Source organism: Silene latifolia, chromosome 8 (genome assembly GCF_048544455.1).
Source record: "Silene latifolia isolate original U9 population chromosome 8, ASM4854445v1, whole genome shotgun sequence".
NCBI classification, from domain to species: Eukaryota; Viridiplantae; Streptophyta; class Magnoliopsida; order Caryophyllales; family Caryophyllaceae; genus Silene; species Silene latifolia.
In genome coordinates, this window is record NC_133533.1 from 10,791,016 (window position 1) to 10,853,652 (window position 62,637).

A 62,637-nucleotide genomic window follows, 5' to 3' on the forward strand; every position below is an offset into this window, starting at 1 on the left:
ACTTATTTTCAGTACCTAAAACCCATTAAACTACAAAATCAGTATAATTTCATATATTCATCAAATTCGTATACCGTATTTGCGTAGCTGTCACCTACATTCTCTATAGAAACTAGTCTACACGGTCCACGGATGCTATTTGAAAGTTTGAAGATATCCATAGCCTTAGAAATGCTACCCAGTATGTGAGCTCTAGATCTTGCAGCTGACTCTCCGCTCTTAATTATCCTTCTCCCGTTCTCCGCCTTCTCTCGGCTCTTAATCAACCTCACCCTTATAGAGGTACAATTTACGGGGGAAGTAACAAAGGGAGGAAGAAAGTACCGTTGAAATGGAGGAGAGAGAGAGGATGTGAAAAGGAAAAAAATTTACAGGGATTAGAAAAGAGAGAAGGAAGAAGATGAAGCATGTTAAAAGGGGATAGAAGTGGGCCCAAGCTAAAATAACCTACTACAACAGGTTATAAAGACACCAATTCTATTCAAAGGGAAGGTGTATAATAGTTCGGTTTATTGGTAGTTAAAACATGGTTCAGAGTAATTTAAGCAGCACCATCATAGTTTAGAGTATTCACATCAATTAATCCTTTTCTTGTAGAAAAAAACATGTAATATGTTGGGATATGTAGTAGAGATTGCAAAGATTCACATTTGTAGAGTAAAAGTTCTTTTACGAGCATGTTGGGAAAAAAAATAAAAATTGTAATTTGTAAATGAAAAAACGTAAATCTCTATAAAATAACTCGAGTAGGAAGCTCGAGATTATCGTACCAAAACAATCGCAAAGAAGAAAAAAAAATAGAATCATGAAACATGTTGGAAAAAAAAAACAATCTGTATAATAATTACTTATATGAACTTATGGACAAAATAACAATCCATAGTCATTCCGTATCCACATAAAGGTGTTTTCTTGGCTGGGAGGTTGTTCATGGAAAAAAAAATTGATATTGAAAGGTGAAGGTAAAATTGAGGAATGAAGGAATAAACCCGTAGTGGATCTGGGGAGGTAAACGCATGAGTTATAGAGAAATATTTGATTTTAGGGTTCTAAAATCCAAACAAATAAAATATTTGTTTTTCATTGAATTTCTTCTTCTTTTTTTATCTTTTCTCCCAAGTCATGCATATTTAACGGAAAGTTGAAAGATTTAAGTGTTGAGATCCTTAACGGAAAACTCAGATAGTTTAGGTCCTTGATGGAAAAAAATATGATAGTTTAGGTCCTTGTCTTATGCATTACTCCGGATATATCCGTCTAAAGTGAAAGACGGGTCAAATATGCTTAAAGTGGTGACATTTTTGAGCCCACCATACAACTTGTTGCTTGTCTTATAATTAAAGTGAGTGAATATTTGACCCGTCTATAATATAGACGGATATCTCCCGTCTATAATGAGAATTTGTGTTTTTTTTTTTATATTATGAAGGGTTTTTTTTGTCAAAAGTTACCTTATATTTAGGGGTATTTGTAAAAATACTACCTTATATTAATTTTTTTTGTTTTCAACTACCTTTGTTTTTTTATTTTTGGTCAATAACTACCTATACTAATAGTATAGACAAATTTGGTTCGCTTTTCAGCTTTAAACTAACTCATACGACTCTTTAATGTTTAAATCATGCCTAGATCAGATTTTTGGGAAGTCATGATATACTTACGCTTAATTTTAGTAGATGCTCATAGTTATTATTAAAATGTGAAAAACATAAATCTTGGTCAATTGAAGTTAAATTGTGGTTTTTATGCAATTGATCATTGTTGTTTGATGTTAACAGAGTCATGTGAGATAGGTTAATGTCGCTAAATCAATCAAATATCGTCATATTGTGAGCTTAGGTAGTTTTTGACCAAGAAAAGAGAAAACAAAGGTAGTTTAAAACAAGAAAAATAATAAATAAGATAATCTTTTTACAAATACCCCTAAATATAAGGTAGTTTTTGACAAAAAAGACCCTAAAAATAATCATAAACGGTCTTCTCCTTTTCTAAATCTTTGTACGAAACAACACAAAGACAAACAAATTTTGGAAAAAAAAAAAGGTTGAAGAAAATAGAAGACATTTTAAATTTAAAATGGATCAAATTTATTAGATGAGAAAAGAAATGCTCAGAGCTAACAAAATTTTGTCTTATCCATCATACATAATTACACATGGGATACTAAACACTAAACCGTGCATAATAAAATGCAAATGATACTAAACCATTTTAACATTTAACCTTATACTATTATTAATATTCGTTTTAATAGAGACTATGTGATGTACGGTCCGTCTTGCTTCAGACTGCAAGATACGTCTAAAACAATAAGACATCTCATAAGTGAAAATTACATGGGTGGTGGGACACCCCATGTGCTTTCCCCATTCACTTCCTAAATGGGTATTTTGTGAGAGGAAATGGTCCGTCTTATTATTTCAGACGGATCTTACGGTCTGAAATAAGAGTTTGTGTGTGATATAATAGAAATAAGTAGATCTGACAAAATTGACCTGACTCGATAAAGTTGACCGAGACTCGAAATATTTCACCGAAAGTGATCTGACATACCCGAAGTGACCCTACCCGAAAATGCCTTAATTAAGGCAAAATCATGAACCCGAAATGACCCAAACGACCCAAATTGACCTTATCCAAAATGACCCGATCCGAAGTAACATGATAAGTTATTGACCCAAAAATAACTCGACCCAATATAACCCAACTCAAACCCAACCCGAATGACCTATTTGCCGGGCCTAGAAAAAAGGAGTACGATGGATTGGACATTTGTAGAAAATAGTTGCTACCGGCTACGATGGGAGAGGGCAGACGCACATGACTCGAAAATGGCATCAAGGGACTGATATTTGACACGTCTCCCTTCAAAACGTTACATCTCTTTTCACTTCTCACTCCCTTTGGCTTCTCTCATACACTTCCTCTTCATTCAAAATTACTTCTCTCTCTAAAAAAAATGGCGGGAAAATCAGCTGAAAAATGGCCGGCAATAGGAATCGATCTCGGAACAACATACTCATGTGTGGCAGTATGGCAACATGATCGTGTTGAGATCATCACCAATGATTTAGGTAACCGTACGACGCCGTCTTGTGTCGCTTTCACCCAAACTCACCGCCTTATCGGCGAAGGTGCTATCAACCAAGCCTCCATCAACCCTACTAATACTATCTTTGGTTTGTTTTTTCTCTCCTCATTTAATTTTTTAATTTTTCTTATTTTTTCTATGAATTGTGTTTGATTAATTAGTATTTGAACATCTAATCTTGTCCGAATTTCACTTAGATTGTTGCTTACAAATTATAGAATAATAAGACGGTCTCACATGTAAGACGGTCTTGTTAAGTTGTTAGTACTTGTATATGTTGATTGCTAGATCTTGATTCTTGAAACCCTAGTTTCAGTATGATTGAGTACTACTTGTTAGAAACTTTTCACTTTTTTTTTTTAATTCAGTCAAAAGTATTTTGGGGTAATTTACAGAGTGAATTTAAATAATCTTATTTCCATGGTAAAATACGTTCCATGGTAAAATTAAGATTCCAAAAATACTTGGCCCTAGCCCCTAGTTAGAATTTGAACTTAGTTTCTTCTTTGATTGAATGCAAATTCAATTTTGCTTAATTATTACTGCGTATTTTTACACCATATAAAATTAAGATTCCAAAATGTTTGAATGTAAAGGTAAATAAATGAATGCGACACTCATAAATAGAATACGTAAACAAATAATTGGAACGGAGGGAGTTCAACAACAACATTATCCCAGTGCCTCAATGGGTCCCGCAAATTGCGGGGTAAGGGGGGGTCGGATGTACGCAGTCATACCCTTGTGTTAGAAACACAAAGAGGCGGTTTCCGAATGACACAAGATGAAAATTGCGTCGAGAACTGCTTCGAAGGACTGCTACTTCACAAGAGAAAGAAGCGCAGCCACTTTAGTAAGCCATTTTGCTTTACTCCATCATAATCCAGAACCAAAGAGTAATGAGTTTTTGGCTCCATTGGAAATATTTTAAAAAAATGGCAATTGAAAAAGTAGTATATATTCTACTGTTTCATTTATAGTAAAAGAAGTCTTCGATGACCTTATTAGAATAAAGATTTTTTATAATGACTCTCGATGTATTCTTCTCAAGAAGAATGTTAGGAAGAAACCAACAAGAGAAGATACATAGGGGCGTTTTGAGGGAAAGGGAAACAAAGTTATTGATTTCCTTTGTTGGTGTTTGTTTGACACAAACAAAGAGAATGAAATTTCCTTCGTTACCCTTCAATCCATCTAATTCCTTACCCCATACGCTCTCAAGATATGAATTTTCATTACCCTCGTTACCCTTCAACCACCTTATTTACCTACCACCACACTTGGGACTCCCACCACACCAGTCACCATCAAGACGCCACTACCAAAATCACCACCACAACCACCCCACATAAACCATCACCACCACCACCACCACCACCAAAATCACCACCATAGCCATCCCACATAAACCACCACCACAACACCACCGCCACCACCACCATGACGCCACCACCACCATCACCGCCACCATAGCCACCCCACTGCCACCACCACCACCACCACCATGCCACCACTACCACCACCATCACCATCACCACCACCACAAGCACCGCACCTAAACCACCACCCGCACACCAAAACAAACCACAACCCACCACACTTCATTTTCTTGATGTAACCAAACAACTAGTTAAGTTTTGTAATCCCTTACCTTTCCCCCTCTTACCCTTTCTAATTTTCTTTCCCTTTTCCTTTTTCTAACCAAACGCCCCCTTAGTAAAACTCTTATCGCATTTATATCTTCTATTCTTGTGAGATCCCTGCTATGTTGCTCCGATTCAATTAGAAGTATTCGACACGGGTACATGTTCAAGTGTCGGATTCGTCTATTTTATGAAAAAAATTCATGTTTTTGATAAAAAATGAAGTGTCCGAGTGTCCTACCCATGTCCGAGTGTCCAGTGTCCGACACGGGTACTCGAGGTCTTATTGAAGAGTCTCAGCAACATAGGTTCCCTATATGAGTAAAACATGTGAGTAATTCAACTTTTATCATCTTTATCTAATCATTTGTGTCCAATATGCAATTTTGATCATAGAATTTTCATTGCTCATAACGAATAAAATAAATCAAGAAAATGAGATTGAACCCGCAAATAACTGGCTAACTTTTATGACAGATGCAGATGGAAAAAAAATATTTTTCACAATCTTGGTAGTTATCACTTCTTCCTTCTAATTTTATAAAGTACTCCCTTTGTCTCGGTCAATTGTTATCCTTTGATTTTGGCACAAATACCAAGGAAAGAAGAGGGCAAATTGAATGTGAAGTATCAAATTGCTCATCAAATGCAATCCTAAAATAGAAAGGATAACAAAACAGCCCAAAATGAAATAGGACAACAAATGACCGGGACAGAGGGAGTATATACCGAGTGTTATGGAACTCGATGTATGACATTCTATTCAACTGTTAAGCTTTGCATATATTTTGAACTATTCTGACATTGCTTGATGAACATTTTCATGGATTTTAACACAACTAGAAAAATCAGATTTTCTGAACTCTTGAATACTGGCCAACTTTTATGACAGATGCAAAGAGGCTCATAGGTCGAAAATTTAATGACCAAGTTGTGCAAGATGATATTAAGCTCTGGCCTTTTACAGTCATTGCTCAATCTGATGCAAACAACACCAAGAAGCCGACGATTGTGGTTAATTACAAGGATGAAGAGAAGCATTTCTCCCCTGAAGAGATATCGTCCATGGTACTCCTGAAGATGAAGGACATTGCAGAAGTGTACCTTGGTACAGAGGTCAAGAATGCTGTTGTCACTGTGCCGGCCTACTTCAATAATGAGCAGCGCCAAGCTACTAAAGATGCGTGCACCATTGCCGGGCTGAATGTCCTGCGTATTATAAATGAGCCGACAGCAGCTGCCATAGCCTATGGACTTGTGAAGAAACTCGCCACTGGTGGTGTTGGTGTAACCAAGAATGTTTTGGTTTTTGACCTTGGTGGTGGAACCTTTGATGTTTCCTTAGTTACTATTGGGAGAGATTCATTTGAAGTGAGATCAGTTAATGGGGATACCCACCTTGGTGGAGGAGATTTTGATAAACGGATGGTAAGCCACTTTATTGCGGAATTTGAGAGGAAGCACGGTAAGAACATGAGTAACAATCCCAGGGCTGTAGCGAGGTTGCGAGCTGCTTGTGAGAGGGCGAAGAGAAATTTGTCGTCGAATCCTGATACATCTATAGATATCGATTGTCTTTTTGATGGAATAGATTTTTCTTCAACTATAACTCGTGCAAGATTTGAGAAGCTGAATATGGATTTGTTCCAGAATTGTCTCGACCCTGTTGATAAGTGTTTGAAAGATGCAAAAATCGAGAAAAGCGTGGTGGACGAAATTGTCCTTGTTGGGGGTTCAACTCGTATCCCAATGGTTCAACAGTTGCTGAAAGACTTCTTTAATGGAAAGGAGCTTTGCAGAGGTATTAACCCAGATGAAGCTGTTGCATATGGCGCTGCATCTCATGCAGCGTCATTAGCTGGTGCGACGGTTAATAAAAATCATGTACTTGTTGATGTTACTCCTCTCTCTCTTGGTATTTGGTTGGACGATGGTGAAATGATGGTTATAGTCCCTCGGAACACAAGTATACCCACAAAGATGAGTGGGAGGACTTATACGGTGAGTACGAACCAACGCTCAGCGCTTTACAGTGTGCTTGAGGGGGAGAGTAAAATTGCTGATGAAAACCACTACCTTGGAGAGTTTACATTGTTTGGTATCCCACCAGCACCCAAGGGAGTTCCCCAAATCGACGTTGTTTTTGAGATCGATGCAGATGGTATACTAACTGTTTCTGGCGAGCTGGTGGGCACAAAGAACAAGAAAAAGATCACCATAACTAACCACAGCGCAAGGTTATCGAAGAGCGAAATTGATAGGATGGTGAAGGAGGCTGAAAATTACAAGGCGCAGGATGAGGCATTCAAGGAGGCGGCCGTAGCTAAGACTAAGTTAGAGAATTATGTTGATGAGGTTAAGAAGAAGGTTAGTGTAAGTGGGGCGACGATTGATTTGAGGGACAAGAGAAAGGTAGGTGATGCCATTGAGCAGACACAGGCGTGGCTTGACTGGAACAACATGTTTGGTGAAGCTAGAATTTTCGAGGAAAAAGTGGAAGGACTGAAGAACATTTGGGAACCTGTTTTTAAAAAGATGCGTAGCGGTGATGCTAGAACTTGCCCAAAGGTTGAAATATTAGAGCTTGATTGACGGCGTTTAATGTTCTTCAAATATAGCAACATCCAGGTCCTGTAAGCTTTTGATTGAATGGTCTGTCAATGCTGTTATGCCATTGGTTGGTACGAGTTTTTGTTCATGTTCATCTTCGTCAAGTAACATACAACTTATCTCCTTTAAGTTTACTGACTTGAGCGTCGGAGTGAGTACGTTCGGCCCCAAGCCGAGCCCTCAGTTTGTTCATCTTAAACAGGAAAGAGTGAAAGGAAGAGTCAAGCAACGACATCATTCAACAAGCTCACGTGGTAACAACACTGCTTCGAAATTACACCCGGAACAACTTTCATAAGAAGACAACCTACACCATCTCACTTGTTGTTTGTCTTATAACAATTGGTATTTCTTAAATGAATTATTTTGATATTTTTCACAAAGATGAGATTTTTCCATTTTACAATTAAATGTGACAAAAAAAATTAAAAAATTTAACGGAAAATTCACATGTTATCCCTGAGCTTTGCCATTTTCCACATGGTATTCAACTTTTTAAGTTTTGTGCCTATCCTTAAGATTAATTTTCAAGCACAACATGCCGCTCATAGACCGGAAATCGGAATTGACTAATTTTTTTTTTCAAATTGATTACCTTTTCGAAATCTATAAATTGATAAATTGAAAATGGTCATTTGAAAATTTAATATCGAAGATATATGGTTGATTTGAGATTTTCGTTGAAAAAAAAAACCTATAAAATGTCCGCCGACAATTTTTGTTCTCAAATCATAGATTACGAAGAGATAATTATTTTAGGAAAAAAAATTTGTCGGATTCTGAATTCCGACTAGAAGTTATGCGCAATTGAGTTTTTTTACAGCGATAAAAAGGGCATATTGTGCATGAAAATCAAATATGAAAGATATATGTAAACAAACTTACCACATGAAAAATGATAAAGTTTAAGACTACCACACAAATTTTTCAAAAATTTAATGAAATCTAGAAAAATCGGGTTAAAAGACAGAAAGAAAAACAAAAAATTAGAACATAGAGAATGATGAACACAGCATTTACAGTATGTAGGGGTCTTCCTAGTGGCTACGATGGGAGGCATATATCTCGAAAACGACTAAAACTTTAATGAAGTGACTCATATTTGTCTATTTGATATATCACAAATTCTCATTGAAGACATGACATATCCGTCACAAGCTGAAGACGGATACCATTTTACCTCACAATATACCCACTTTTTCTCTCTCTGCAACACTATTCATGTGGTCCCCTTTCTCCACTAACCCATTTTGTTACCATTTTATCTCACAAAATATCCGTCACAAATGATAACCCGTCACAAGGGAGACCAATTGTTGATATATTTCCCATCAAAACGTTTCAACTTTCACTTCAACTCATAAATTCGATAATCTACCTAATCTACTACTCTTCCGTCTCTCTTCTAGAGTTTTTGTGTTTCTCTCTGCTTTCTGCCTTCTCCACATAAATTTCCTTTTCTTTTACTATTACTACTCGTATCATATCTCTAACTCAAAAATGGCAGGAAAATCAGCAGAAAAATGGCCGGCAATAGGAATCGATCTTGGAACCACCTACTCATGTGTGGCAGTATGGCAACATGATCGTGTTGAGATCATCACTAATGACTTGGGTAACCGTACGACACCGTCTTGTGTCGCTTTCACCTCAAAACGACGGCTTATTGGTGAAGCTGCTGTCAACCAAGCTTCTATGAACCCTACTAACACTATCTTTGGTTTGTTTTTCTTTCCTTGTCTTATTTTCTGAATAAATAATAATGACTCAATTTTCTGCTTCTTCGTCCCTGATCATTTATTTGCTGCGCTTCTTTGTATCGTTTTTGACATTAACTTTGATTAATTATTTTTAATATGGAGTATTTGTTAATCATGTAATTTAGCTTTGCTTCAGATATATGTTTATTCAACAAGTTTTGCATGACGGTCACAAGGCTGTGCCCCCTTTCCTAATTAACATTATTAAAATGATTGTGAGACGTCACAAGCTTGTGACCGTCACAACTCACAAGTAATTGTGATAGTTTATTGATTGATTGTTGATCCCTAAACCCTAGTTTCAGTGAAGTTAGGGATTTTCTCATTTCATAAATGTATTATTCAATTTTGGCTGTACGTTTTTTATTCAACACAGTACTTTTGCACAATGTTTTCTATTTGTTACCCTGGACTTAAAATCCCATCCCATTAAACTTAATTCTGTTTAATTGTAACAATACAACCCCTAAAATTGCAATTTGTGGTGGAGAAGTATGACAAATTGACAATGACATTGATGGCGTTCATCATATCTATTTGCATAATGTATGAACAATTAATCAATGAATTTGCAATATGTAAGATTATTTGGACAATATTGTGATTGGAAAATAATTGCACATTAAGGAAACTTATCCAGATTAATTGGACAATTAATCAAAAGTTATTGATTCTTCCTTTCTTCAAATCCAAGTGCATATAAATTTTGAAATCCATCTCACTAATATTGCGAGACCGAGACACTTGAATTTAATTGGAGCGAGTAGTGCTATGTGAGACAGTTGTATGAATAAGCTATGAACTTAAAAGCATATTTTCTGAACTCTTGAATATTGGCCAATTTTTGTGACAGATGCAAAGAGACTCATAGGCAGAAACTTTAATGACCAAGTCGTGCAAGATGATATTAAGCTTTGGCCATTTAAAGTCATTGCTCAAGCTGATACCGACGACACAAAGAAGCCTATGATTGTGGTTAATCACAAAGATGAGGAGAAACATTTCTCCCCTGAAGAGATATCCTCCATGGTTCTCATGAAGATGAAGGAAATTGCGGAAGCGTACCTTGGCACTGAGGTCAAGAATGCTGTTGTCACTGTTCGGGCCTACTTCAATAACGCTCAACGTCAAGCTACTAAAGATGCCGGCACCATTGCCGCCCTGAATGTCTTGTGTATCATTAATGAGCCGACAGCAGCTGCCATTGCCTATGGTCTTGACAAGAAGCTTACTGGTGCTGACGTTGAATCGACCAAGAATGTATTGGTGTTTGACCTTGGTGGCGGAACTTTTGATGTTTCCATAGTCACTATTGGAAGGGATTCATTTGAAGTCAAAGCAGTCAGTGGAGACACCCACCTTGGTGGAGGAGATTTTGATAAACGAATGGTGAGCCACTTTATGGCCGAATTTGAGAGGAACCACCAAAAAGACATGAGTAACAATCCCAGGGCTTTACGAAGGTTGCGGGCTGCTTGTGAAAGGGCCAAGAGAAACCTGTCCGTGACTCCCGAGACAACTATAGAAATCGATTGTCTTTTTGATGGAATAGATTTCTCGTCAACCATAACTCGGGCACGATTTGAGAAGCTGAATATGGATTTGTTTCAGAATTGTATGGACCCTGTTGACAAGTGTTTGAAAGACGCAAAAATTGAGAAAAGCATGGTGGACGAAATTGTACTTGTCGGGGGTTCAACTCGAATCCCAAAAGTTCAGGAGTTGCTGCACGGCTTTTTTAACGGAAAGGAGCTATGCAAAGGTATTAACCCAGATGAGGCTGTTGCATATGGTGCGGCATCTCATGCAGCATCATTAGTGGGCGCTATGGGTAATAAAAAACATGTACTTGTTGATGTTACTCCTCTTTCTATTGGTTTCAGGAAGTACGGCGGTAAAATGAGAGTTGTAGTTCCTCAGAATACAGCTATACCTACAAAGATGAATGCAAGGGCTAAAACAGTGGTTGACAACCAAATTTCTGTGGAATTTTGGGTGTTTGAGGGAGAAAGATCTATTGCTGATGAAAATTCTAGCGTCACCAAACATGTAGTTCCAGTTGAGCCACGATTGTGTCTGCTCTATGGCATCATCCACCTTTCTCTTGTCCCTCAAGGCAATCTTCGCCCCACTTACAATAACCTTCTTCTTAACCTCAGACACATAATTCTCTAACTTATTCTTCGCCACGACCGCGTCCAAGAATGCCTCATCCTGAGCCTTGTACTTTTCTGCCTCCTTCACCATCCTATCAATTTCCTCCTTCGACAACGTTGCACTGTGATTAGTTATGGTGATCTGATTTTTGTTCTTTGTGTCTATATCCTCAGCAGAAACAGTCAGAATACCATCTGCATCAATCTCGAAAATTTTGGGTGTTTGAGGGAGAAAGATCTATTGCTGATGAAAATCACTATCTAGGAATGTTTGAATTGGAGGGAATTCCACCAGCACCAAAGGGAGTTCCCCAGTTTGACGTCGTTTTCGAGATTGATGCAGATGGTATTCTGACTGTTTCTGCTGAGGATATAGACACAAAGAACAAAAATCAGATCACCATAACTAATCACAGTGCAACGTTGTCGAAGGAGGAAATTGATAGGATGGTGAAGGAGGCAGAAAAGTACAAGGCTCAGGATGAGGCATTCTTGGACGCGGTCGTGGCGAAGAATAAGTTAGAGAATTATGTGTCTGAGGTTAAGAAGAAGGTTATTGTAAGTGGGGCGAAGATTGCCTTGAGGGACAAGAGAAAGGTGGATGATGCCATAGAGCAGACACAATCGTGGCTCAACTGGAACTACATGTTTGGTGACGCTAGAATTTTCGAGGAAAAACTTGAAGGACTGAAGAACATTTGGGAACCTGTTTGTAACAAGATGCGTCCCGATGATGCTAGAACTTGCCCTAAGATTGAGATATTGGAGCTTGATTGACACGTTTAATCTGTTCTTCAAATATAGCAACGTCCAGATCCGGTAAGCTTTTGATTGAAGGGTTTCAGTGCTGTTATGCCATTGGCTGGTATGAGTTTTTGTTCACCGTCGGTTCTTATCCTGTAAGGAGAGAATTTGAATGTATATATCAGATGGTGTAGGTAGTTCAGTAATCAGTACTACTACTTTAATGTCTTTCCGTACTTCCAGATCCGGTAAGCTTTGGTAGGACAACGATGTGACGTCATCTACAGATATCGAGTTTTTGTACAAGTCCTTATCAAGTAGGGAGAGAACTTGTTAAAATGTATATATAACATGGTGTTAGTAGTTCAGTACCCTAATGTCTTTTGGTAATTGTGGTGGATTTGGTTGTTGCTGGCTTGCTGTTCTTTGGTAAGACATGGTTAATTTTGTATGTTGGAACTTATTCTAAGAAGTACTATTTTAGCTTATAATTTTCTAGCAGGCTTTCTTTTTCATTGCTAATGAGTTTCAAGTCGATTAGTTGAGTCTTGTTTTTCAAGTCAATCTTATGTTCTGACTTGTGAAATTCTGATACTCGGAGTCGACGCGAGTCCGCGGATAAAGTCGGCCTAAGTAACTTATGTTCAAATAGTGCTTGGCAATTACCAATATTAAATGGGCTTGATGAAAACTGTGTTTCAAAAATGGGTTTACGTAGGCTTGATTTTTCTTTTGTATATAATTTCAGTTCAAAGACGCTGAGTCTTCAACGACTTTGCAATGAAGCTGTTGAAGGGATTTAGCGGCTTCATTGAATGTAATACCCCAGACTCAAACGTTAGTGTTTGTTGAGAATAATCTCCAACTAAGTTTCACATATAAGGATTCCACGGCGGAGAATTAGAGAAGAGTATTCTACTACTATATAAGCGCAAGATGATAATCCTTTTATTGTCAATTGGTTTTTGAGTTGATCTCCTCCTTGGACTTATGAAGCAGGCTCTCTCTCCTCTATTTGGGTGTGGCACAGACCCGTTTGCATGATTTAACATGGTATCAGAGTACATGCTTATGTGACCTGGGTTTTATGGGCCAAGTTTGCAGCTCGACAAGCAAAGTTGCTTAGTTGAATTCCCCTGTGAAAAGGAAACTTACATGTGAGGGAGAGTGTAGAGAATAAGCTCAAACTATATAAGTTCCACGGTAAGGATCCCACATTGGGAGTAGTTACTCATATTAGCATTCACGTTAGCTCGTCAGACTGTGTACTTGACCTACAGATTAACACGGGTCCTTTAACCTTTTTAAGGGTCACCCATCCTAAGACTAGTTGCCAGCAAACACGTTTAAGTGTGAAGTTTTTATCATGAACTTTTAAAAAAGAGGGTGCACTTTGTTGATGTAAATAATACTTCGAAACCCTTTGAGAACTAGTCATTTAAACCCATCAATCTACCTTTTCAATTAAAGGCTTTCCTTATTTATACTGGTGTAGCTAGACCTGATAATTAGGTCAATCAGATCAGGTCCATTCAGGTTGGGTTATTTATGGGTTTTGATAGAATTCAGGTCGGGTCGGTCAATTGGATTTGAGTGATTTGCGGGTTCATTATTATCAAGTTCTTTATGGATAAATGACAGTTCGCAAAAATAAACGTTCAAAGTCGCATTATATTATTTGGGTCAATTCGGATTATGGGTCACTTTCAGGTCCTCGCTTTGGATGTTGGCTCGAGGCGGGTTATTCAGGTTGAGTCATTTGGATCGTCAATTTTGCCAAGTCTAAGTGTAGTGGTAAAAAAATGATATTTTAGCAAAGTTGCTGAATGAGCCTGCGCGAGAACCTATTTTTGATATTTTCAAGATAATATTTATGTTTATCGTATCATTTTTAATATAGAAAGTATTGATGCCCGGCTTCGCCCGGGCTACCTCTACAGCTCTACCTACCATTAATTTTTTTTATTAAATAAAATTACTTAAAATTGCATAACCTATAAATTTATCAATAATATATTTTTCTATGACATATTCTAAAATTACGATGAAATAAATTTTGAGACAAATTTACTACTTCCGCTATTAATATTTTACTCTTATTAATGAAATAATATTAATAAAATTTCACTACTTTCCCGTAATCATTGTTACTTTCATTACTCCCACCGTAATTTTTGTTACTGTCACTACTGCCGCATTAATATTGATAATTTCACTTCTCCCGCCGTAATTATTGTTACTTTCACTATTGCTATATTAATATTGATTATTTCACTACTCCCGTGGTTGTTTCTACCACTTCCACTAATCTCGCTGATAATATTGTTACCTTTACTATTCAAATGAGTGATTACTATCATATAACTATATCCAATGTTACTACAATTCTTTTCTTTACTGACGAAATTACTTTTATTACTTAGGCATGCAATTTTAAAAGGATTATATATTTATATAAATATATTACATATATGCGTTAAATCAAATCGAAAAAATTATGCAATATTATATATTATAGAAGCTAACTTGAATTATTTATAATCTACTTATATTATATTTTTGTATGTTAAATAATTAACATCTCTATACATCTAATAAACTATAATAAAGTTTAATAAAATTGCATAGAATTTAAATTTAATATATAATTTTATGATGATAATAATTAATACCATAAGTGTGCATGCTTATACTAATTAATTATTTTATTTTAAGGAAATTAACCATCTTTTATTTTTTTATAAATATTTAAGAAAATTATCAAACATCTTCTTTCTTTTAGTCTCCTTGAAATTGACGATCTTAATTAATTATTTTATTTTAAGGAAATTGACCATCTTAATTAATTATTTTATTTTAAGGGAATTGACCATGTTTTAGTCTCTTACAAATATTTAGGAAAATTACCAAGCTTCTATCTAATTTAATTTTAACTCAAACTAATAATTGCATTGAGACCCCTTAATTGGATCATCACACAGTGCTAGTGATTTAAAACTATATAGTATAATTAATTTGTATAATTTTCTTTAATTATATTGAAGTCTCTTGTTTTCTAAATTTAATATATAGTATTGATTGATAACAAATAATTGAATATGGCCATATGGGCCTTCAAAATTAAAATAAGTAAGGCATCGGAGGAATTTTTTACTTGATAGTGATAGGGCGCCACCGGATGACGCCCAAATTGGGTGCCACCCTCTCACAAGCATTCTTTATTGAAGGGGCCCGCACTCACCTCATGTGAGAGGGTGGCGCCCAAATTGGGTGTCACCCGGTGACGCCCTTTCATTTTCCTTTTTTACTTTATACGGTGAACTTATATATATCTCCCGTCCAAACCGTCCTTGTTTGACTACCCCTCTTCTCAGTTCTAAACTTCCTTCTTCACAAACACTTCCTTTACAATCTCTCTCTACGACAAATGGCGGGAAAATCAGGAAAAAATTGGCCGGCAATAGGAATCGATCTCGGAACAACATACTCATGTGTGGCAGTATGGCAACATGATCGTGTTGAGATTATCACCAACGACTTGGGCAACCGAACGACGCCGTCTTGTGTCGCTTTCACCCAAACACACCGCCATATCGGTGAAGCTGCTATCAATCAGGCTTTCATCAACCCTACTAACACTATCTTTGGTTTGTTTTTCTCTTTTTTTTTTGTTTATCTTGTATTTCTATTTTAGTTTATTTTTAATTAATACTTTGAACTTGTTAATTTTGTAGTCAGAATTTCAGCGATACCCTAGTTTATAATTTTCGGTATTTGTTATTAGTAGTTTGTATATTGATTGCCAATCTTGAAACCCTAGTTTATAATTTTCGGTTAATTAACAACCATAATCTTCGTCGTAACCCTAGTTGATAGTCTTTCAGAATTCAGAGGACTGTTATTCTATATGTCATATAGCTGGATCTGGGAATGTTCTGGTATGAATAGCTGAAAGCAACAGCTTCGGCCTTGGGGTTTGCAGAGGCCGCTTGCTGCTGTCCTGCACAACAGGACAGCGGCTAACGTGGACCTATTTACAAAACTATTTCGTTAAATAGTTTTGTAAATAACCTCAAAACAAAAAAGTATCTTGGAATATGGGTGTTTAGATAGATGCGTCCTCCGTACTGGTCATTTGTTTACCTTTAGTTAGCTTTGGCACAAAGACTAAGAAGAGGGAAGGACCATCTATGGTTGTTGTTTATGGATGACAAGTTAAACAAATGAATGAGACACCCTAAAATGGAATAGGTAGACAAATGAACGGGGGAGGAAGTACAATTTCCGTCTAAATCTTTACTACGTTGTTGGATTGATTTTGATTCGGTTTGAAGGAAAACAAATAAATCCCACCAAACCAAATCCCCCGCCTTTCCTTTCCCTCCTACCCCATCAAAACAAGCCCTTCAAAGTTCAAAACCCCAAATGTTCCTCCATTAACAAAAATATCAGTTGACTCCTAACCGACAGACCACCATCCTAAACCCGGCCAACCACCACTTCTTTTACTTCGTCCTTCTCCATTCGCCAACTATCATATTTGATGGCCATCACCATAAAACGCCCTACACGCCACGCCCCATTTACTCTCTTCATCTGTTCGGGTTCTTATTTCTCAAAATTCTAGTCATATATTTGGAAATCCTATACTGCTTTTTGCATATACTCTGTATTTAGTAAAACCATTTATCTTTGAAGTTGAATGTTTAGCAATGGAAGTGAAAGATTATCATGGATGGGTGAATATCTTGGTGATAAAAGTGTTTATAGTGTGAAATAATTCATCTGTATGACTAAAGTAATGAGCTACTAGTCATTTTAATTATTTGTTAGTGCTTGGTAGCTTGTTATAACTATTTTGGCACTGCGTAAATAACTTTGACATGCATTTAACCAAAGCTAAGATCATATATTTTCTTGAATACTTTAAGAGAGAATGAAGTTTCTTAAGAGCATATTTTCTGAACTCTTGAATACTTCAAACAGTGAATGACTGGCCATTTTATTTGACAGATGCAAAGAGGCTTATTGGCAGAAAATTTAATGATCAAGTGGTGCAAGATGATGTGAAGCACTGGCCATTTAAAGTCATTGCTCTATCTGATAGCGATGACACGGAGAAACCTATGATTGTGGTTAATCACAAGGATGAGGAGAAGCATTTCTCCCCTGAAGAGATATCATCCATGATTCTCACAAAGATGAAGGAGATTGCAGAAGCGTACCTTGGTACAGAGGTCAAGAATGCTGTTGTCACTGTGCCGGCGTATTTCAATAATGCGCAGCGCCAAGCTACTAAAGATGCCTGCACCATTGCTGGGTTGAATGTCCTCCGCATTATTAATGAGCCAACAGCAGCTGCCATAGCCTATGGGCTTGACAAGAAGCTCACTAGTGCTGCTGTTGCTGGAACCAAGAATGTTTTTGTGTTTGATCTTGGTGGTGGAACCTTTGATGTTTCCTTGGTTACTATTGGAAGAGATGTAATTGAAGTCAAAGCAGTTAGTGGGGACACTCATCTTGGTGGAGGAGATTTCGATAAACGGATTGTAAGCCATTTTATTGCGGAATTTGAGAGGAAGCACGGTAAGGACATGAGTAACAATCCCAGGGCTGTAGGGAGGTTGCGAGCTGCTTGTGAGAGGGCCAAGAGAAACCTGTCGTCGGCTCCTGATACATCCATAGACATCGATTGTCTTTTCGATGGAATAGATTTCTCGTCAACTATAACTCGTGCAAGATTTGAGAAGTTGAATATGGATTTGTTCCAAAATTGTCTCGGCCCTGTTGAGAAGTGTTTGAAAGATGCAAAAATCGATAAAAACGAGGTGGACGAAATTGTCCTTGTTGGGGGTTCAACTCGAATCCCAAAGGTTCAACAGTTGCTACAAGGCTTCTTTAATGGAAAAGAGCTTTGCAAAGGTATTAACCCAGATGAGGCTGTTGCATATGGTGCCGCATCTCATGCAGCATCAATAGCTGGTGCAACGGGTAACTAAAACCATGTACTTCTTGATGTTACTCCGCTTTCTCTTGGTGTTGGGCTGCACTCTGGTGTAATGAAATTTATAGTCCCTCGGAACACAGCTATACCCACCAAAATGAATGGGAGGATTGTAACAGCGTATGAGAACCAAAGCTCTGTGTCATTTCCGGTGTTCGAGGGAGAAAGATCCATTGCTAATGAAAACCACTTTCTAGGAAAGTTTAAACTGGAGGGAATCCCTCCAGCACCAAAGGGAGTTCCTCAGTTCGACACTGTTTTCGAGATAGATGCTGATGGTATTCTGACTGTTTCTGCTGAGGATTTAGCCACGAAAAACAAAAATCAGATCAGCATAACTAGTCACAGCGCAAGGCTGTCGAAGGAGGAAATTGATAGGATGGTGAAGGAAGCCGAAAAGTACAAGGCTCAGGATAAGGCATTTAAGGAGGCGGTCATGGCTAGAAGTAAGTTAGAGATTTATGTGGATGAGGTGAAGAACAAGTTTAGTGACCTTAGCGTTAGTGGGGTAAAGATCGAGTCGAGGGACAAGAGAACTGTGGTTGATGCCATTGAGCAGACAGAACAATGGCTTGACTGGAACTACATGTTTGCTGAAGCTCGAATGTTCGAGGAAAAAATCAATGAAATGAAGAATACATGGGAGCCACTTTTTACGAAGATGTGTAATGGTAATGGTGGTGCTAAAATTTGCCCTAAAACTGTGAAATTGGAGCATGATTGGTGTTCAATCAATGCTTTTGATTGAATGGTAGGACAATGATCTTGGTGCACTGGTGGTTGCTTTTTTGCTGTTACTGTTGAGAACATCTGTTAATCTTGTAAGTTGAACTATTCTATGAACGTGCTACGTGCCGTATATTTAGGTTACTGCGAAAGTATTTATTTTCACCAGATCATTTATTATCAAGTTATACGGTTTTTCTGTCCGTTATTATCAAGTTATATGAGGATGATAGAAGTGTAAAACAGTAAAAATTTGAACCGGACCATTTATTTCCGGTCGATTATGAGTTAAGATATGGTTCTCAGTTTGGGTGTCGGGACTGGTTCGAATAGGGTCAATTTTATTAGGTTTATAAATAGGTACAAAGAAATCCCATTTTGTGATCTCACAAACAAGTAAAAACTGGAAAATATTGACAAAACGGCACTAAAATGCCACCTAATAATATTTAATTTCCTGTTCTGCCAAACTAAATTTGTCAAAATTAGCCTTGTCTACATATCTAGTAGACTAGTACTCATACTGATACGCTCTGTATGACCTAAAAAACTCGATCCGGCTTGACTCAAATTTAATTTGAACTTTTTGAACCCAGTGTTTCCCATACACTAATTATTTGACCCAAAATTGATTACTGAATTGTCGTGCACTCTTGCCCATCTTAAAACACATTATATCTCGCCTACGCAGTACGCACACCTAAAAGTCTAAATTCTAAAACGGCTTGTTTACCGATACGATGTTTGTAGTTGGGTCACTGGGAAAATGATTTACACACATTATGCTAGAACTTGCCCCAAGATTGTGATATTGGACTTGATTGGGCTCAGGTTAGGTCTGGTTAGGTTATTTACATGTTTTGAAATTTGGTCAGATTAGGCTGGGTTAATTTGGGTCTATTCGGGTTACGGTCATGCTCAAATCCTCACTTCAAGTGTCAGGTTGTGTTGGATTATTCAGGCCGGTCTTGAGCTGAGTCAAATGCGCCACACGCAAGAACCTATTTTTGATAATTATTTTCAAATTCATTTCGATAATATTTGTGGTTATTAGACTACTTCTAGAGTCCTAGTATAAAAAAGCAAATCAATTGAACTTGGGCCTCTAAAGATGAAATATGGGTCGCTTTGTATTGGAATGAATATGAATGGATTGATTTGTGATTTCATCAAGATATGGTAGACCTGACAAATGGGTCAATTGGGTCGGGATTGAGTCATGCTATTTCGGGTTTGCTAGCTTCAGGTTGGGTCAAGTTATTCCTGGTTCGGTCATTTTCAAATCAACTATTATCGAGTTATTCATGGATAATAATCCGTTTGCAACAATAAATATTTTGGTCGGGTTATAATGGGCCAGGTCAATTCGGGTTTTGAACTCGGGTGGGGCCGAGTTTGGGTCTCTGTTATTTTGGTTTGCTGATGTACACGGGTCATTCGGGCCGGGTCAGTTTTGCTAGGTCTAGTACGGAGTTAGAACCCTATACTTGCTCATAGATGTTTGGTTCGATCATGTAATGGATATAGTAGTGGTAATAAGGTGGGATGAAGTCAAAAACTTGGGCATGTAGATGGGTACGAGATTCCGAGAGGTTGGAATGAAGTTAGAATCTATTGGGTATATAACTCAATTCCAAAAGCCTCTAACCAAACACTAGAATTGACTGAATCATTCGACTTAGTCATGGCAAAACTGGCTCCCAGAATGACCCTACCCAAATAACCCGACCCAAACTCGACATCCGAATTCAAGACCCGATTTTGACTTGAAACCCGAATTGACCTGACCAACTATAATCCGATCCAAATGTTTATTGTTGCAAATTGATTATTATCTCTGAATAACTCGATAATAATTAATCCGAAAATGTCTCAAATCCAAAATAACCTAACCCGACCGAACCGAATTCAACAAACCTGAAATTACCCCAATCTTGAACAGGCCAACTTGAAGCCGATCCGATTAATCCGTTTACAAGGTCTAATTCCAATCTCTTCCAAAAACTCGAACCAAACAAATAAAGAGCGGCACATATGCGGGATGGCGTATTTTTTATTCAGCAAGTCTTGCTGAAGACGGGACATTTCGTCTTCAGCTGAAGACGGGGTAAAATGTCACCCATTTAAGATGAAAATGTAACCATTTTAAGGTAAATAATTTTTAAAGCTATAATAGTTTGTCATTAAAATGGTAACATTTTGTAGTTAAAATGGCGACATTTGGCCCGTCTTCAGCTGAAGACGAAATATGGCTGCCATCAATGAGAATTTGTGTTTTTTATTTTACATTTTACGGAATACTTCTATTTTCCGTTAAAACGGTCCACGTTTCTCTACCCCTCGTCTCAGTTCTCTACTTCCATCTTCACACACACTTCCTTTTACAGTCTCTCTCTCTAACGCAAAAATGGCGGGAAAATCAGGAAAAAATTGGCCGGCCATAGGAATCGATCTCGGAACCACATACTCATGTGTAGCAGTTTGGCAACATGAGCGTGTTGAGATCATCACCAACGACTTAGGTAACCGAACGACGCCGTCTTGTGTCGCTTTCACCCAAACTCACCGCCTTATCGGCGAAGGTGCTATCAATCAAGCTTCCATTAATCCTACTAACACTATCTTCGGTTTGTTTTTCTCTCCCTTTTTTATTTTTCTTATTTTTTTCTATGAATTTTGAGGAATATTTTTTTTACTGATTTGTTCAGCTTGAATTTCTATTTTACCGCGTTTGTTACTGTGTTTAATCAATTCTTTAAATTTGTTAATGTTGTAGTCGGAATTTCAGCGATATTAGTTAGTTAATCTTGTATATTGATTACGAATCCTGAAACCCTAGTTTATAGTTTTTGGTTAATTAACAACAATAATCTTGGCTGTAATTCATGATCGTGTTTGGATACAATTTCCGTCCAAATCTTTCCTATGTTGGAGAGATTTTGATTTGTCTTTAGGAAGGAAATGAATCCCTCCAACATTTCAACAGTTGTTCTTCCTGACGACGGGACAGATTTTGGAATTTCATGAATCTTTACTTTGTTGGAGAGATTTTGATTTGCTTAAAGGAAAGAAGAAATAATTTTCCCTCATTACAATCATTTGCTTACCTTTTTTATATTCTTTGATAGAGGTATTTTAATTAAAAATACACAAATGATTGGGACGGAGAGATTACTTGTTTATTTGTTTGTGAGAGGAGTAGGTTGGTGATGGGGGAATATAGAAGGCAGGTAGCATTCCTCACGCGATAAAGGTGGAGAAAGTATAGAGTATCATACTATGGGAGGAGAGAAATGGGATTACTGTGGTTTTGGAGGGTGTGTTTGTGTTTGTGTTTGTGTTTGTGTGTGTTTGTGTGTGTGTGTGGTGGAGGTGGGTGGTAGGGCATTTCAAGGTGGTGGCCAGCAACTACGATGGTTGGTAAATGGAGAAGGACAAAGTAGAAGAAGTGGCCGCGGTGGTTGGTTGGTTGAGGGTGGTGGTTTGTGGTTTGGGGGTAAACTAGTAAAGTGATGGTTGTTAGCGGAGGAACATTTGCGGTTTTGAAGGGAAAGGAATATTTGGGGCAGGGAGGAAAAATTTGGAATTTCTTAAATTTTGGAGGGATTTTGTGGGTTGCGTATTAATTTCTGATGGTAAGACGTATTGTATTCAATTGTTCTATTAGAGGAGAATGTTGGAGAGAAGACTTGAAAGCAAAGATGCCTGGCAAAATTTATATAGAGTTAGCATCTTGTGAGACCCTCGTATAGTCGTTTTAGTAGAAGTGTAAAACACTCAGCAATTCAACTTTTATCATCTTCATTGAGATTAAATTCTGAACATAGATTGCTCTTGTTATGTTAGAGCCAAAATAATATCAAGACATTATAATGTGATAAAAAGTCTTATTACTCTTATATTCTCTTCATCTGTTTGGGTTCTTATTTTTCAAAATTCTCGTCATATATGTTTTCAAGTTCTATACTGATTTTGCGTATGCTCTGTATTTAGTAAAACCATTTTTATCTTTGAAGTTGAATCTTCAGCAATGCAACTGAAAGATTATCATGGATGGGTGAATATCTTGATTATAAAAGTGATAGTTGTAAAACATTTCATCTGTCTCGGTCATTTTGTAGGTCATAAATGAAAGACCTTAACGTGGTCTTTAGTTGTATAATGAAAGAGCTTTTGACATAGTTACTTTTGTTCAAGAAGGAAATTAATTTTTACGGTGAAAGTGATGCTTGACGAGAAATATATTATACAGTATATATATGGAAGGAAGAAACTGTTTTCTCATTTTCTGATAATTATTACTGTCTCCGTCCCAATCATTTGATTACCAAGGTAGACAAATGATTGGAACAGAGGCGGTACCTTATAAGTTACAGAGTATATGCAACTGGAGTTATGCAAGGTTGTATGACTTATGTAATGAGTACTGTGGTCTTAAGTCTCAACCCCCTACCTCTTATGCCGTCATTTCGTTCATTTGTTAGTACTTGGTAGCTTGTTACAAGTTATAACTATTTTGGCACTGCGTGAATAACAACCTTGACATGCATCTAACCAAAGTTAAGAGCATATATTTTCTGAACTTGGATAATTTGAAGTTCTATGAAGAAGAAATGAGGTTTCTTAATGGCATGTTTTCTGAACTCTTAAATACTTAAAAGTTTATGAATAGAAAATGAGGTTAAACCTACGAACGGTGGCCATTCTTATTGACAGATGCAAAGAGGCTTATGGGCAGAAAATTTAATGACCAAGTGGTGCAAGATGATATGAAGCTTTGGCCATTTAAAGTCATTGCTCAATCTGATAAAGACTACACAAAGAAGCCTATGATCGTGGTTAATCACAAGGATGAGGAGAAGCATTTCTCCCCTGAAGAGATATCATCCATGGTCCTTGTGAAAATGAAGGACATTGCGGAAGCGTACCTTGGTACAGAGGTCAAGAATGCCGTTGTCACTGTGCCAGCTTACTTCAATAATGCGCAGCGTCAAGCTACTAAAGATGCGTGCACCATTGCCGGGCTGAATGTCCTGCACATAATTAATGAGCCGACAGCAGCTGCCATAGCTTATGGACTTGACAAAAAGATCACTACTGGTGATGTTGGTGGAACTAAGAATGTATTGGTGTTTGACCTTGGTGGTGGAACGTTTGATGTTTCCTTAGTTAAAATCGGAAGAGATGCATTTGAAGTCAAAGCAGTTGATGGGGACACCCACCTTGGTGGAGGAGATTTTGATAAACGGATGGTGAGCCACTTTATTGCGGAATTTGAGAGGAAGCACGGTAAGGACATGAGCAACAATCCTAGGGCTGTAGGGAGGTTGCGAGCTGCTTGTGAGAGGGCCAAGAGAAACTTGTCATCGACTCCTGATACATCTATAGACATTGATTGTCTTTTTGACGGAATAGACTTCTCCTCAACTATAACTCGTCCACGATTTGAGAAGCTGAATATGGATCTGTTCCAGAATTGTCTCGACCCTGTTGATAAGTGTTTGAAAGATGCAAAAATCAAGAAAAGCAAGGTGGACGAAATCGTCCTTGTTGGGGGTTCAACTCGAATCCCGAAGGTTCAAGAGTTACTGCGAGGCTTTTTTAATGGAAAGGAGCTATGCAAAGGTATTAACCCAGATGAGGCTGTTGCATATGGTGCCGCATCTCATGCCGCTTCATTAGGTGGCGCAATGGGTAATAAAGATCATGTACTTGTTGATGTTACTCCTCTTTCTCTTGGTGTTAGGCTGCACTCTGGTGAAATGAAATTTATAGTCCCTCGGAACACAGCTATACCTACCAAGATGAATGGGTGGATTACAACAGTATTTGAGAATCAAAGATCTGTGTCATTTCCGGTGTTTGAGGGGGAAAGATCCATTGCAAATGAAAACCATTATCTAGGAAAGTTTGTGTTGAAGGGAATTCCTCCGGCACCAAAGGGAATTCCTCAGTTCAACACTGTTTTTGAGATAGATGCTGATGGTATTCTGACTGTTTCTGCTGAGGATATCGACACAAAGAACAAAAAGCAGATCACCGTAACTAATCACAGCGCAAGGTTGTCGAAAGAAGAAATTGATAGGATGGTAAAGGAGGCAGAAATGTACATGGCTGAGGACGAGGCATTCAGAGAGGCGGTCATGGCGAAGATTAAGTTAGAGAATTATGTTTATGAGGTTAAGAAGAAGGTTTACGACCTTAACATAAGTCAGGTGAAGATTGATTTGAAGGATAAAAGAACTGTGGTTGATGCCATTGAGCAGACAGAGGCTTGGCTCAATTGGAACTACATGTTCGGTGAAGCTAGAATTTTCGAGGAAAAATTGGAAGAACTGAAGGGCATTTTGGAGCCTCTCTTTAAGAAGTTGCGTAATGGCGGTGGTGCTATAATTTACCCCAAAATTGAGAAATTGGAGCTTGATTGATGTTGAATTTTTCCTTCATACTTCGTATGTAGCAACTTCCAGGTACCGGTAAGTTTTTAATTGCATGGTAGAACAATTAATCAATGATATCTGTATAAAGTTTTTTTAGATAATCCTAGTGGTTTCTTCTTGCTGTTACTTTGGTAAGACGCTGCTGTTAATCTTGTAAGTTAAACTATTCTATGAAATTTCAGTATATTTAGGTTATCGCGAAAGTATTTTTTTTCCCTGGCCAAACTACCAAATTGAAAAACTAGTGAAGGGTAGCCAAATATGTAGACCTGGTAAATACGTCAAACCGGTCGGGTCTGGGTTATTTCGAGCTTGCTGTAATTCGATCATGTTGTTATCAAGTTTTTTTAGGATTAATTAATAGTTAGTTTAAAACAATAATCATTTGAACCCGGTTATATAGGAATAATAGTCCGTCAAGCTCGGGTTCTTAGTTTGGGTGTCGGGGACAATGAAATGTTTAATTTTGTTAGAACAGGGTCAATTTTGTCAAGTTTATAAATTGGTACAATGAAATGTCATTGACAAATTAGTAAAAAATAGAAAAGACAAAATGGCCCTAAAATGCCACCTAATGTTTAATTTTCTTTTTTCTGTCAAATGAACTTGTCAAATTTAACCCTGTCCCCATATTTATATTCATTGTTATCGTCTTGGAGAACGTGAAAAAGTAAATTGGAAGATAAAAAACAACAAATGGGTGAAAAGGAAGTTAACGAAGTTACACATCCAGCTCCTCTGTACTCACAACTCATCTCCGTTAAGCAAGTTTGAAAAGTAAAAGATAAAAATGGCGGGAAAATCACTTGAAAAATGTCCGACAATAGGAATCGATCTCGGAACAACGTACTCATGTGTGGCAGTATGGCAACATGATCGTGTTGAGATAATCACCAACGACTTGGGTAACCGTACGACGCCGTCTTGTGTCGCTTTCACTACAAAACAACGGCTTATTGGTGAAGCTGCTGTCAACCAAGCTTCCATGAACTCTACTAACACTATTTTTGGTTTGTTTTTCTCTCTCCTTGTCTTAGTTTGTTTGTTTGTTTTTTTTTTTTTTTTTTTTTTTTAATATTTGTTAGAGTAATTATTGTGTAAGTTCGTTTTACGGCTGTTGTTTTATATCTAAAAAACTCGCTTCATCTCAGTTTTATTGTCTCCCTTTCTACTATGAGAATATTAAGCGGTGATGGTTACTAAATTTAGGGGAAGGGGACAATAATTCTGGAACAAATTTTAAGGAGAGATGGAAAATTAATATTGGGTTGGAGAGAATACTATTTGTGCCAATTAAAAGACCGTCTCACGCTTTAAGACGCTCTTATTATAATGAGTTTCAGATCTGGGATTTATTTGATTGATTGTTGATCCCCGGAACCCTAACTTCAGTATAACTTGCTGTTTATCTAAATTTTTTTTTTATCACAAAAGGTACCCACTCCGTCCAATAACTTGTACTTTGATTAAAATACTCCGCACAACAAATATAATTGGTAAATTACCTCATAAATTTGAATTTTGAAATGCACTTATATTTGCGACTTGCGAGACAGACACTTGAATTGAATGGAGTGAGTAGAACAATGTGAGACAGTTGGATGAATGGGTTAATGCTCGATTCTGAATTGCTATCTGTATGCGGTGGGTATCGTGTGGGGCTGTAGTATTGATTGATAAAACATGTCACTAATTCAGTTCTGAAAAAGGATCCCAACAGGGAGTCAGGGACTGGGATCATTGTGTGCACACTACCGTCTCATCTGAATTTTTTGTCTGTCTTAATTATCTTGTCCCTTATGTTCAACACATGTCACATGAATCATTTGAACCGGGGTTATATAGGAGCAATTAGTTGCAACATGACTTAGTTTGGGTGTCGGGTTTAGGCATGAATCATATTGTTGGATTCATGCATAAACAGTTTCGGATTATATGATGCATGTTAACAGACCCTAAGTCATGTTGCAACTAATTGCTCTGGTGTTGTGTTCTTTGTATGGTATATTTTAAACAAATGATGGGGGGAAGGGAGTATTTGATTTTTCCATATTTTCACGTATTCTTGATAATTGTTACCTTATGAAGCATAATATGATTTTAGATATATGGCGAGCTTGTATGACTTACTGAGTATTAACGAGATACAGGTTTCAAGACCCCTGTAAGGCATTCCGACAGCGGATTTTAAACAAACTTAATGGCATATGTTCTGAACTCTTGAATGTTGGCCATTTTTTTTTAACACAGATGCAAAGAGGCTCATAGGCAGAGAATTTAATGACCAAGTGGTGCAAGATGATATGAAGCTCTGGCCATTTAAAGTCATTGCTCAATCTGTTACCGACCACAAAAAGAAGCCTATGATTGTGGTCAATCACAAGGATGAGGAGAAACATTTCTCCCCTGAAGAGATATCCTCCATGGTCCTCATGAAGATGAAGGACATTGCGGAAGAGTACCTTGGCACTGAGGTCAAGAATGCTGTTGTCACTGTTCCGGCCTACTTCAATAACGCTCAACGTCAAGCTACTAAAGATGCCGGCACCATTGCCGGCCTGAATGTCTTGCGTATCATTAATGAGCCGACAGCAGCTGCCATTGCCTATGGTCTTGACAAGAAGCTTACTGGTGCTGATGTTGAATCAACCAAGAATGTATTGGTTTTTGACCTTGGTGGCGGAACTTTTGATGTTTCCCTAGTCACTATCGCAAGGGATTCATTTGAAGTCAAGGCAGTCAGTGGAGACACCCACCTTGGTGGAGGAGATTTTGATAAACGAATTGTGACCCACTTTATGGCGGAATTTGAGAGGAAGCACCTTAAGAACATGAGTAACAATCCCAGGGCTGTAGGGAGGTTGCGAGTTGCTTGTGAGAGGGCCAAGAGAAACCTATCCTCGACTCCTGAGACAACTATAGAAATTGATTGTCTTTTTGATGGAATAGATTTTTCGTCAATTATAACTCGTGCAAGATTTGAGAAGTTGAATATGGATTTGTTCCAGAATTGTCTCGACCCTGTTGATAAGTGTTTAAAAGATGCAAAAATCGAGAAAAGTGAGGTGGACGAAATTGTCCTGGTTGGGGGTTCAACTCGAATCCCAAAGGTTCAACAGTTGCTACAAGGCTTCTTCCATGGAAAAGAGCTCTGCAAAGCTATTAACCAAGATGAAGCTGTTGCATATGGTGCCGCATCTCATGCGGCGGCATTATCTGGCGCAATGGTTAATAAAAATCATCTACTTGTTGATGTTACTCCTCTTTCTCTTGGCATTAGGGTTAACTCTGGTGCAATGATGGTTATAGTCCCTCGGAACACAGCTATACCCACAAAGATGAATCGGAGGATTACAACAGCATTTGAAAATCAAAGCTCTGTGTTATTTCCCGTGTTCGAGGGAGAAAGATCCATTGCTAACGAAAATCACTATCTAGGACAGTTTTTGTTGAACGGTATTCCTCCAGCGCCAAAGGGAGTTCCCAAGTTCAACACTGTTTTTGAGATAGATGCTGATGGTATTCTGACTGTTTCTGCCGAGGATTTAAACACAAAAAATAAAAATCAAATCATCATAACTAATCATAGTGCAAGGTTGTCAAAAGAGGAAATTGATAGGATGGTAAAGGAGGTAGAAAAGTACAAGGCTCAGGATGAGGCATTCAGAGAGGCGGTCGTAGCTAAAAATAAGTTAGAGAATTATGTTGATGAGGTTAAGAAGAAGGTTAGTGTAAGTGGAGCAAAGATTGATTTGAGGGACAAAAGAAAGGTAGGTGATGCCATTGAGCAGACAGAGGCGTGGCTCGACTGGAACAATATGTTTGGTGAAGCAAGAATTTTCGAGGAAAAAGTTGAAGGACTGAAGAACATTTGGGAACCTGTTTATAAAAAGTTGCGTACCGGTGATGCTAGAATTTGCCCCAAGATTGAGATATTGGAGCTTGATTGATCTTTAATCTGTTCTCAAATATAGCAACTTCCAGGTCCGGTAAGCTTTTGTACACCTCCGGTTCTTAACCTGTAGGGAAAGAATTTGATTGTATATATAAGATGGTGTTAGCAGTTCCGTACTCTACTCTAATGTGTTTTGGTAATTGTGGTGGATCTGGTGGTTGCTGACTTGCTGTTACTTTGGTAAGACACGGTTAATCTAGTAAGTTGAACTTATTTAAGGTGCAGTATAATTTTCTAGTAATGCTTTCATTTTTCATTGTAAAATTTCCTTCCAGGCCGCTCTGTGGCGCTGTCTAGACTTTAGACACGGCTGTCTGAATAGACCTGAAACAACTTCCGGGTTGTCTGAATAGACCTGAAACACAGGTAATTTGCGCCAGGCATGTGATAGGTAGATTTGGGTTTTGTTATGGTTTGAGTTGGTATCGTGTCATTTCAGATCGGTCTTAGGGGTGTGGTTGTTGGATAGCAAAAGTGGAGAGAAAGGGAGGGGAGGGGGAAGGAGGGAAGGGGAAGGGAGAGAAGGGAAGGGGAGGGGGAATGGAGTGTGGTTGTTTGGATACAATTTCCCTCCAAATCTTGCCTACTGTGGAGAGATTTTCATTAGGCTTGGAGGAGGGAAATTGGATCCCTCCAAATCTCTCCCCCTCCATTTCCCTCCACCCTCATTTGCTATCCAAATAAGTGATTTTAAATCCCCTACTCTCCCTCCCTTTCTTTTCCCTCCAAATACATCAATCCAAACACACCCTAAGGCTCTAATGGCTATTACGTACTTACAAATCAGTGCTAGGTTGCTTGTTAAATAATACGAACTAGTCGTAATATAAGAGTCGATTAATAAAATGACTAGTTGTAATTTGAAATACAGATTAAAACTCAATCAAGCTCTAATAACTCAATTTTGGGGCAGGATTTACCATTACTTTTACGCATCTTTTTTAAAAGAGGCTCTGATATTTTTTTCAGCACTTGCATTTTTTTGTCAAACATTTTAGCTTCACCACACACATTGTTCCAGTCAAGCCATTGCTCTGTTTGCTCAATGACATCTCCCAGTTTTCTCTTTTCCCTTGAATCGATATTCGTCCCATTTAGTACTCTTACCTTCTTCTTAACCTCGTACACATAATTCTCTAAATTGTTCTTTGCCACGACCGCCTTCTTAAACGCCTCATCGTGAGCCTTATACTTCTGAGCCTCTTTCACCATCTTCTTGATTTCTTCTTTTGTCAGCCTCGCGCTGTGATTAGTTATCGTGATCTGATTCTTATTTATCGTGCCAACCTCCTGGGCAGACACAGTCAGTATACCATCAGCATCGATCTCAAACCAAATGTCGAACTTAGGAACTCCCTTAGGTGCTGGAGGGATGCCCTGCAATATAATTTGTCCAAGGAAGTGGTTTTCATTAGCAATAGATCTTTCCCCTTCGAACACCGCGAATGACACACTGGTTTGGTTTTCAAACGCTGTTTCAAGTACCTTACTCATCTTTGTTGGTATAGCTGTGTTCCGAGGGACTACAACTTTCATTTCACCCGAGTACAGCCTAATACCAAGAGAAAGAGGAGTAACATCAACAAGTACATGATTTTTCATACCCATTGTGCCAGTTAATACGGCCGCGTGACAGGCAGCGCCATACGCAACAGCCTCATCTGGATTAATACCTTGGCAGAGCTCCTTTGCTTTGAAGAAGTCTTGCACCAACCGACGAACCATTGGGGTTCGAGATGATCCCCCAACAAGGACGATTTCATGCACCTCGCTTTTCTCGATCTTTGCATCTTTCAAGCACCTGTCGATGGGTTCTAGACATTTCTGAAACAAATCCATATTCATCTTCTCAAATCTTGCACGGGTTATGGTCGTCGAGAAATCAATCCCATCAAAAAGACAATCAATGTCGATAGATGTCTCAGGAGTCGAGGAGAGGTTCCTCTTCGCCCTCTCACAAGCTGCTCGCAACCTGCCTAATGCTCTTGGATTATCACTCATGTTCTTATTGTGTTTCCTCTCAAACTCGGCAATGAAATAATTTACCATTCTTTTGTCAAAATCTCCGCCACCAAGGTGTGTATCTCCGCTAACAGCTTTCACTTCGAATGCATCTTTTCCAATAGCGACTAAAGAAACATCAAATGTTCCACCACCGAGGTCAAACACCAAAACATTCTTGACCGCTTCAATGTCACCACTAGTAAGCTTTTTGTCGAGGCCATATGCTATGGCAGCAGCTGTCGGCTCATTAATGATGCGCAGGACATTCAACCCAGCAATGGTGCCAGCGTCTTTAGTAGCTTGACGTTGCGCATTATTGAAATAAACCGGGACAGTGACAACAGCATTCTTGACCTCAGTGCCAAGATACGCTGTTGCAATGTCCTTCATCTTCGAGAGTATCATAGACGATATCTCTTCAGGGGAAAATTGCTTCTCCTCATCCTTGTAATTAACCACAATGACCGGTTTCTTGTTGCCGTTTCCAACATCAAGAGGAATAACTGTAAATGGCCAAAGCTTAATATCATCTTGCACCACTTGGTCATTGAATTTTCTGCCTATGAGCCTCTTCGCATCTGTCATAACAAATTGGACAAAAATGATTTTATGTTCAAAACAGGGGAAACATGGAAATTACTGGTTCACAATCAGCTCGGATTTATGAAATACTCCCTCCGTCCCGGTCAATTGTTGTCCTTTCGTTTTGGCACAAAGACCAAGGAATGAGTAAAAGGCCAATAACTACATGACAAGTGGAACAAATTGAATGAGAATGATCAAATTACTCATTAAGTTCATTCTTAAAATAGAAACGACAACAAATGACTGAGACACCCCAAAATAGAAAAGGACATCAAATGACCGGGACAGAGAGAGTACTTTTTTTTTCCTTGTGTTGATCATGAGTATCCTACCGAAAGTTCATAGTCGGGGGATTTTTTTTTCCTAAAATCAGGTTCAAACCTAAGATCTTTGCAAAAAATAGTTTCAATCAAACTAATTACACGAAATGAGAGCACGTCGTCACTTTCGATTTTATAAAGAAATGGGGACATTGAAAGATGACTTCTGAAAAAATCGAAGTTTCTTGTATACCCTCCATCCCGGTCATTTGTTTGCCTTTGGTTTTGGCACAAATACCAAGGAAATAGGAGGGAGCCAATTGTTAGATGACAAGTGGGGCAAATTGAGTGTGGAAGATTCAATTGCACATCAAAGACATCTATTACGAGTAACACAAATTCTCATTTGTGACGGCGATATCCGTCACAAACTTGTGACGGATACCGTTTCCTCTCATAAATGATCCATGAGAGGTGAGTGGGGAAGCACATGGGGGTGCCCCACCTTGTCCCCTCTCCCTTTTTGTGAGAGGTCACAAGCTTGTGACGGGATTAGCCCGTCACAAGCAAGATTATCAGAGTAATCATAAATTGTATTTAATAGCTTCTTATGAATTATGTACATCGTATCTAAATCTCGTAATTACTCGTAATAACACCCCTAAAATCGAAAGCAAACAAATGACTAGACACCCCAAACTGAAATATGCAAAGAAATGACCGAGATAGAGGGACTATTTTGTTTCAAATTAGCACCAATTTGGTAAATACATTGAGTAAACCTCGTATAAAAAAAAAAAAAAAAAAACCAACAATAGTTTTATTACGGCCTTGAAGCCAATTTAAATGGTAGTCTCCTCCCAATTTACGGCCTTGAAGCCAATTTAGATGGTCGACAAATCACTCACGCCAACCAACTTCGGAATTTCATTGGTAAATAAGAGTAAAAGAAAAAGGAAAAAAAGGGAACAGAAGAACATACCAAAGATAGTGTTGGTAGGGTTGATGGAAGCCTGATTCATTGCGGCTTCACCAATGAGGCGTTGGGTTTGGGTGAAAGCGATACAAGACGGCGTCGTACGGTTGCCTAAGTCATTGGTGATGATCTCAACACGATCATCTTGCCAAACTGCAGCACATGAGTACGTTGTTCCGAGATCGATTCCTATGGCCGGCCAATTTTCTGCTGATTTGCTCGCCATCTTTTTGCTACGCTTCTTTTCTATACACAGAGATTTGAGTTGAGGAAGTTTGAAAACTGAAAAAGGTTGAGAAAATATATTGTACCGCGTTTGCTTTATATATGAATTTTGTGGGGCAAAAAATATTTTAAATTTATTTTGGCAGTACATATTTTACTCATTACAGTAATTTTTGCATCAAACTTTCCATTTCTTTACCCTTGACCAAAAAAACATCAACCCTAATTTTCTCTTCTTTTCCTTTGTTGTTAAATCTGTAACTTACTTCAACCCCTTAAAATTCAAGTATAGATCAAATATTTAATTCAGTAATCCATTATTAAGAATTAAAATAGGGGTTTTGTTCAAATTAATTGAAGAACCGTCCCTATTCAATTCGCATGATATTGCAGTCATTTGCTTGAAAACCTACGAAGGTCCACTCAAACCAATGTTTACTCAGGGATTCGCAGGAGGAAGAGAAAACAAGTGGAGCAGCGTAGTAGTTAGTTTAATTAGATTTTTTTTTCTTTTTTCTTTCAATATACTCCCTCCTATTCTAGATAAACCTCCCTATTCATGGGGGGCACTAGAATTAAGAAAAGGGATTAAAATAAGGTAAAGTATTATGGTTGGGTTTGGTAATTGGAGGGAGGGAAGGTATTGTGGGGTATTATTGTGGGTGTGGTGATTAAAATAAGTATTGTTATGGGGTAAGTTGATTAAAATAAGTATTGTTGTGGGGTGAGGTGGGTATTGTTGTGGGGTAAGTGATTAAAATAAGTATAAAACTTTACTAAATAAGGAAATAAGGAAGGTATTGTGAATAGATAAAAAAGGAAAAAGGGAAGTTTATGTAAAATAGGAGGGAGTAGTATAGTTTGTATTACGTAGTTATGGGTTAATTTTCCTTTCAAGGTAGTACGTAATACGTTATAATTACAATATACATGTGTTTGTAAAAATTATTTATCAATTATGTATTTATAAAATTAAATTTCAATGAAGTACATAATTTATGAACGCTGTACATAATTTTTCAACGAAAAAAATGGATGTGTTAATTAGAGAGAATATGGTAGAGAGAGATTAGAGAGAGAAAATGAAGGGAGAAATGAAAGGGGTATAATTGTCAACAGTGTACTGCGATGAGTAAAATGTGTACTCTAGAGAATAAAAAAATTCTCAATAGTTTTCCTCTAGAAGAAATATGGTTAAAGAAGGAAATAAGACTTTGTTTTTACTAAATTAGAATCTTTTAATTAATCTATAATATTTTAATCATTATAATCCTTTTCTAACTAAATTATATTATTTTAATTAAAATAAAATAAAACTGGTATAAATTTAAAAATTCGTAGATGAAAAACTATAAATTGATATTATCATACAAAAAAAACTTACCACGTATTTAATTCGTATAACAAAAATTATGGACCGACATTATTAATTTCGTGACAAAAAATTCTTTAAAACTATTTGAGAATATTTATAAATTAAAATCATTTATTTTGTGGTACAAAATTTCATTAAAATACGCATTTTATCACTCTGCTTTCTTTTGATTAGTTTTCCTTTCCAATTTTTATCCTTATTAAAATATGAAAAATTAATAATGTGTCAATTTCAAATCTATAAATAATACATTATAAATTAAATGATCTAAAAATACCGCGCACATATGCACATATTTATACTAGAATTACAATATCCGTCTACAAATTAAAATGGTCAAATTGCACTCTGTAAGGATAGATGAAACATGAAACAAGTCTTTTGTCAATTCATGGACTATACAACCAGTTATATATATTATACGGTGTAAAATCTGAGTTTTGTGATAAAATATCTGACGCTTTATGTTAAAGAATATGAATTTCATTAGAAAGTATTGAGCTCATCCATTTTACAAATTAAAAACATGAACTTTAAATTAGCTCAGAAAAAATACATATAAGCTCGGATTCTTATACCTTAATTATACAATACTTATGGAATGGATGCATAATCCTATTTGTGGTCTTTTGTGCCCCCTAACCATTTTTCTTTTGTCCCAATTGTCCTATTTGACCCCTTTAAACTTTTAGACAAATTTGTCCATGTTTTTTTCTTTTCTTTTTGGTGTTAAAAAGGAATTTGTGAAGCTTTTTGTCCAATAATTATAATGTAGTTTGGTTAAACATTCACAGATTATAGAACATATATAAAATATAGAATAATTGAATAAGATCGCATATATAACAATATTTATTGGTTAAATACTCTCTATAGATAAATACTGTATATATTTTCTTAGTATGTGCCCTAAAGGCAAACGATACGAAGTCTTCATTGGTGAAGAAATTTGGAAGTTATTGCCTTATATGGCTTCTTATCGTGTGCCGGTAAGACCGGAGTTAGGAAAGTTGTTAACCTATTCCAACCATTTACATGTGTCTTGTTACTCTTGTATTAGTAGGGAAGTGGCAAGTTATCCGTTAACTTTATTCATTGGTGAAATTAAACTCCGTTTTTATATTTACTATAACAAATTAAGCAACTGCAATTTATTTTTTTCAATATATTGCATTTATTTTAAGTTTTATTTTGATCTCCTTATTTTTTTCTACAATTTTAAGTGAGAAAGATAAAGTGTTATTTATTTGTTTAATTTTAATTAAAATATTTTTTCAAAGAAAAAGAAAAGTAAACAAATAAGTAAGACGAAGGAAATCGTAAACAAAGCATATTTTAAGTTAGATACAAGAGTTTGACTAGAACATGGGGAGATAAAATTCCTTTCCCAATAGGATTTTTTACTGACGCCAAATCTTATATATATACCAAAGCTTGAAACACTCTTCATTATTAAATTAACGACGATAAAATAATTATTGAAATTGAGTTGAAGAAGATGAATTCGGCGATTTCAACTCTGATGAAGAGAGGTGAGAACTGGTGGAAGACGGTAATCGCTAATAGAGAACGACAAAAGCAGCCGGGAATAGGAATCGATCTTGGGACAACATACTCATGTGTCGCAGTTTGGCAACACGGTCATGTCGAGATCATCACGAACGACTTAGGTAACCGTACAACACCGTCTTGGGTCGCTTTCACTCAAACCAACCGCTTTATTGGAGAAGCTGCTAAGAACCAAGCTCCCATGAATTCTGCCAACACTATCTTTGGTTTGTTTCTTTATCTTCAAGTTTTCCCTTCTATATTAATTTACGAGTATATTAACGTAAAATATTTAATATTTTTACTTAAATATATGAATTTTTCGAGTTTAGCGGATGCTTCTGCCAAGATTTTTACCTTGTTATGGAGTACTTGTGTAAAAAGTTCAATAGATAGGTATTACTCGTATAATCGTATGGATTATATGAGACGGTTTTATATATGATGGGAGTTAAAAGAATGGAATCAAAACTAAAACGGTCTAGTATAACGTTTGCCTTTTATTCCCCGTACCAATTTGCCATAATTTTGCGATTTATTTAGTAAATAATTTTGCGATTTATTTAGTAAATTTGTTTAATTAGGACATACAATCTGATAATCTGGTGGATATTGTTTCGCTGAACATCTAAATCGGTTTTACCACGTTATAATCGTCATGATTAATTATCGTTTGAATGACAGATGCGAAGAGGCTTATTGGAAGAAAATTCAGCGACGAAACAGTTCAAGATGACATGAAGCACTGGCCGTTTAAAGTCATTGCCGATCCTAATGATATTATTGATGCTAACAACCCTTTAATTATGGTGACTTATAAAGATGAAGAAAAGCTATTTACTCCGGAACAAATATCGTCAATGATTCTAGTCAAGATGAAAGAGATTGCCGAAACCTATCTAGGTAAAGAAGTCAAGGATGCTGTTGTTACTGTCCCAGCTTACTTTAATGATGCGCAACGCCAGGCGACAAAAGATGCGGGAGCCATTGCTGGGCTCAATATCCTACGTATTATTATTTATTAATGAGCCCACTGCTGCTGCCATTGCCTATGGTCTAGACAAGGAGCTTACTGGGTACAATAATAAAATCACAAGGAATATCTTGGTGTTTGATCTTGGTGGTGGGACTTTCGATGTCTCTTTAGTAGCGGTAAAAAAGGATGCGTTTGAGGTTAAGGCCGTCAGTGGTGATACCCACCTTGGTGGAGGTGATTTCGACACAAGATTGGTGGGGTACCTTTTGGCCGAGATTGAGAGGAAATATAAGAAGAACCTGGGTGACAATCCCAGGGCTCTAGGGAGGCTGAGAGCCGCGTGTGAGAGGGCTAAGAGGAACTTGTCTTCGACAACAGAGACATCGATTGAGATTGATTGTCTTTTTAATGGAATAGACTTTTGTTCAACAATTACGCGTGCAAGGTTTGAGAAGCTGAATCACGACTTGTTCGAGAAATGTTTAGAACCCGTGGAAAAATGTCTAAATGACGCAAAAATGAGGAAAACGGACGTGCACGATATAGTGCTTGTGGGCGGGTCAACTCGTATCCCAAAGGTACAACAATTGTTGCAAGATTACTTCAATGGAAAAGAGCTATGTAGAAGTATCAATCCTGATGAGGCGGTTGCCTATGGAGCCGCTTCTCACGCGGCAATCTTATCAGGTGTTGAAGATTACAAAGATATTGTACTTGTCGACGTTACTCCCTTATCACTGGGTGTTGCGGTTCAAGATAAATCCTTGAATGTTTATATTCCTCGAAATACAACCATCCCAACTAAGATTCAACGGACGACAGTTGCAACAGCAGCTGACAATCAAGAAAAAGCGACATTCAGCGTCTATGAGGGCGAGAGATTCATTGCCAAAGACAACCACCTTTTAGGCGAGTTCACACTGTGCAACTTACCACCAAGACCTAAAGGCGAGTGTAAGTTCGATGTCTGCTTCGAGATCGATGCTAATGGTATTCTGACCGTGTCAGCTAACCTAATCGGTACCAATAACAAGGACCAGATCACTATTACTGAGCACTGCGGAAGGCTAACACAGGACGAGATTGATAGAATGGTGAAAGAGGGTGATATGTATAAGGCCCAAGACGAGGAATTTAAAAAAATTATGGAGGCCAAAACGGCACTAGATGACTATATCGAGGAGGTTGTGAGGATGTTGAGACAATGTCGCGATGAAATGAGTGAAGATGAAAAGCGATTAGTTGAGGATGGAATTGAGCGGACAATGGGATGGTTGGATTGGAATTATACATGTGGTGATGTGTCTTTGTTTGATCAAAAGAGGGTTGAGCTTCGTAAAGTTTGTGATCGCCTTTTCAGAAAGAAAAGCCTTAAGAAGAAGATCACTAAGTTATTTACTGTTGATTGAGATTAATTTGTTGTATGTTCAACTAATGAATTCGTTCTACTGACTGAAATAAAAATAAATTGATGTTATTTGGAATTTGAAATGCATTCTCTTATTCTGTAATGGATTACTCGGGTATATATTAAAGTCGTTGCGAGATTGCAATTTGTAAAATAAGAATCGATTGCTGTAATGGCCTGAACACAAGTCAGGGATGCTTCACGCTTACCTCTTATGCTAATTAGTAGTGTTCGACACATACTCTTATCAGCTTCGTTTAAATACCTCCGTTTCCTGTTCTTTTAGTACTCTGTAGTGTCAATGGTGCACATCAGTATGTACTTCTGTACTACCTCCGGCCGCTGACGGTGCATGAAGTTTTGATTCTTGCAATTACAGCTGAACGAACATTAGTCTTCTTTATCCTTGATCTTTTTCTTATTGGATTAATTCGTCTGGTTATTTAGCGATTTTATTTTGCATGATTAATTAATTGTTACTCCGTACATAGTATACTGTATAACCAGTTTGCCTACCAATTTTTGATCGAACAATTGAGTAATTGACCAGTTATGCAATTTAATTGTTACTCCCTTCAACATACCTGTTTCCTAAATGAATGATGAGATAGCGCCACCAGGTGGACCCTAATTTAAATACCAACTCGGAGATTTTAGCAATTTGCTTTTTATTTCCATTTCCCTCCTCAAATCGTTAAATTTCAAAACCAATTTCACGAGGGTAGTATATATTGGAATTTCGATTAAAAAAGTTAATTTTGTTCGGAGAAGAATAACATGAAACATTTTGATGCTAGGTACTAATCTCATTTCAGAATGATTTGTAATTCGATTCATGGTTTGATTTGTGTAAATGGTCACCACAATGACCGATGAATTCCATTTGTTGTTAGCTCAAAGCCTCGAACGCTTGATTTCAAGAATTCAAGTTCCCCCCCAATAGTTCATATTGTGATTGCTTCGATAGCGCTTTGCATCAAGTAACAGATTTTAAAATCCAAAGTAAGTGCTTTTGTTCCTTAAAATTAAGAGTTGTTCGAGATTGTTCGATCTCCGTTTCCGACTGCCAATTTTAGTCTAAACTCTAAACCATGTTATTAGCAAGCAATAAGTCTTTCATTTCTATGCCCCTTTGTAATTACATAATATCTTCAAATCCCCCTCAATACTAAGTTTAAAAATTCTCTTAGTTTTTCCTCCAAAAATCATCTAAGTAAATAAGGTAATAAATAAATTTTTCTTTCATTACATTATTATCCTTTCAATGAATATATTCTTATAAATAAACTCTAATTTTTTAAATAAATTCATAATTATGATTTTTCATTAAAATAAAATAAAATTGATATTAAACTATAAAATATAAGTTGCTAAATTTTTCAGTAATGCAATAATTATTACGGTAGAGAATAACTTGACACATACTTACTATTAGCTTCGTGACAAAAAACATTCACTAAAAAAAATTCACAACTTAAATAATTTTTTTTATTAGTTTTCCATTTCATTTTTTTTGTTTCATATCAAAATCCAATTGAGTGAACGGATAAATATTAATGAGATGCAAATTTAAAAAGTATATAAATCCTCGTATATTCTAAGACAATACAACTTCTCTAAAATTTTCCCTCCAAAAATGCTCAAACTTATGTATGGAAACAAATTAGATTTTCATTTATTAAACTAATTTCCCATTCAAAATAATCTATACATAAAAACTGTATCTCCTATTATTAACTTCGTGACGAAAAAAGGAATTTTTTTAAAATAGTTTGATGTAAATAAAATATTTTCATAAAAAACATAATTCATGGAATTATTTAATTCTTTTGATTAATTTTAATATTAGTTATTTTTTATAAAACATTGTGAAATATAAATCTAAAATCTATAACTAATACAATAAAATTTAAAAGGTCTATATTTACCGCGCATTTGCGCGGGATCTACACTAATAAACTTATCAATTAAAAATAGTTGTTCGAAGGTGATTATGGGCCGGGCTAAGCTCAAAAAATAACCTGTTTATAGGGCTAATTGGCTCGGGCCAAATATATGGGCCTAGTGTGGGAGCCCAAACCAAACGCAAATGGGCAAGATAGGGATTCTATCTAGGGTCAAACGGCCCATTTCAAGCCTTAGATTTACGTTCCACTGGCTAGTACTTTAAATACATGCTTAAATTTTAAAATTAATAATACAATTATTGAAAAGATATAATGAACCACGTATGGATTGTTTCATAAAAGATAGATAAAGATAAATATAACAAGAAATTTGTTCTTTGTGGAATAAGTCGTACGTAGATAACATATATGCTATTTAAATTTTTTTAAAACAATTATTAACTTTGTGTACACAAGTATTTTATAATGTATTAAAATCCTTAGTTTAATATATCCCGTTAATAATGATAGGTAAAATACAAAGATTAAGAAAATAGGGGAGAGTGGTTTTGGATCACATAAAATCATAGTATTGCATTTGCTTAGGAGATGACCCACAAAAACTTATCATATATAGAAAAAAGATAGCTAATTGATTGAAATACCCGAAAAAGGAAATATATATAACTATTGACCCGGAAGGGGTAACCAATAGATAAACTTTAAACAAATTCCTTTTCAAATAGGATTCCTTATAAACGACAAATATCCTAACTAATCCGCCTGATATTATATATACCAACACGACGAACTTTCTTGATTATTAAACGAGTAAAAAGTTACCGAATTTGTTCAAGAAGATGAAGTCGTCGCGCTCAACTCCGACCAAGAGAGGCGAGGGAAGTGAGAGTTGGTGGAAGACGAGATTCGGGAGTAGAGAACAAAAGCAGCCGGGAATTGGAATCGATCTAGGGACAACGTACTCATGTGTTGCGGTTTGGCAACATGGTCGTGTTGAGATCATCACTAACAACTTGGGTAACCGTACAACACCGTCTTGGGTCGCTTTCACCCAAACCCACCGCCTTATTGGAGAAGCTGCTATGAATCAAGCCCCCATGAATTCTGCCAATACCATCTATGGTTTGTGTTATTACTACTCCCCCGTCTCAATTATTTATTTACCGACATTAACGTACAATTTAAGGAGTACAGTATAACTAGAATATTCAAAGTTTATATGTTTAGGCCGCTGCCTTCGCCCTCTGCCAAAATTTATACGGAGTATGTTTTTAGGGATTACATGTCTAAGAAATTCAATAGATTCGTGTTCGACCACAATTTTTGTTCGGCATTCTCATTGTGCACTCGGTATTTCGGTATTTCTGTCAATAAATAGTGATTCCTGATAGCTAGTTTGCTCGTTGGGTATTAATCGTATATGAGATGGTTTCGTCTAATACAACTGTAGTTATGGAGAATATTTGTAGTCTGTATTATTAATTGTACCAAACAATCTGATTGATATGGTTTCGTATAATATTCATGATGATTAACCTCGTTCGTTTGATTGATAGATGCGAAAAGGCTTATTGGAAGAAAATTCAGTGACCAAACAGTTCAAGATGACATGAAACACTGGCCTTTTAAAGTCATCGCCGACCCTAATGATACTACTAATAGCAATAACCCTGTAATTGCGGTGTCTTATAAGGATGAAGAAAAGCTATTTTCGCCAGAAGAAATATCATCGATGATTCTAGTTAAGATGAAAGAGATTGCCGAGACCTATCTAGGTAAAGAAGTCAAGGATGCTGTTGTTACTGTTCCCGCTTATTTCAATGATGCACAACGCAAAGCGACTAAAGACGCGGGAGTCATTGCTGGGCTCAATGTGCTACGCATTATTAATGAGCCCACCGCTGCTGCGATTGCCTATGGTCTTGACAAGGAGCTTACTGGCTACAATAATAAAGTCGCAAAGAATATCTTGGTGTTTGATCTTGGTGGTGGGACTTTCGACGTCTCTTTAGTGTCTGTCCGAAAAGATGCGTTTGAGGTTAAAGCTGTGAGTGGCGATACCCACCTTGGTGGAGGTGATTTCGACACGAGATTGGTAGGGTACTTTTTGGCCGAGATTGAAAGGAAACATAAGAAGAAGTTGGGCGATAATCCTAGGGCTTTAGGGAGGCTTAGAGCCGCGTGTGAGAGAGCTAAGAGGAACCTTTCTTCGACAACAGAGACATCGATTGAGATTGATGGCCTTTTCGATGGAATGGACTTTTGTTCAACAATTACGCGTGCACGGTTTGAGAAGCTGAATCACGACTTGTTCGAGAAATGCTTAGAACCCGTGGATAAATGTCTAATTGACGCAAAAATGATGAAAACTGATGTACACGATATAGTGCTTGTGGGCGGGTCAACTCGGATCCCAAAGGTACAACAATTGTTGCAAGATTTCTTCAATGGAAAAGAGCTATGCACAAATATCAATCCGGATGAGGCGGTTGCCTATGGAGCCGCTTCTCACGCGGCAATCTTAGCAGGTGTTAGAGATTATAAGGATATTGTGCTTGTCGACGTTACTCCTTTATCACTTGGTGTAGAGTCTTTCGTTGGATACGTGCTCGTCGAATCCATGGTTGTCTTTGTTCCTCGAAATACAACGATTCCAACTAAGGTGCATAAGACGCTTTTTACAGCATATGACAATCAAGAAGAGGTGACATTTGGCGTCTTTGAGGGTGAGAGATTGATTGCCAAAGAGAACCACTTTTTAGGCAAGTTCACACTGTACAACCTACCACCAAGACCTAAATGCGAGTGTAAGTTCGATGTGTGCTTCAATATTGATGCTAATGGTATTCTGACTGTGTCAGCTAAGCTGGTCGGTACCAATAATAAGGACCAGATCACTATTACCGAGCACAGTGGAAGGCTAACGAAGGATGAGATCGATAGAATGGTGAAGGAGGGTGAGATGTATAAGGCTCAAGACAAGGAATTCAAAAAGGTTATTGAGGCTAAAACCGCATTAGAGAACTATATAGACGAGGTTATAATGATGTTGAGACGATGTCGCGATGAAATTAGCGAAGATGAAACGAAATTAATTGAAGATGCAATTGAGAGGATAACGGGATGGTTGGATTGGAATCATATGTGTGGGGATGTGCTTTTGTTTGAGGAAAAGAAGGCTGAGCTTCAGAGTGTTTGTGATTATGTTTTGGGTAAGAAAAGTTTGAAGACTAAAGTCATTGAGCTAAACAATGTTGATTGAGATTGCTGTTGTCTTTTTTTTTTTTTTTTTTTTTTTTTTTTTTTTTTTTTTGAATTCAACAAGTCTTGCTTGCGAGGGTACCAAGTTTGTGACGTCTCAGAAGCTCTCTCCCACTTACTCTCCCATTTGTATTATGTGAGAGATCACAAGCTTGTAACGAAAAGTGTCGGTCACAAATGAGAATCTGTATTTTTAGTTTGTTGTGTGCTTTAAGGTATTTTATGGAGACTATTTTCTCGGTACCTTTTTATGTAGTATTCGTCACTTTTTATTTTATTTATGTTCAACTAAATAGTTTTATGTTGAATTTTTTACTTAAATGGAGTTCTAAACCAAAATATTTACAGAAATGAGGCTCATTCCAAACTATTTACACGGAATGGGTCCACGTCAGCACCTTATTTTTTTTTTTTTACAATTTCTCAACTTATCGACAAATGATTCAGTGAGAAGTATTTTTTTATTTTATTTCATAGACTTCTCGCCAGTTCATTCAGCGAGATGTTTGTGTGTGTTGTTGCTCCTTGACATGCTTCCTTCTTCATCTTCGTTCTCCTTGATCCGTCTACCAAACCACAAAGTACCACCAGCATTTTCTTCCTTTCACTTCCCGTATCACATACACATCTTTTTTATGAGTGATTATCATCGTACTTTGCAAACAAAAAAGCCCGCAGTATTGCCGCTCACAACTATTTTTACGATTTCGGTTTCGTGAATGAATATGTTACGCTAATAACTCACCTCGCTCTTTCATTTTTATTTGTATGCTTGGCTCATTGTTGATGTAGTTTGATTAGCTCAAGAAAAAAACAGCCGGAATGGGAGTCAATAAATTGCGGAAATCAATCTCAAGTAAAGACCAACTTACTGAAATCGCAAAATAGTTGTGTCCGGCAATATTGCAGGTTTTTTCCTTTGCAAAATACGAGGATAAGCTTTCAAAACAAGATGTTTATATGACAAGAGAAGTGAGAGGAAGAGAATGGTGGTGGTACTTTGTGGTTTGGTAGACGGAGCAAGGAGAAAGAAGATGGAGAAGAAGCATGTCAAGGAGCAACAACATACACAAACTTGTCGCTGAATGAACTGGCGAGAAGTCTATGAAATAAAATAAAAAATACTTCTCGCTGAATCATATGTCGACAAGTTCAGAAATTGTAAAAAAAAAAATAAGGTGCTGACGTGGACCCATTCCGTGTAAATAGTTTGGAATGAGCCCCATTTTTGTAAATATTTTGGTTTAAAACTCCATTTAAGTAAAAAATTCTTTTATGTTCAACTAATGAGTTCGTTGCAAGATTGCATTTTGTAAAATAAGAGTCGATTGCTGTAATGGCCTGAACACAAGTCAGGTATGCTTTACGCTTACCTCTTAAGCTAATTACTAGTGTTCGACACATACATACTCTATCAGCTTCGTTTAAATACCAAGTTTTGTATGTGACGATTCTATTTCTACTAGCATGGGAATAAACTCATATACTCTATAATGTCAATGGTGCACATAAGTAAGTACTTCTGTACTGCTTCCGACGGCTGACCGTGAATGAAGTTTTGATTCTTGCAATTACAACTGAACGAACATCAGTCCTCTTTATCCAAGATCTTTTCTTATTGGATTGGATTCGTCTGGTTATTTAGCGATTTTATTTTGCATGTTTAATTATTATTACTCCCTCCGTTCCAGTAATAAAGGAAGTGTAAACATATAACTGGAACGGAGGGAGTACTTCGTACATAGTATAACCAGTTCGCCTACCCATTCTTGATCGAACAATAGAGTAATTGACCAGCTATGCAATTTAATTGGTACGCGCTTCACATACCTGTTTTATTGTGTAAATGAATGAAATTAAATCAGATACTATCTAATAAAGCTCATATTCTTTAAAATAGTATTCGGATTCGTTATTACAAAACTCAGATTCTACACCGTACGACTGGTACAAGTGTTGTATAATCCATGAATTGTAGGCACTAGCCTCATTTCAGGATGATTTGTACTTCGATTCCTTCATGGTTTGATTTGTGTAAATGGTCACCACAATGACCAATGAATTCCATTTGTTGTGCCCGGACTTCAATTCAAAGGTGGCATTTTCCGCCAAGGCCGGAAAGGAGATACACAAGGGCACTTGTGTAAGATCCGGGGCGGTAAGTTCTTTGATGGTTTTAGGCCTTGGTGGATTCTCTCTCTCACCATGTCCTTGTGGTTGTTCGTCCTCACGATCACCCATGATGATTTGAATGGGTATGGGTTGGGATTCAAAGGAAAGGGTGCATGTTCTCTTCTTCTTGGTCTGGTTGAGAAACGGGGTTAACTTCTTCAATAACCGGGGTGTCTCTTCTAATACCTCCTCCTATCCAAGCAAGTGATCTTTGAATTTCCGGATTGAATGGAAAAAGTGGTTCACTTGAATTCCTAGTATTGACCATAAACAACTCTACACAAGAGCACACAATCAAAAAGTTCACACAAGTGATGAACAAGACACTATCAACAAGAAACAAAGATTAACTAACACAGCTATACTAAAAATACCAATAAAAACACTAGCAAAACCGTTACCTTCCCCGGCAACGGCGCCAAAATTTGACAAGCCTAAAATGTCGCAATAAAGGACGGCCAAATTAACAATTTATATACCACTAAACACACTAATTAACACTAATTATAAACTAGTAAAATAGTAAGCAAGGGATCGAACCCAAGAGAAGATGGGTTTTGCAATAGTGAAATTAAAAGAGCAATTAGAACAATTGTGACAACAATAACAACAAATATGTAAAAAGGGGGGGTTTTGGTTGAGTTTTTCAAGGACAATTAAAAGAAATTCAAACAAGAGTATGAGGCAAGCAATCAAACAAGTGAGTTTTAAGATGAAAATTAATCAATTTTAAGAGACTTAAACCGACCCAAAGTTAGGCACTTTAGTTGACAAAACCCCTCAATCAATCCTTCTAATCAATATTATTGTCCTATTAGTGAGATTAAATCTCCAAATTCCCTTAATTAGAAGTCAATCACAAGAAAATCACACTTAATGATTGACCCAACTTATCAACTCCTCTAGTGGAAATCACACACATAGATTAATTAACAAGAAGATGAAGCAATAAGAATCTAATAGGTGGAATTACTCACAATGAAATCACAATTAATGAGCAATTACAACTTAATCTCTCTAATGTTAATTAAACCAAGAAGAAATCACATTCATTAGTCTAATAACAAGTTGTTTCAACATGGGATTACAAGGAAATCACACTTAATAAACCCAACAACAATAAATTAAGGAACTTGGAAAGATTATGTAACAAGGAAATCACACTTAATCACAATAATCTAACAAGGATTCCAAAATTAAGCAATTAAACACAAGAGATTAAGAACAATAATAATAATTAAGGAAAGATTAGGGAGTCTTACAACCAAAGATTAAGCCTTTGAGTCGGATTAAGAAAAGGAGATTTTTTTTTGGTTAAATGTGGGCTTTTCATTAATAATCTTAAAATGAAGTCATTACAATGCATTTCATCAAACTACTTCTTGGTACATCAATACCAACACAAACTAAATTACATAAATGCCTAAATGGAGAAGCCACGTTTTATCAGCATACCCTACCACTGCTGGGAGCAGCTATTGAATTCGTGATCTAATGAGCCTCTGTACTTCAAAGATGAGACGATCTCGAGCCTAGTTAATCTCGCTTCCATTCTCGCAACGATTCCTTTCCATCCAAAGATAGTACCAACAAGCCATCTTTACCATATGGCAAACTTTAATCTGCAATGTCGAACTAGCATGAGGAACTCCAGCCAGCCCAACCCGTAACCAATTCTCCATACCATTGAGTGCACTCTGTACTCACACAAACCAAACAAGTGAGCATGAGTCTCCACATCCTTTTCACAAAGAACACAATGCCTAGAATCTTCCACTCCTATGGAAAACAATTTCTCCCTTGTATTCAAAGCTTCATGATGAATGAGCCAACCAATAAAGGAGTGTTTAGGCACACACCAAGTATCCCACACTTCCCGATACCTTTGCACGGGGGTGCGAGTCCGCATGACCAATGATAACCCGAGCTTATGGAATAACCATTAGGATCAAGCAACCCAAGCAGCTATTATTCGATAACCAGTATGCATAATGTCTCTAACCTTGCATATGTTAAGAAAAGGAGATTAGTTCTCCATGCTTAGATCTAAACCCAATTCAAAAAGACGAAAATATTCCCAAATTACAACTTGATTAATTAAAGTGAGCAAAAGATCTCTTAACCTACTTGCAAACATCCTATTTATAGTCTAACGTAACCTAATAATTATGGGCTTAACAAAGGAGAGGCTCGTAATACAAAATGCCATCAAACCCAGAAATTTCGCACCGTGCGAGTTTCAGTGTCTGGAAACTCGCACGGTGCGAGTTTGGTCTGAACGCGTCTTTCTTTCGTGCTTTACTTGATCCTTTGGAAGGCTTTTTTGTGGTATTTCTTCAATGCTTGTTCTTGGCTCTTCCTTGGACACTTCTCTCTATCTCTTGACTTCTTAATCTTCACTTGAAACCATGCTAAATGGTGAAGCACATGGAATTGGCTCAATAACGTCAAAATCGTCAAAAACCGTCACCAAGTGTTACCAAATGAGCTTAAAATGGTGCCAAAACTATGTAGAAATAGGAGCCCATCATGCCCCCAGATCAGTCACAATTAGTCTCGTAAGTTGTACCGTTACACAACCCACATGATTGATCAGTGTTTCGCAGAAGCATCACCATCATTGTTGTTAAACTCCCGATCCGGATCATAGGATCTTACGATTCTACGATCCAAAAAGTGGATACTGATCCCGGACCTAGGTAGGATCTTAATTTTGTAGAATCTTACGATTCAATTTGTCTCAAATTTTTTTAAAGTATAATCTTAACCCGATCATACGACTCGATCCTACAATATTAACATTCCAATTTTTTGATTACTAAAATTTTATATATGAATTTTAAAATAGAAAATTACTATAAACGGGAAAGTTTGTAAACACATGCTAAGATAATAGTGTGATTAAACTTTAAACACGAGATTTTAACATATTTTGATAACTCAATTATGTAGTTTAGTAATTTGTAGGATCATACGATTCTACGATCCAATCCTATCGATTCGGTCTCAGTCGGCTCATCGATTTAAAGTAGGATCCCGATCCTAACAACATTGATCACCATAGCACCGACCTTCAACATCAATTGGTGATTCGGGAGTCCGACACATTTTATACTGTTGAGGAATTCAGTAGAGTGTATGTCACTGTCACCTGTACCTCTGTCATCACTACACACCTCATCAGAGCTTAAATAAATTCTCTCATCCTTTTTACTAAGCGACAAAATATATTCATTTCTTGATTCAACAATCTCGTGAGTATAGATAGGTATTAAGATTATATTAGTTTTAAACCCGTGCAAATTTGCCTTTGGTATGCTATTTTAAAATTTGTTATTATAAAAAATATTAATACTGATTATGTTTTATTTAATCGATTAAGTTGAGTTATAAAAATGATATTTTAGATTTATAAATTTCATTTCCAATTAGCGAAAAGATGTATTAGAGTTAATTTCTTTGAGTAATTGTTGTAGAACGATATTCCCTCTTGTTAACTAAATTTGAGTCTCTACTTTGTCTTGTTACTCAAGCAACTTGAATGGAAAAAGTGGTTCACTTGAATTCCTAGTATTGACCATAAACAACTCTACACAAGAGCACACAATCAAAAAGTTCACACAAGTGATGAACAAGACACTATCAACAAGAAACAAAGATTAACTAACACAACTATACTAAAAATACCAATAAAAACACTAGCAAAACCGTTACCTTCCCGCAAGAACGGCGCCAAAATTTGACAAGCCTAAAATGTCGCAATAAAGGACGGCCAAATTAAAAATTTATATACCACTAAACACACTAATTAACACTAATTATAAACTAGTAAAATAGTAAGCAAGGGATCGAACCCAAGAGAAGATGGGTTTTGCAATAGTGAAATTAAAAGAGCAATTAGAACAATTGTGACAACAATAACAACAAATATGTAAAAAGGGGGGTTTTTGGTTGAGTTTTCAAGGACAATTAAAAGAAATTCAAACAAGAGTATGAGGCAAGCAATCAAACAAGTGAGTTTTAAGATGAAAATTAATCAATTTTAAGAGACTTAAACCGACCCAAAGTTAGGCACTTTAGTTGACAAAACCCCTCAATCAATCCTTCTAATCAATATTATTGTCCTATTAGTGAGATTAAATCTCCAAATTCCCTTAATTAGAAGTCAATCACAAGGAAATCACACTTAATGATTGACCCAACTTATCAACTCCTCTAGTGGAAATCACACACATAGATTAATTAACAAGAAGATGAAGCAATAAGAATCTAATAGGTGGAATTACTCACAATGAAATCACAATTAATGAGCAATTACAACTTAATCTCTCTAATGTTAATTAAACCAAGAAGAAATCACATTCATTAGTCTAATAACAAGTTGTTTCAACATGGGATTACAAGGAAATCACACTTAATAAACCCAACAACAATAAATTAAGGAACTTGGAAAGATTATGTAACAAGGAAATCACACTTAATCACAATAATCTAACAAGGATTCCAAAATTAAGCAATTAAACACAAGAGATTAAGAACAATAATAATAATTAAGGAAAGATTAGGGAGTCTTACAACCAAAGATTAAGCCTTTGAGTCGGATTAAGAAAAGGAGATTTTTTTTGGTTAAATGTGGGCTTTTCATTAATAATCTTAAAATGAAGTCATTACAATGCATTTCATCAAACTACTTCTTGGTACATCAATACCAACACAAACTAAATTACATAAATGCCTAAATGGAGAAGCCACGTTTTATCAAAGATACCCTACCCTGCTGAGGAGCAGCTATTGAATTCGTGATCTAATGAGCCTCTGTACTTCAGACAGACGATCTCAGGCCTAGTTAATCTCGCTTCCATTCTGCAACGATTCCTTTCCATCCAAAGATAGTACCAACAAGCCATCTTTACCATATGGCAAACTTTAATCTGCAATGTCGAACTAGCATGAGGAACTCCAGCCAGCCCAACCCGTAACCAATTCTCCATACCATTGAGTGCTCTTTGTACTCACACAAACCAAACAAGTGAGCATGAGTCTCCACATCCTTTTCACAAAGAACACAATGCCTAGAATCTTCCACTCCTATGGAAAACAATTTCTCCCTTGTATTCAAAGCTTCATGATGAATGAGCCAACCAATAAAGGAGTGTTTAGGCACACACCAAGTATCCCACACTTCCTGATACCACTGCACAGGGGGGTGCAGTCCCTGCAACCAATGATAACCCGAGCTTATGGAATAACCATTAGGATCAAGAACCCAACGATTATTATTCGATAACCAGTATGCATAATGTCTCTAACCTTGCATATGTTAAGAAAAGGAGATTAGTTCTCCATGCTTAGATCTAAACCCAATTCAAAAAGACGAAAATATTCCCAAATTACAACTTGATTAATTAAAGTGAGCAAAAGATCTCTTAACCTACTTGCAAACATCCTATTTATAGTCTAACGTAACCTAATAATTATGGGCTTAACAAAGGAGAGGCTCGTAATACAAAATGCCATCAAACCCAGAAATTTCGCACCGTGCGAGTTCTGGTGTCTGGAAACTCGCACGGTGCGAGTTTGGTCCTGGAACGCGTCTTTCTTTCGTGCTTTACTTGATCCTTTGGAAGGCTTTTTTGTGGTATTTCTTCAATGCTTGTTCTTGGCTCTTCCTTGGACACTTCTCTCTATCTCTTGACTTCTTAATCTTCACTTGAAACCATGCTAAATGGTGAAGCACATGGAATTGGCTCAATAACGTCAAAATCGTCAAAAACCGTCACCAAGTGTTACCAAATGAGCTTAAAATGGTGCCAAAACTATGTAGAAATAGGAGCCCATCATGCCCCCAGATCAGTCACAATTAGTCTCGTAAGTTGTACCGTTACACAACCCACATGATTGATCAGTGTTTCGCAGAAGCATCACCATCATTGTTGTTAAACTCCCGATCCGGATCATAGGATCTTACGATTCTACGATCCAAAAGTGGATACCGATCCGGACCTAGGTAGGATCTTAATTTTGTAGAATCTTACGATTCAATTTGTCTCAAATTTTTTTAAAGTATAATCTTAACCCGATCATACGACTCGATCCTACAATATTAACATTCCAATTTTTTTGATTACTAAAATTTTATATATGAATTTTAAAATAGAAAATTACTATAAACGGGAAAGTTTGTAAACACATGCTAAGATAATAGTGTGATTAAACTTTAAACACGAGATTTTAACATATTTTGATAACTCAATTATGTAGTTTAGTAATTTGTAGGATCATACGATTCTACGATCCAATCCTATCGATTCGGTCTCAGTCGGCTCATCGATTTAAAGTAGGATCCCGATCCTAACAACATTGATCACCATAGCACCGACCTTCAACATCAATTGGTGATTCGGGAGTCCGACACATTTTATACTGTTGAGGAATTCAGAGAGTGTATGTCATCACACTGTACCTCTGTCATCACTACACACCTCATCGAGCTTAAATAAATTCTCTCATCCTTTTACTAAGCGACAAAATATATTCATTTACTGATTCAACAATCTCGTGAGTATAGATAGGTATTAAGATTATATTAGTTTTAAACCGTGCAAATTTGCTTTGGTATGCTATTTTAAAATTTGTTATTATAAAAAATATTAATACTGATTATGTTTTATTTAATCGATTAAGTTGAGTTATAAAAATGATATTTTAGATTTATAAATTTCATTTCCAATTAGCGAAAAGATGTATTAGAGTTAATTTCTTTGAGTAATTGTTGTAGAACGATATTCCCTCTTGTTAACTAAATTTGAGTCTCTACTTTGTCTTGTTACTCAAGCAACTTGAATGGAAAAAGTGGTTCACTTGAATTCCTAGTATTGACCATAAACAACTCTACACAAGAGCACACAATCAAAAAGTTCACACAAGTGATGAACAAGACACTATCAACAAGAAACAAAGATTAACTAACACAGCTATACTAAAAATACCAATAAAAACACTAGCAAAACCGTTACCTTCCCCCAAGAAACGCGCCAAAATTTGACAAGCCTAAAATGTCGCAATAAAGGACGGCCAAATTAAAAATTTATATACCACTAAACACACTAATTAACACTAATTATAAACTAGTAAAATAGTAAGCAAGGGATCGAACCCAAGAGAAGATGGGTTTTGCAATAGTGAAATTAAAAGAGCAATTAGAACAATTGTGACAACAATAACAACAAATATGTAAAAAGGGGGGTTTTTGGTTGAGTTTTCAAGGACAATTAAAAGAAATTCAAACAAGAGTATGAGGCAAGCAATCAAACAAGTGAGTTTTAAGATGAAAATTAATCAATTTTAAGAGACTTAAACCGACCCAAAGTTAGGCACTTTAGTTGACAAAACCCCTCAATCAATCCTTCTAATCAATATTATTGTCCTATTAGTGAGATTAAATCTCCAAATTCCCTTAATTAGAAGTCAATCACAAGGAAATCACACTTAATGATTGACCCAACTTATCAACTCCTCTAGTGGAAATCACACACATAGATTAATTAACAAGAAGATGAAGCAATAAGAATCTAATAGGTGGAGTTACTCACAATGAAATCACAATTAATGAGCAATTACAACTTAATCTCTCTAATGTTAATTAAACCAAGAAGAAATCACATTCATTAGTCTAATAACAAGTTGTTTCAACATGGGATTACAAGGAAATCACACTTAATAAACCCAACAACAATAAATTAAGGAACTTGGAAAGATTATGTAACAAGGAAATCACACTTAATCACAATAATCTAACAAGGATTCCAAAATTAAGCAATTAAACACAAGAGATTAAGAACAATAATAATAATTAAGGAAAGATTAGGGAGTCTTACAACCAAAGATTAAGCCTTTGAGTCGGATTAAGAAAAGGAGATTTTTTTTTGGTTAAATGTGGGCTTTTCATTAATAATCTTAAAATGAAGTCATTACAATGCATTTCATCAAACTACTTCTTGGTACATCAATACCAACACAAACTAAATTACATAAATGCCTAAATGGAGAAGCCACGTTTTATCAGCATACCCTACCACTGCTGGGAGCAGCTATTGAATTCGTGATCTAATGAGCCTCTGTACTTCAGTACAGACGATCTCAGGCCTAGTTAATCTCGCTTCCATTCTGCAACGATTCCTTTCCATCCAAAGATAGTACCAACAAGCCATCTTTACCATATGGCAAACTTTAATCTGCAATGTCGAACTAGCATGAGGAACTCCAGCCAGCCCAACCCGTAACCAATTCTCCATACCATTCAGAATTCTGCTACTGTACTCACACAAACCAAACAAGTGAGCATGAGTCTCCACATCCTTTTCACAAAGAACACAATGCCTAGAATCTTCCACTCCTATGGAAAACAATTTCTCCCTTGTATTCAAAGCTTCATGATGAATGAGCCAACCAATAAAGGAGTGTTTAGGCACACACCAAGTATCCCACACTTCCTGATACCACTGCACAGGGGGGTGCAGTCCCTGCAGCCAATGATAACCCGAGCTTATGGAATAACCATTAGGATCAGCAACCCAGCAGTTATTCTGATAACCAGTATGCATAATGTCTCTAACCTTGCATATGTTAAGAAAAGGAGATTAGTTCTCCATGCTTAGATCTAAACCCAATTCAAAAAGACGAAAATATTCCCAAATTACAACTTGATTAATTAAAGTGAGCAAAAGATCTCTTAACCTACTTGCAAACATCCTATTTATAGTCTAACGTAACCTAATAATTATGGGCTTAACAAAGGAGAGGCTCGTAATACAAAATGCCATCAAACCCAGAAATTTCGCACCGTGCGAGTTCAGAACTGGAAACTCGCACGGTGCGAGTTTGGTCTGGAACGCGTCTTTCTTTCGTGCTTTACTTGATCCTTTGGAAGGCTTTTTTGTGGTATTTCTTCAATGCTTGTTCTTGGCTCTTCCTTGGACACTTCTCTCTATCTCTTGACTTCTTAATCTTCACTTGAAACCATGCTAAATGGTGAAGCACATGGAATTGGCTCAATAACGTCAAAATCGTCAAAAACCGTCACCAAGTGTTACCAAATGAGCTTAAAATGGTGCCAAAACTATGTAGAAATAGGAGCCCATCATGCCCCCGGATCGGTCACAATTAGTCTCGTAAGTTGTACCGTTACACAACCCACATGATTGATGGTGTTTTGAAGCATCACCATCATTGTTGTTAAACTCCGATCCGGATCATAGGATCTTACGATTCTACGATCCAAAAAGTGGATACTGATCCCGGACCTAGGTAGGATCTTAATTTTGTAGAATCTTACGATTCAATTTGTCTCAAATTTTTTTAAAGTATAATCTTAACCCGATCATACGACTCGATCCTACAATATTAACATTCCAATTTTTTGATTACTAAAATTTTATATATGAATTTTAAAATAGAAAATTACTATAAACGGGAAAGTTTGTAAACACATGCTAAGATAATAGTGTGATTAAACTTTAAACACGAGATTTTAACATATTTTGATAACTCAATTATGTAGTTTAGTAATTTGTAGGATCATACGATTCTACGATCCAATCCTATCGATTCGGTCTCAGTCGGCTCATCGATTTAAAGTAGGATCCCGATCCTAACAACATTGATCACCATAGCACCGACCTTCAACATCAATTGGTGATTCGGGAGTCCGACACATTTTATACTGTTGAGGAATTCAGTAGAGTGTATGTCACTGTCACCTGTACCTCTGTCATCACTACACACCTCATCAGAGCTTAAATAAATTCTCTCATCCTTTTTACTAAGCGACAAAATATATTCATTTACTGATTCAACAATCTCGTGAGTATAGATAGGTATTAAGATTATATTAGTTTTAAACCCGTGCAAATTTGCACTGGTATGCTATTTTAAAATTTGTTATTATAAAAAATATTAATACTGATTATGTTTTATTTAATCGATTAAGTTGAGTTATAAAAATGATATTTTAGATTTATAAATTTCATTTCCAATTAGCGAAAAGATGTATTAGAGTTAATTTGCTGAGTAATTGTTGTAGAACGATATTCCCTCTTGTTAACTAAATTTGAGTCTCTACTTTGTCTTGTTACTCAAGCAACTTGAATGGAAAAAGTGGTTCACTTGAATTCCTAGTATTGACCATAAACAACTCTACACAAGAGCACACAATCAAAAAGTTCACACAAGTGATGAACAAGACACTATCAACAAGAAACAAAGATTAACTAACACAGCTATACTAAAAATACCAATAAAAACACTAGCAAAACCGTTACCTTCCCCGGCAACGGCGCCAAAATTTGACAAGCCTAAAATGTCGCAATAAAGGACGGCCAAATTAAAAATTTATATACCACTAAACACACTAATTAACACTAATTATAAACTAGTAAAATAGTAAGCAAGGGATCGAACCCAAGAGAAGATGGGTTTTGCAATAGTGAAATTAAAAGAGCAATTAGAACAATTGTGACAACAATAACAACAAATATGTAAAAAGGGGGGTTTTTGGTTGAGTTTTCAAGGACAATTAAAAGAAATTCAAACAAGAGTATGAGGCAAGCAATCAAACAAGTGAGTTTTAAGATGAAAATTAATCAATTTTAAGAGACTTAAACCGACCCAAAGTTAGGCACTTTAGTTGACAAAACCCCTCAATCAATCCTTCTAATCAATATTATTGTCCTATTAGTGAGATTAAATCTCCAAATTCCCTTAATTAGAAGTCAATCACAAGGAAATCACACTTAATGATTGACCCAACTTATCAACTCCTCTAGTGGAAATCACACACATAGATTAATTAACAAGAAGATGAAGCAATAAGAATCTAATAGGTGGAGTTACTCACAATGAAATCACAATTAATGAGCAATTACAACTTAATCTCTCTAATGTTAATTAAACCAAGAAGAAATCACATTCATTAGTCTAATAACAAGTTGTTTCAACATGGGATTACAAGGAAATCACACTTAATAAACCCAACAACAATAAATTAAGGAACTTGGAAAGATTATGTAACAAGGAAATCACACTTAATCACAATAATCTAACAAGGATTCCAAAATTAAGCAATTAAACACAAGAGATTAAGAACAATAATAATAATTAAGGAAAGATTAGGGAGTCTTACAACCAAAGATTAAGCCTTTGAGTCGGATTAAGAAAAGGAGATTTTTTTTTGGTTAAATGTGGGCTTTTCATTAATAATCTTAAAATGAAGTCATTACAATGCATTTCATCAAACTACTTCTTGGTACATCAATACCAACACAAACTAAATTACATAAATGCCTAAATGGAGAAGCCACGTTTTATCAGCATACCCTACCATCTGCTGGGAGCAACTATTGAATTCGTGATCTAATGAGCCTCTCGTACTTGATCTGAGGACGATCTCAGGCCTAGTTAATCTCGCTTCCATTCTGCAACGATTCCTTTCCATCCAAAGATAGTACCAACAAGCCATCTTTACCATATGGCAAACTTTAATCTGCAATGTCGAACTAGCATGAGGAACTCCAGCCAGCCCAACCCGTAACCAATTCTCCATACCATTCAGAGTGCGCTCTTTGTACTCACACAAACCAAACAAGTGAGCATGAGTCTCCACATCCTTTTCACAAAGAACACAATGCCTAGAATCTTCCACTCCTATGGAAAACAATTTCTCCCTTGTATTCAAAGCTTCATGATGAATGAGCCAACCAATAAAGGAGTGTTTAGGCACACACCAAGTATCCCACACTTCCCGATACCATCGCACAGGGGGTGCAGTCCAGCGACCAATGATAACCCGAGCTTATGGAATAACCATTAGGATCAAGAACCCAGCGATTATTACGATAACCAGTATGCATAATGTCTCTAACCTTGCATATGTTAAGAAAAGGAGATTAGTTCTCCATGCTTAGATCTAAACCCAATTCAAAAAGACGAAAATATTCCCAAATTACAACTTGATTAATTAAAGTGAGCAAAAGATCTCTTAACCTACTTGCAAACATCCTATTTATAGTCTAACGTAACCTAATAATTATGGGCTTAACAAAGGAGAGGCTCGTAATACAAAATGCCATCAAACCCAGAAATTTCGCACCGTGCGAGTTCTAGTGTCTGGAAACTCGCACGGTGCGAGTTTGGTCTGGAACGCGTCTTTCTTTTCGTGCTTTACTTGATCCTTTGGAAGGCTTTTTTGTGGTATTTCTTCAATGCTTGTTCTTGGCTCTTCCTTGGACACTTCTCTCTATCTCTTGACTTCTTAATCTTCACTTGAAACCATGCTAAATGGTGAAGCACATGGAATTGGCTCAATAACGTCAAAATCGTCAAAAACCGTCACCAAGTGTTACCAAATGAGCTTAAAATGGTGCCAAAACTATGTAGAAATAGGAGCCCATCATGCCCCCAGATCAGTCACAATTAGTCTCGTAAGTTGTACCGTTACACAACCCACATGATTGATCAGTGTTTCGCAGAAGCATCACCATCATTGTTGTTAAACTCCCGATCCGGATCATAGGATCTTACGATTCTACGATCCAAAAGTGGATATGCGATCCGGACCTAGGTAGGATCTTAATTTTGTAGAATCTTACGATTCAATTTGTCTCAAATTTTTTTAAAGTATAATCTTAACCCGATCATACGACTCGATCCTACAATATTAACATTCCAATTTTTTGATTACTAAAATTTTATATATGAATTTTAAAATAGAAAATTACTATAAACGGGAAAGTTTGTAAACACATGCTAAGATAATAGTGTGATTAAACTTTAAACACGAGATTTTAACATATTTTGATAACTCAATTATGTAGTTTAGTAATTTGTAGGATCATACGATTCTACGATCCAATCCTATCGATTCGGTCTCAGTCGGCTCATCGATTTAAAGTAGGATCCCGATCCTAACAACATTGATCACCATAGCACCGACCTTCAACATCAATTGGTGATTCGGGAGTCCGACACATTTTATCTTTGTTGAGGAATTCAAGTAGAGTGTATGTCACTGTCACCTGTACCTCTGTCATCACTACACACCTCATCAGAGCTTAAATAAATTCTCTCATCCTTTTTACTAAGCGACAAAATATATTCATTTACTGATTCAACAATCTCGTGAGTATAGATAGGTATTAAGATTATATTAGTTTTAAACCCGTGCAAATTTGCACTGGTATGCTATTTTAAAATTTGTTATTATAAAAAATATTAATACTGATTATGTTTTATTTAATCGATTAAGTTGAGTTATAAAAATGATATTTTAGATTTATAAATTTCATTTCCAATTAGCGAAAAGATGTATTAGAGTTAATTTCTTTGAGTAATTGTTGTAGAACGATATTCCCTCTTGTTAACTAAATTTGAGTCTCTACTTTGTCTTGTTACTCAAGCAACTTGAATGGAAAAAGTGGTTCACTTGAATTCCTAGTATTGACCATAAACAACTCTACACAAGAGCACACAATCAAAAAGTTCACACAAGTGATGAACAAGACACTATCAACAAGAAACAAAGATTAACTAACACAGCTATACTAAAAATACCAATAAAAACACTAGCAAAACCGTTACCTTCCCCGGCAACGGCGCCAAAATTTGACAAGCCTAAAATGTCGCAATAAAGGACGGCCAAATTAACAATTTATATACCACTAAACACACTAATTAACACTAATTATAAACTAGTAAAATAGTAAGCAAGGGATCGAACCCAAGAGAAGATGGGTTTTGCAATAGTGAAATTAAAAGAGCAATTAGAACAATTGTGACAACAATAACAACAAATATGTAAAGGGGGGGGTTTTTGGTTGAGTTTTCAAGGACAATTAAAAGAAATTCAAACAAGAGTATGAGGCAAGCAATCAAACAAGTGAGTTTTAAGATGAAAATTAATCAATTTTAAGAGACTTAAACCGACCCAAAGTTAGGCACTTTAGTTGACAAAACCCCTCAATCAATCCTTCTAATCAATATTATTGTCCTATTAGTGAGATTAAATCTCCAAATTCCCTTAATTAGAAGTCAATCACAAGGAAATCACACTTAATGATTGACCCAACTTATCAACTCCTCTAGTGGAAATCACACACATAGATTAATTAACAAGAAGATGAAGCAATAAGAATCTAATAGGTGGAATTACTCACAATGAAATCACAATTAATGAGCAATTACAACTTAATCTCTCTAATGTTAATTAAACCAAGAAGAAATCACATTCATTAGTCTAATAACAAGTTGTTTCAACATGGGATTACAAGGAAATCACACTTAATAAACCCAACAACAATAAATTAAGGAACTTGGAAAGATTATGTAACAAGGAAATCACACTTAATCACAATAATCTAACAAGGATTCCAAAATTAAGCAATTAAACACAAGAGATTAAGAACAATAATAATAATTAAGGAAAGATTAGGGAGTCTTACAACCAAAGATTAAGCCTTTGAGTCGGATTAAGAAAAGGAGATTTTTTTTGGTTAAATGTGGGCTTTTCATTAATAATCTTAAAATGAAGTCATTACAATGCATTTCATCAAACTACTTCTTGGTACATCAATACCAACACAAACTAAATTACATAAATGCCTAAATGGAGAAGCCACGTTTTATCAAAGATACCCTACCATGCTTTGGGAGCATTTATTGAATTCGTGATCTAATGAGCCCTCGTACTTCAAGATGACGATCTCGAGCCTAGTTAATCTCGCTTCCATTCTGCAACGATTCCTTTCCATCCAAAGATAGTACCAACAAGCCATCTTTACCATATGGCAAACTTTAATCTGCAATGTCGAACTAGCATGAGGAACTCCAGCCAGCCCAACCCGTAACCAATTCTCCATACCATTCAGAATTCTGCTACTGTACTCACACAAACCAAACAAGTGAGCATGAGTCTCCACATCCTTTTCACAAAGAACACAATGCCTAGAATCTTCCACTCCTATGGAAAACAATTTCTCCCTTGTATTCAAAGCTTCATGATGAATGAGCCAACCAATAAAGGAGTGTTTAGGCACACACCAAGTATCCCACACTTCCTGATACCACTGCACAGGGGGTGCAGTCCCTGCAGCCAATGATAACCCGAGCTTATGGAATAACCATTAGGATCAAGCAACCCAGCAGCTATTATTTCTCGATAACCAGTATGCATAATGTCTCTAACCTTGCATATGTTAAGAAAAGGAGATTAGTTCTCCATGCTTAGATCTAAACCCAATTCAAAACGACGAAAATATTCCCAAATTACAACTTGATTAATTAAAGTGAGCAAAAGATCTCTTAACCTACTTGCAAACATCCTATTTATAGTCTAACGTAACCTAATAATTATGGGCTTAACAAAGGAGAGGCTCGTAATACAAAATGCCATCAAACCCAGAAATTTCGCACCGTGCGAGTTCTGGTGTCTGGAAACTCGCACGGTGCGAGTTTGGTCCTGGAACGCGTCTTTCTTTCGTGCTTTACTTGATCCTTTGGAAGGCTTTTTTGTGGTATTTCTTCAATTCTTGTTCTTGGCTCTTCCTTGGACACTTCTCTCTATCTCTTGACTTCTTAATCTTCACTTGAAACCATGCTAAATGGTGAAGCACATGGAATTGGCTCAATAACGTCAAAATCGTCAAAAACCGTCACCAAGTGTTACCAAATGAGCTTAAAATGGTGCCAAAACTATGTAGAAATAGGAGCCCATCATGCCCCCAGATCAGTCACAATTAGTCTCGTAAGTTGTACCGTTACACAACCCACATGATTGATCAGTGTTTCGCAGAAGCATCACCATCATTGTTGTTAAACTCCCGATCCGGATCATAGGATCTTACGATTCTACGATCCAAAAAGTGGATACTGATCCCGGACCTAGGTAGGATCTTAATTTTGTAGAATCTTACGATTCAATTTGTCTCAAATTTTTTTAAAGTATAATCTTAACCCGATCATACGACTCGATCCTACAATATTAACATTCCAATTTTTTCAGTTACTAAAATTTTATATATGAATTTTAAAATAGAAAATTACTATAAACGGGAAAGTTTGTAAACACATGCTAAGATAATAGTGTGATTAAACTTTAAACACGAGATTTTAACATATTTTGATAACTCAATTATGTAGTTTAGTAATTTGTAGGATCATACGATTCTACGATCCAATCCTATCGATTCGGTCTCAGTCGGCTCATCGATTTAAAGTAGGATCCCGATCCTAACAACATTGATCACCATAGCACCGACCTTCAACATCAATTGGTGATTCGGGAGTCCGACACATTTTATACTGTTGAGGAATTCAGTAGAGTGTATGTCACTGTCACCTGTACCTCTGTCATCACTACACACCTCATCAGAGCTTAAATAAATTCTCTCATCCTTTTTACTAAGCGACAAAATATATTCATTTACTGATTCAACAATCTCGTGAGTATAGATAGGTATTAAGATTATATTAGTTTTAAACCCGTGCAAATTTGCACTGGTATGCTATTTTAAAATTTGTTATTATAAAAAATATTAATACTGATTATGTTTTATTTAATCGATTAAGTTGAGTTATAAAAATGATATTTTAGATTTATAAATTTCATTTCCAATTAGCGAAAAGATGTATTAGAGTTAATTTCTTTGAGTAATTATTTAGAACGATATTCCCTCTTGTTAACTAAATTTGAGTCTCTACTTTGTCTTGTTACTCAAGCAACTTGAATGGAAAAAGTGGTTCACTTGAATTCCTAGTATTGA

General features: G+C 36.6%; 6 protein-coding genes and 2 pseudogenes across 6 annotated transcripts; 7 read left to right on the forward strand and 1 right to left on the reverse strand.

Annotated features, from left to right (window-relative positions):
- The first annotated feature begins 2,830 nt into the window (after nucleotides 1-2,830).
- LOC141594105 (heat shock 70 kDa protein 18-like) lies at nucleotides 2,831-7,437 on the forward strand. Its single transcript, XM_074414299.1, has 2 exons — nucleotides 2,831-3,179; nucleotides 5,627-7,437. Exons 1-2 carry the CDS (start codon nucleotides 2,960-2,962, stop codon nucleotides 7,324-7,326), a joined length of 1,920 nt encoding a protein of 639 aa, XP_074270400.1. The 5' UTR covers nucleotides 2,831-2,959; the 3' UTR covers nucleotides 7,327-7,437.
- A 1,323-nt stretch (nucleotides 7,438-8,760) lies between these two features.
- Nucleotides 8,761-12,457, forward strand: LOC141596367 (heat shock 70 kDa protein 18-like). Its single transcript, XM_074416497.1, has 3 exons — nucleotides 8,761-9,064; nucleotides 9,958-11,089; nucleotides 11,470-12,457. The coding sequence occupies exons 1-3, from the start codon at nucleotides 8,845-8,847 to the stop codon at nucleotides 12,035-12,037; spliced, it is 1,920 nt and encodes a 639-aa protein (XP_074272598.1). The 5' UTR covers nucleotides 8,761-8,844; the 3' UTR covers nucleotides 12,038-12,457.
- A 2,916-nt stretch (nucleotides 12,458-15,373) lies between these two features.
- LOC141594106 (heat shock 70 kDa protein 18-like) lies at nucleotides 15,374-18,842 on the forward strand (annotated as a pseudogene).
- A 2,198-nt stretch (nucleotides 18,843-21,040) lies between these two features.
- On the forward strand, nucleotides 21,041-25,387 carry LOC141596368 (heat shock 70 kDa protein 18-like). Its single transcript, XM_074416499.1, has 2 exons — nucleotides 21,041-21,361; nucleotides 23,451-25,387. Exons 1-2 carry the CDS (start codon nucleotides 21,142-21,144, stop codon nucleotides 25,160-25,162), a joined length of 1,932 nt encoding a protein of 643 aa, XP_074272600.1. The 5' UTR covers nucleotides 21,041-21,141; the 3' UTR covers nucleotides 25,163-25,387.
- Nucleotides 25,388-25,870: 483 nt separating this feature from the next.
- On the forward strand, nucleotides 25,871-29,376 carry LOC141596369 (heat shock 70 kDa protein 18-like). Its single transcript, XM_074416500.1, has 2 exons — nucleotides 25,871-26,184; nucleotides 27,425-29,376. The coding sequence occupies exons 1-2, from the start codon at nucleotides 25,965-25,967 to the stop codon at nucleotides 29,122-29,124; spliced, it is 1,920 nt and encodes a 639-aa protein (XP_074272601.1). The 5' UTR covers nucleotides 25,871-25,964; the 3' UTR covers nucleotides 29,125-29,376.
- Nucleotides 29,377-30,000: 624 nt separating this feature from the next.
- Nucleotides 30,001-33,274, reverse strand: LOC141596370 (heat shock 70 kDa protein 18-like). Its single transcript, XM_074416501.1, has 2 exons — nucleotides 32,961-33,274; nucleotides 30,001-31,711 (listed from the first exon to the last, which is right to left on the reverse strand). Exons 1-2 carry the CDS (start codon nucleotides 33,178-33,180, stop codon nucleotides 30,009-30,011), a joined length of 1,923 nt encoding a protein of 640 aa, XP_074272602.1. The 5' UTR covers nucleotides 33,181-33,274; the 3' UTR covers nucleotides 30,001-30,008.
- A 2,759-nt stretch (nucleotides 33,275-36,033) lies between these two features.
- Nucleotides 36,034-38,562, forward strand: LOC141594107 (heat shock 70 kDa protein 18-like; annotated as a pseudogene).
- Nucleotides 38,563-41,166: 2,604 nt separating this feature from the next.
- LOC141596371 (heat shock 70 kDa protein 18-like) lies at nucleotides 41,167-43,897 on the forward strand. The gene is made up of 2 exons (XM_074416502.1): nucleotides 41,167-41,515; nucleotides 41,950-43,897. Exons 1-2 carry the CDS (start codon nucleotides 41,233-41,235, stop codon nucleotides 43,653-43,655), a joined length of 1,989 nt encoding a protein of 662 aa, XP_074272603.1. The 5' UTR covers nucleotides 41,167-41,232; the 3' UTR covers nucleotides 43,656-43,897.
- Nucleotides 43,898-62,637: the final 18,740 nt, after the last annotated feature.

Excerpts from the sequence above, each read along its gene's own strand:
- LOC141594105 (XM_074414299.1), top strand. The coding sequence starts at position 2,960 with ATGGCGGGAAAATCAGCTGAAAAATGGCCGGCAATAGGAATCGATCTC. Across the intron at positions 3,180-5,626 it reads CCCTACTAATACTATCTTTG|ATGCAAAGAGGCTCATAGGT; the intron begins GTTTGTTTTTTC and ends CTTTTATGACAG.
- LOC141596370 (XM_074416501.1), bottom strand. The coding sequence starts at position 33,180 with ATGGCGAGCAAATCAGCAGAAAATTGGCCGGCCATAGGAATCGATCTC. Across the intron at positions 31,712-32,960 it reads CCCTACCAACACTATCTTTG|ATGCGAAGAGGCTCATAGGC; the intron begins GTATGTTCTTCT and ends TTGTTATGACAG.
- LOC141596367 (XM_074416497.1), top strand. The coding sequence starts at position 8,845 with ATGGCAGGAAAATCAGCAGAAAAATGGCCGGCAATAGGAATCGATCTT. Across the intron at positions 9,065-9,957 it reads CCCTACTAACACTATCTTTG|ATGCAAAGAGACTCATAGGC; the intron begins GTTTGTTTTTCT and ends TTTTTGTGACAG. Across the intron at positions 11,090-11,469 it reads GTTGACAACCAAATTTCTGT|AAAATTTTGGGTGTTTGAGG; the intron begins GGAATTTTGGGT and ends GCATCAATCTCG.
- LOC141596371 (XM_074416502.1), top strand. The coding sequence starts at position 41,233 with ATGAAGTCGTCGCGCTCAACTCCGACCAAGAGAGGCGAGGGAAGTGAG. Across the intron at positions 41,516-41,949 it reads TTCTGCCAATACCATCTATG|ATGCGAAAAGGCTTATTGGA; the intron begins GTTTGTGTTATT and ends TTTGATTGATAG.
- LOC141596369 (XM_074416500.1), top strand. The coding sequence starts at position 25,965 with ATGGCGGGAAAATCACTTGAAAAATGTCCGACAATAGGAATCGATCTC. Across the intron at positions 26,185-27,424 it reads CTCTACTAACACTATTTTTG|ATGCAAAGAGGCTCATAGGC; the intron begins GTTTGTTTTTCT and ends TTTTTAACACAG.
- LOC141596368 (XM_074416499.1), top strand. The coding sequence starts at position 21,142 with ATGGCGGGAAAATCAGGAAAAAATTGGCCGGCCATAGGAATCGATCTC. Across the intron at positions 21,362-23,450 it reads TCCTACTAACACTATCTTCG|ATGCAAAGAGGCTTATGGGC; the intron begins GTTTGTTTTTCT and ends TCTTATTGACAG.